Source organism: Achroia grisella, unplaced genomic scaffold (genome assembly GCF_030625045.1).
Source record: "Achroia grisella isolate CSIRO2021 unplaced genomic scaffold, CSIRO_AGI_Agris_v1 utg918, whole genome shotgun sequence".
NCBI classification, from domain to species: Eukaryota; Metazoa; Arthropoda; class Insecta; order Lepidoptera; family Pyralidae; genus Achroia; species Achroia grisella.
The window spans coordinates 3,391,258-3,463,346 of record NW_026713067.1 but is presented as its reverse complement, the minus strand read 5'-3'; the positions used below and the strand labels follow the sequence as shown (position 1 = coordinate 3,463,346).

The 72,089-nt window shown below is 32.9% G+C and overlaps 3 protein-coding genes across 3 annotated transcripts in view; 1 reads left to right on the top strand and 2 right to left on the bottom strand.

Moving 5' to 3' along the window:
- Nucleotides 1-2,292, bottom strand: part of LOC131854024 (prostatic acid phosphatase-like) — a 4,909-nt gene extending 2,617 nt beyond the window's left edge. Inside the window, exons 1-3 of the mRNA XM_059205152.1 lie at nucleotides 2,191-2,292; nucleotides 1,358-1,468; nucleotides 622-861 (exon numbers count right to left, since the gene is read on the bottom strand). Coding sequence (XP_059061135.1) covers nucleotides 622-861; nucleotides 1,358-1,468; nucleotides 2,191-2,292 — 453 coding nt within the window. The remainder of the gene's footprint in view (nucleotides 1-621; nucleotides 862-1,357; nucleotides 1,469-2,190) is intronic.
- A 14,876-nt stretch (nucleotides 2,293-17,168) lies between these two features.
- On the top strand, nucleotides 17,169-22,176 carry LOC131854017 (prostatic acid phosphatase-like). The gene is made up of 7 exons (XM_059205141.1): nucleotides 17,169-17,270; nucleotides 17,954-18,064; nucleotides 18,646-18,885; nucleotides 19,517-19,699; nucleotides 20,507-20,627; nucleotides 21,125-21,336; nucleotides 21,991-22,176. Exons 1-7 carry the CDS (start codon nucleotides 17,169-17,171, stop codon nucleotides 22,174-22,176), a joined length of 1,155 nt encoding a protein of 384 aa, XP_059061124.1.
- A 7,695-nt stretch (nucleotides 22,177-29,871) lies between these two features.
- On the bottom strand, nucleotides 29,872-71,432 carry LOC131854016 (uncharacterized). The gene is made up of 6 exons (XM_059205139.1): nucleotides 69,767-71,432; nucleotides 58,965-59,032; nucleotides 51,126-51,284; nucleotides 49,709-49,873; nucleotides 43,755-43,856; nucleotides 29,872-30,057 (listed from the first exon to the last, which is right to left on the bottom strand). Exons 1-6 carry the CDS (start codon nucleotides 71,430-71,432, stop codon nucleotides 29,872-29,874), a joined length of 2,346 nt encoding a protein of 781 aa, XP_059061122.1.
- Between the last annotated feature and the right edge of the window lie 657 nt (nucleotides 71,433-72,089).

Below are 72,089 nucleotides of genomic sequence, written 5' to 3'. Positions count from 1 at the left end.
ATAATAACCTGGATAATTCACACAGTGTCATCTAGTCCCAAGTTAAGCAGACCTTGTGGTATGGGTATTCGATAACAGATATAAATACTATTACTGGACCTCCGATTGATCCCCCGTCCAATTTAAACGGGGATTGAAATTACGACGACTTGAGCCGAGGTTCAAACTCCTAGCGGTGCCCTCAGACTAAAGTTGTATCCGTCATGCGGGAGTTGGCCTTCAGGCGCTCCATAAGTCCTTCCACGAATTTGGAGTGCCATCTGCACTCGCCCTCTATCGTCCGGTAAAGCTGTAAAGGCCAGCTGCGGCCAACAGTAGTAGAGTAGCCCGAAGCAAATCTGTACAGTTTTTTCTGTAAATACATACACAATATAGAAACGTCTAGACCGATACAAACAATCATGCTCATGAATATATATGATTGCATCGTGTGAGGAATTGAACCCATGACTATCAGAAGTAAAGCGATCATCAGAAAGAACCGCGTGGAAGTCAACCTGACATGGTACATTGTTAGCAATAGGTTTACTAATCAACATTACTAACAATCCTCTTTCCCCCCAAAAATGAAATTTAGCTTATGTTAAATACTCTAAGATAAATATACGATAGTTAACTTACAAAATCATATTTAGCAGGCACAGTAGTATAAGGGACAGGTTCCCAATTGATTTTGTCACTCCATCCAGTACCCTCAGCAGGCCAGTAGATAGAAGCTAGAGCTGTGAGGATGGTCATCTTGGTGCGAGTGGAATCAGTTGATCTGATGTACACTTCACTACGGTTGTATCTAGGAGCTAGTAGTTCACTGTATCTACGGCCTATATAATCTCCCAATGCGAATGCACGAGTTTTTCCAGCCTATTAATTAAAAAAATGTACATTGTTAAATAGAAGAATTCAGAAGGTTAATAAGGATGAAAAAAATGTTTTATTTGTATTTATTTAACTCAGGCTATGAATTGCCCATATTATAAAAACCTTATAGACTAACATACATATGAATGATATTGAAATTAATATAAGATTATGTATTAGTCATCATTTTTTAAACATAGGATTTTCTACACCCTAACGAAATCTTGAGCCACCTAAGCAGCAAGCTAAACAGAGCTTACTACTAGGGTACTAGTCAACTGATATAAATACTTATATATTTTTGTAATTACATACATAATATGGATAGAAAACACCCAGACCGATACAATACAAACAATCAAATCATTCATACACTCCTAAATACAAATATTTTTTTCCGTGCGAGGAATCGAACCTGCGACCATCGGAAGTAAAGTGGTGTGCAAAACCGCTAGACAATCTAGCTAGCTAATCTATTGTAAATAGTAATTAAACTTACATCAGTGAGCTGGCCATATCCGTACGGAGCCGACAGTGCTTCCAAAGTAATAGGGTCATTGCTTAAGAGCAAACTAGACTCAATGGGAGTTCTATCTCCATGACGATGAATCTGTAAATATAGATTTTAATTAAGAAATTATAATTATACTAAATTAAAAACACTATTAAACGATAGGGGTTGGTGATAGAAAGGTGAAAATTTAGGGTTGTATGTATTTTTAATGACACATTATAAAGAACAATAAAGATAATTTGTCCAAAACAAAAAAAAAATTAGGGGTGGACAACCCTTAGGGGTATGAAAAAAAAATAGATAGTACTCGATTCTCAGACCTACTGAATAGGCATATAAATTTTCATAAATATGGATCAAGTCGTTTGAGCAGTGTATGGTAACTAACATTGTGACACGAGACTTTTATATGTATGTATATAAGATTATGTGTGTGATGTTCTAAGTAAATACACATTAACAGGGATTAGACATGCGACAATTAACATAGAAACCTCTATGCACTCAATCTATGATTTTTTCAATGAATCACCATAGTTTAATCCTTTGCCATATTGGATTCAAATATTCTTATTAGTTATTATTTATAGCGAAATGTGGACATGTCAGGCGTTACGTTCTTCATAAAAATGTTGACAATTAACAATATCTCTGACTACCTTATATGGAATAACAGGTGTTAAGGTATTTATTTTTTTATTTCTAACACTAGAATTTTTAAAGATATCTTGAATTTATTAATATTTTATTTTTTTATTTTTGCCTAAGTTTAAAAAATAATATATCCTGGAAGATATTATTTAAAGAGTAATCCTTACCAGTAATGAAAAGAGCAGCTCTGTACCATCAGTAACATCATCAGCTATGATGACCCCACACGAGAACATCAACAGCAGTACACTGATACTGAACTTGGACATTTTGTACCGAGCGATTCTCTTACTGCCAATGATAATTCGGAAACACCTTTCGCAGCTTTTATACTGATTAAAAAATACGTTTTTTATTACTGTACTAAATGAATTGCAAATATTACTGTTTAGCAGATTTGGATTAAGTGGCAGATAAGATTGTCGATTAAATTTTTAGCTATAGTTATATGTAGTTAAAAATGATAGTGATACTAATTCAACTAATATATATATATATATATATTTTTAATTGAAACCAGTGAAGTTACAATATTATATGTGGCAATATTGTAACTTGTTAATTTTGTAGTAATATTTTATAACTATATACTGAAATGGAAAAAGGAATAGAAAAAATCTTTATTCAACGCTTTTTTGAATTCATTCATTGCTGCTCATTCATTGCATTCAACGCTCTTATCGGTGGAGCTCTTGCCACTTTTACGTACGATATTATGATCCATTACGATCGACGATGTTCCATTATACACTTTAAATCTTGATCGTCACGACTTCAATTCTGTCTTTAATTTGTTTGATGTAGTTGTGTCTTGGTGTTCCTCTCCCCCTCTTTCCTCCTATCTTTCCCTCAATAATAACTGTCATAAATTTATCGTTCCATATCAAGGGACCTAACATTTTTCCTCGTCTATTTTCTATAATTTTCTTTAATTTTATTACTCCTAGGACTATCAACAAGAAGATCTACATTGAAATCCCCACATACCAAAATAAATTTATTACTTTTGAATGCTAACTTCATTACATCTTCCAAGGCGGACTCAAATTTTTCATAGTCTGAGTTAGGAGGCCTATACACACATATTATTATGTGTTTCGCTCGTTGTTGAACTCGGTGGTGAACCTTGGTTCTGGCCATCTTAATTTCATCATTATTATGTTAACTTGACAGTTAGTCTAAATGAATTTAACTGAATGCGGCAAAATCGTGGCAAATTTTATCGCTTAAACTAGAACCGAAACGACGGCGAACGAATTTCGTTTCGGAGTTTCGACATAAATTTAATTATATCAAAAAAGTTATTAGTTCTGAAATACTGTTATCAAATGTCATAGAATTTCAGACAGTATTTCAGTTGTTAATAAGATTTAAATTTGGGCTATCAATAAATAGTATTAACCTGAGATAAATAGTTTTATATTTGATTTGGTTTTTGAACAATTTGATATTCTCTCTTCGTTTACCTGTCATAGTTAATATATACGTAACTTTATCAAAATAATAATAATAATGATCACAGGAAAATTCACACAGCGCCATCTAGACCCAAGTTAAGCTAGCTAAACCTTGTGTTATAAGTACTAGGTAACTGATATAAATATATATAGATATATTTGTTTTCGTAAATACATACATACATAGAAAACACCCAGACCGACACAAACGATCATACTCTTCATGTTTGTTTGTATCGTGTGAGGAATCGTACCCGCTACTATCGAAAGTAAGGCGGCGTGTTAAACCGCTAAATCACCTCGGCCTTCAAATTGTTAATAATATTAATTTATTATTTTTATTATATATGTATTTGTATATTTGTCAAAATTTTGTAAAATTTTTGAATAGATTATAATTGGGATTATATTAATTTTATGGGACGAGACTCCAATTCTATGGGAATTAGTGGGAGCAAATAATAGTCGTCTGTAATCATACATTTATTGTACTTAAACGTTTCATACAAACAATTGAATAGAGACGATCTCACTATTTATTTAAACATAAAACAAATGAATTGAGACAAAATAATAAATGTAAGATTGCCGACATATGTATGTTATATATACACCTATTATTTTCGATATACAGGTAGACCGATACAAACAATCATACACATGAATATAAATATTTGTACCGTGCGAGGAATCGAACCGCGATCATCGAAAGCAAAACGGAGTGCTAAACCGCTACCCCGACGCCGTATAAAGTATTAATTGAATAATTATAATTTTATGTTATTTCTTGTTAATAAATATCGTCATAGTTCAATAGACAATATGTTTATTTTTAGTACAATCGTGTAAAAATATAACACCATTTTATTAATATACCACTGAGTGATTCCCATTAAATACAACATATATAGATCATGATATATACGATAACGGATGTAATTCACCTTTGATATACGAGCTTTGCAATATTAGTTGGCGGCCTATCTGAAAGTTGACGATTTTTCTAATAAATACAATATCTAATATTACCGTTATAAAACGTACTGTAGCGAACTCCTTGATAGGTTTTTATACTATTTTTAAATTTTATAATAATATTCTTTGACATATTCTTTATTGTTCTCTTTCTACTATATATCGCTGTCATACTAGTCGCATTTTATTTAATCTCCGTATTTTCCTCATTAAAACCCTCAGCACCTCTCAGTCATCAGACACATTTGATACCTCCGCTTCGTTTTGGTCCTTCAAAATGAAGCATTTGTATGATTATGATTGTTTGTGTCGGTTTGGGAGTTTTCTCTGTATATTATGTATGTATTTAAAAAAAAAACAAAGTATTTATATCAGTTGTCGAGTACCTATAACACAAGGTCTGCGGGACTGGATGGCGCTGTATTAATTGCATGCAAATATCCATGAAAAATGCTTGAAATATCCACGGCAGAATATGCAAACTTAAATGATAAATTTTAGGAATCCCAAAAAAAAAAAATAGAAAAGTATTTTTTTTATTTCAAAATCAGCATAAAGATAGTAAATTATTTTTTGATAGGCGATAATAGGTGCAATAACATTATATGCAATAACATTAAAATTATTTAAAATTTGAACATGTAACAATTTATATGCGTAATAGGTGGAACGACTTTGTAGTAGGCGAGAACGTCGTACTGTCTCTTTCATTTTATTATCCTAACTGTCAAAACAAAAGACGCGCGCGGCTACTGACTGCGTTCCGAAATGTAGTCAAAAGTCACAATTATTACTCAATAGCGCCTTATATTTTGTGACTGTTATTATATTAAATTCGGTCGCATTTCGGAACGCAGGGTGAGTGAAAAATATTGTAAATGTACCGATAATATGCATCATAACTAGATCTTAGGTAAAATATGCTATTACCTCTGAGAATGGCTAAAATATGCAAATGCATATAATCCGGTCTCTAATGATAAGTATTTCTTGAAACAATCTACTACTCGTTAGTGGTGAATTTATATATTAAATATTTGTTATTTTCGTTTCGTTACTAATGACCCGCTCCGGGTACATATGTGTGTGCAATTATTGTATAGAGTTCAAATAATAAAAATAACAATAATCCTGGACAATTCACACAGCGCCATCTAGTCCCAAGCTAAGCAGATCTCGTGTTATGGATACTGGACGACTAATACTTTTATATATGTTTTTATCAATAAATATATAATATACATGGGATATATGTACTATATAAATTTTCACATACGATAGTTTTTACCTTTTTTATTTATTGAGCTTATTGTACTATAGTCAGTTTTTATTATTATTTTTGTTTTTTTTATTATTTTTTTATTTATTATACTACTGGTATACTGATTCGAGCAGATCTTATATAATTAGGGCTTTTAAATATACTAATCTGGGCATATTCTGCCCGTGATTAAGTGCTTCCTGTTTAGTTTGAGGTGTCTAAGTTTTAGGCAAAGAGGCAAGCCACAGAAGGGTTCAGGGGCCAGTTAGGCGGTTGTTATTTTGACGTAAATTCAGCCGGGGTACTACAGAATATTGTCAGTCTACACAAAGGAAAGATGTAATTGTTTGTTTATTTGCATTGCTATTCAATGCAATTACATCTCCGAAACTACTGGAAACTCTTTTTATGATTCGGCATTCAAAATTCAACACCTATTTTTTCATAGCAATATTAATTTATATGACCAAACATCATAAGGCGGATATTTAATGCAATAGTTCTATATATTCAATACATTTCAAGGCGTTTATGGCCCGGGTCCCCCAACCAACCAACATGCTGACCTCCTTCATGAAGGAGGACTACTGGCCGAAGGGTGTGGTGTATCAGCGCTACCTTGGCAGATTGCAACAGTGCCGTGACCACACAGACAATGTATATTATACAATATCATTCATATGTATGTTAGTCTGTCATATATTTATGTATCATTAGTGACGCTCTTGTCGGTGGAGCTCGTGCCACTTTCCGCGATCTTCCATCATACTCTTTAAACCTTGATACGACACGACTCAAATTCTGTCTTTCATTTGCTTGATGTAGCTGCCTTGGTCAAGTTGGCTATAAGTAGCTTGAACAAGGCACAGCTACATATACCATTAGTAGCCTGAATTAAATAAATAAATTAATTAAGTCACATTTCCAAAACTTTGTTCATTTATTTTAGAAGTTATTACGGGAAAGGCATTCTATGAATGCTAAGTCATGTTATGACATAAAACTCTACGTTTTATGACATTTACAACCGTGTGATAGTAAAATCATATTATGCTCAGAAATACAACGATCGCGTTGAGTAATCCTATTTAATATGCTATGATAATATTGGTATCAATATCATTAATGGTTTTTGTGATGACCACGTGCCCCGCCAGTGGATAGGGGTGTGTCACCTTATCATTACGTTTTATAAGGCTTGCCGCAATCGCTGCGGCCTATTTGTCAATTAATGGTGAATGGTGAACTGCGACTAATACTAGCTGTCCATTACTGTTTGCTGCTGCGCAACCAAATAGATAGGGGAACGGGATTGTTACTGCTGCTTAATGTGGACTGCTGACAGGCTTCAGGTTGACCTCCTCGCGGTTTCCCCTGGAAACCATCATGATAATTTTTTGGCGAATTTATCATGATGGGCTAGCTAACCTGACTTCATGCTCGTCCTACCATCCTCCACTGGGATTTATATCCAATAGGTTAGCGCAGGTGGGTGCGCCATTCCGTTATCATGAATAAAGAAAACAAATAGATAATCCCGCAGTTGTAGAACGTATAGAATTTAATATTCCACCGAATTACGTGAGAAGTGTCACTCGTCGTCGTGTCCGACTGTTTGCAACTGCGGCGGTATGCACAAGCCACGCTAATAATTGTCCCACTATGCGAGCATTGCAACTATTAAATGTACTTGTATTTTTGGGTAAGGTCCAAGATGCTGACTTATACCCAGAAACCTTGACTTCTATATAAATAAAATAAGAATGTTGTTGTACAGTTAAAATTTTTTTTTGACAAATCTTTTATTTTCAATGTGGCATTAAATAATACATACAGGGTGTATGTATTATTTAACATCTAGCATCTAATATCTACCATCAACCCCAGTTTTGAATAGCGATATTAGTACTTAAAAAGCAAAATAACGTTTGCAAGGACAGCTAGTAATCATATATATATCATACTAATATTATAAAGAGGAAAAGTTTGTTTGTTTGTTCGTATTGAATAGGCTCCGAAACTACTGGACCGATTTGAAAACTTCTTTCACCATTAGGAAGCTACACTATCCGTGAGTGTCATAGGCTATATTATATTTCCAAAAAAATTTGGGATCCTTACGAAATCTCCGATAATATAACCCAAGGTGTGAAAAAATTACACAAAAATACCTAACACGGCATGCGCTGCGAAAACTATTGATGATAGAACAAAATGATGTACTACAACTTTGCAGAGCATATCATTATCTATAAAAAGTGTCGCGACGGTATATGTCTATCTGTCACAGTTACGTCACAATAAGTGTTTTTTTTTGTTTATAGATTTAATTGAAGCGCCGCCGCTAGAAAAGTCTCTTTATTTTCTATCTTGGTATTAATCCTTATCAAAATAAATTACATCATATTAACGACTGCTTCAAAAAAATGCTCATTGATTATGTGGGATGAATGCACCATGAGCCATAGATGCTTTGGATAGAACATTAAAAGATCTTAGAAACACCTCTGCTCTCATGGGCGGGATTGCCTTTGTATTTGCTGGAGGTTTCTGACAGTCTCTTCCTTTTATTAACATCGTCTCTCTTATGAACTTTAATTGAAAGTTTAAAATCACGGACGAATATGAGAGCTCATCTTCATGGAATCACAGATAGTGATTTCCCACAACAACTGCTTAAACTTGGGGAAGGAATTTTTCCCACTCCAAATTTAAACAGAAATTGTGCTATCATTCTGGATGAGTTCTTAGGTGAAATCGTCCATAATTTAGACATTTTGAAAGATGCTGCATACCCTGACATCAAGAATTTACACGAAAAAGGCTTTCATTGGTTGTCATCTAGGGCAATAGTGTTACCTAACAATGATAATGTCAACGAAATAATCTGATTATTCAAAAAGTTCCCGGACAAATAAAAAATTACAAATCTATCGACAGCGTGACTAATATCGAAAACGCAGTTCATTATCGACAGGATTTTTTACTAAACCCTTCTGGGCTGCTACCATACGACTTGACGTTAAAATCGGAATTTCTCAAAAGCATGATCCAATCATGATTTTGAGAAATGTAAACCCATCAGAGGCTGCTTACTAAGGAATTGAAAGACAATTTAATTGTAGCGACCATTACCAGTGGCACGGGCCACGGTAGCCGGGCAACTAGCTCATATACCAAGAATACCATTGATCCCAACTGATCTGTCAATACCATTTAAACGGTTGCAATTTCCTGTTAAAATATCTTCTATGTAATACACCTATGTATGTTTTGATCTTAAGAAACTACGCTGATTTTGATGCGTTTTTTTTACTCAAGAGGAAGGTTTAGGATATATACTGTCCCACAACTGAACACGGATCTTTAAACGAGCAATAACCTTTATATTCTATGCCCACGCGGGCGAAGCCGCGGGTGGATAGCTAGTTAAGATATAAAAGAACCGACAGCACATGTGAATTCATTTTATGGTCGCTGGTTCTATTCTTTGCTTTGTCTGGGTGTATACGAAAAAAAATTAAAGAAAAATAATTTTTAATGAAAGAAAAAAAATCTTTTTAAATGCGGTAATAATAACATGGAAAACTTCTTTACGAATAGGCTCTTATACTCTAGAATAGAAAAGAGAATATTAAAGAAGCATACGGCCCATCTGATAGTAAATGGTTACCGTAGCGTATGGCCTGAAACACCAGAGGTGTCACGTGACATTTAGTCACGTGCCTATCCTTAAGAAACGTATTTATACTAGGATCATTATTTTATATTAGTGGTCGCTTAATGGTCGATTTCGACCATAATTAATTTAAATTATATGTTTGAACATTATTAAGGGACATTTGCCAAAGACTTACTACTTCTATAATCACAGGCACTGGCAGTCGCACAGACAATAAAAAATAAGAGTATATATGCGTGTGTGTTTCAAATACATGGCAGTGTGTATAATGTTTGTTTTATTGATTTAATGTATTTTATAATATTAAATAAAATATTTGTATTTTACGCTCCGTCTCTACATAAACTACGAGTATAAGTGTGAGAAACTTCATACTCCTCCGTTCGCCAATTTTCGTAAAAAGTGGTACAAAGTTTTGCTTCACGTTTTAATATAGAGAGATAAGGTTCTAATTACTTCCTATGAGGATAAATCCGCCATTCTTCTTCTCTTTCTATTCTTCCTTTATTTCCTTGTTCTAAAATAAAAAAATTTATTTCCAGGGCCAAACAACAAAGTAGCTGAAGGCCACGACAGCCACGGGAAACACGGTCATGCCAATTCCAAAAAGGTGGTAAGAACTCTGGCAAGAAATGGGTGTACCACCATAGTTACCCTGCAAGGAATGCCAACCTGGTGATGATCGACCCAAGAGGCGACCAATGTTACCACGGACTCCAATACTATGGATAAAACCGTTTATAACCGAATAACACCGGATGAAACCGTATAAAACCGATATATTACAATGTATTATCATTAAAAATTATTTTACCAATAAGAAGAAGAATTGTCTCAGAAATTCATGTATAAAACTTAGTATTACGAATGACCCAAGTTAACTTAGAAGATACCAAACATTATATGAATGACCATCTTATTATTGTTACCATCGGAAGTTGTTAACAATCCTTATTTTCTATGCAATATGAACTATAATGCGTATAAACAGAGTTTGTTAGTTGTTTAATAATTTCATAATTTGAAATTCGCCTCTACCATATAATATTACTCTTTCACTCTACTACTACTATTTTATAATTCATATTATGTTGACAACATCGTTTCAATTCGTCATCTAATCTTAGTAAGATAGAAACCATAAAACTGTTGTAATGTTTTTATACTTATTGGTAAAATATTTTTTAATGATAATTTTTTAAATTAATTAATTAAATTTAAAATTAAATTAAACCGATTAAATACATTGATTTTTTTTCTTCAAAAAAAAAATTAAGTAATACATCATTGTAATAATTACCTGGAGTATTTAAAGAAAAATATATTATTTAAAAAGTCCAATTTCAACTAAACTTTACTTTTATTTACTGTAATCTGACTGTTTGTTTTTGTAATTTAATATAAACTATATGAAATTTTAATTCCATTAATCCACAAATTAGTCGGTTTCTTTGAATAAAAGATAACCTATGTCAAATTATCGGTTATCATGACTAAACGACTGAATGATTGTCATTAAAATTAAAGATAACAAACCGACAAACAGAAACAGTTTCTTATTTACAATATTAGTATGAAGAAAATATAATACACTTATACTAGGTAAAATATTAAGTGTTTTGCTTCACGGGTTTGCATAAAAAATGTTTGTAAATAATCTCCTGGATAAATAAACGAGATCCAAAAAATCTAAGTGAGTGGTAACAGAAAAATAAGCTTTATATCTTAAATAATAAGAACCTAGATGGATGCATAACACAAGCTTCAGCTAGCTTAACTTGAGTCTAGATGGCGCCCGTGTGAATTGTCCTGAGATTATTATTATTATTATATTATTGGAAATAGACAATAATATATTCTTTCCAGAAAGATGTGAAATAATACAGAGTGTTAGATATTGTAAACCTATTTATAATTAACTAGCTATCCACCCGCGGCTTCGCCCGCGTGGGCATAGAATATAAAGGTTATTGCTCGTTTAAAGATCCGTGTTCAGTTGTGGGACAGTATATATCCTAAACCTTCCTCTTGAGTAAAAAAACGCATCAAAATCAGCGTAGTTTCTTAAGATCAAAACATACATAGGTGTATTACATAGAAGATATTTTAACAGGAAATTGCAGCCGTTTAAATGGTATTGGCAGATCAGTTGGGATCAATGGTATTCTTGGTATATGAGCTAGTTGCCCGGCTACCGTGGCCCGTGCCACTGCTAATGGTCGCTACAATTAAATTGTCTTTCAATTCCTTAGTAAGCAGCGTCTGATGGGTTTACATTTCTCAAAATCATGATTGGATCATGCTTTTGAGAAATTCCGATTTTTGACGTCAAGTCGTATGGTAGCAGCCCAGAAGGGTTTAGTAAAAAATCCTGTCGATAATGAACTGCGTTTTCGATATTAGTCACGCTGTCGACAGATTTGTAATTTTTTATTAGTTCGGGAACTTTTTGAATAATCAGATTATTTCGTTGACATTATCATTGTTAGGTAACACTATTGCCCTAGATGACAACCAATGAAAGCCTTTTTCGTGTAAATTCTTGATGTCAGGGTATGCAGCATCTTTCAAAATGTCTAAATTATGAACGATTTGACCTAGGAACTCATCCAGAATGATAGCACAATTTCTGTTTAAATTTGGAGTGGGAAAAATTCCTTCCCCAAGTTGAAGCAGTTGTTGTGGGAAATCACTATCTGTGATTCCATGAAGATGAGCTCTCATATTCGTCCGTGATTTTAAACTTTCAATTAAAGTTCATAAGAGAGACGATGTTAATAAAAGGAAGAGACTGTCAGAAACCTCCAGCAAATACAAAGGCAATCCCGCCCATGAGAGCAGAGGTGTTTCTAAGATCTTTTAATGTTCTATCCAAAGCATCTATGGCTCATGGTGCATTCATCCCACATAATCAATGAGCATTTTTTTGAAGCAGTCGTTAATGTGAGGTAATTTATTTTGATAAGGATTAATACCAAGATAGAAAATAAATTAAATAAAAATTGTGACATAACTGTGACAGATAGACATATACCGTCGCGACACTTTTTATAGATAATGATATACTCTGCAAAGTTGTAGTACATCATTTTGTTCTATCATCAATAGTTTTCGCAGCGCATGCCGTGTTAGGTATTTTTTGTGTAATTTTTTCACACCTTGGGATATATTATCGGAGATTTCGTAAGGATCCCAAATTTTTTTGGAAATATAATATAGCCTATGGCACTCACGGATAGTGTAGCTTCCTAATGGTGAAAGAAGTTTTCAAATCGGTCCAGTAGTTTCGGAGCCTATTCAATACAAACAAACAAACAAACTTTTCCTCTTTATAATATTAGTATGATAAAATTACGCAATAGATTTTAATGCAGTTTTTAACAATAGATAGAGTAATTCAAGTAAAGGTTTGAATGTATAATACACACTTATGGAAGGCCATGGCGAGTAGCTAGTGTTAAATAAAAATTAAAAGTAAATTGCTTAGTTTCTTTTATTGCAAAAAAGGTTTATATAAAATAACAATTCATAAAATATAACAATACTTCAGTATACCAATATAATTATATAACATTATTAATAGAGAGCTTTATTTAAAATGAATTGGCGTTATGTGACATTTGTGAAATGCAGTATATGATGGACCAGAGGAAGGAACATTCCAGACGTTCATATCATGTATAATATTATAAACGCGAAAGTTTGTGAATATAGTCGGATAGATGAATAGATGGATGTTTTTTACTCTTTCACGCAAAAACTACTGAACGGATTTTTATGAAACTTTACAGTAATATAGCTTATACATCAGAATAAAACATAGGCTGTAATTTAAAAAGATAAGTAAATTGGGCGAAATATAATGATACTCGTAAATGTTAAGTAAGTGTGATGCAGACGAAGTTATGCGGGGCAGCTAGTCATGTATAATAGCTAATAGAAGTAAACAAATTAATAACTATAATACTGCACTATAGTAGTGATTAAGTTATTAAAAATAAATTTTATATTAATTGCTGTTATGATTAAAATCGTTTAAATTCAGTACTCCAATAGACTATTGCTATTGAGTAAAAATATATGCATCATCACTGGACACTGCAAATTGAATAAACACATGACATACTTGGACCTGTGCTCAACAAAAATTTGGAGATTTTGCCAAGCTGAAGAGGAAACGCCAGTACACTTCCTGGTCCGGGTGTTTCCTATGTATAATATGTATGTACTTACGAAAAAAAATCTATATATTTGTATCAGTTGCCTAGTACTTATAACACTAGGTTTAGCTAGCTTAACTTGGGTCTAGATGGTACTCTGTGAATTGTCCTGTGATCATTATTATTATTATTTTGATAAAGTTACGTATATATTAACTATGACAGATAAACGAAGAAAGAATATCAAATTGTTCAAAAACCAAATCAAATATAAAACTATTTATATCGAGGTTAATACTATTTATTGATAGCTCAAATTTTAATCCCATCAAAAACTGAAATACTGTCTGAAATTCTATGACATTTGATAACTTTTTTGATATAATTAATTTTATGTCGAAACTCCGAAACCAAATTCGTTCGCAGTCGATTCGGTTCTAGTTTAAGCGATAAAATTTGCCACGATTTTGCCGCATTCAGTTGAATTAATTTAAACTAATTGTCAAGTTAACATGATGACGAAACTTGACCCTATTGATGGCAAGAACCAAGGTTCGAACCCCGAGAGGTGCCTTCAGACTAAAGTCGTATCCGTCAGGCAGGAGTTAGCCTTCAGTCGTTCCATAAGGCTTTTCGCGTGTATGGTGTGCCATCTGCACTCGCTCCCTATTGTTCGGTGAAGTTCTAAAGGCTAGCTGCGACGAATATCATTAGAATCGTTAAAAAAAGACCGTATTGAGTCCAGTTCAATTTTAGATATAGAATTTAAAATTGAAGGAAAAATCTTAAATTGTATTAGTATTAATCAATTTTCGATCTAATAATCAACCGGATGTCGATATTCAATTAAATTCGCGCTGGGTGCTGCTTGTAGGGTCTGTTCTCATGACTATTATTGATTTACTAACTGTGCTCATGGTTTCACCAGCGTGCATTTTATAGCCTATGTGTATTTCTGATATCAAAATCCGTTTAGAAGTTTTTGCAGTAAAGAGTAACAAACATCCATCTATACTCATAAACTATCGCGTTTATAATCTTAATAAGATTTTGTTAATTAATTAACTATTAAATTTATTTACTTTTATCGATCTTGCTATTTGACAGTTTGTATTCAAACAATATCCTAAATAGGTAATGCTGAACAACTTTTATTTAAAAAGGCAATTCGAAAGTGCTTTGAATATATGCTGATGATACAAGCTTATTATATTTTGGTCATTCAATAGGTGCTATAATTGTGGATGCACAAGACGATCTAAACTTGCTAAACAAATGGTTTCGATATAATCTTCTAACTATTAATATATCTAAAACAAACGATATCATATTCAAAGCAAAAAACAAGAAAATTGTAGATACTATAGACTTAAAGATAAATAATATAAAAATTAATAAAACTGAAATTGAAAAATATCTTGGCCTTCTTCTCGATAGTACTCTCACATGGAAACCACACATTCAAAAGGTTAAATCCAAATTAACTTCCCTTACTGGAGCATTACGAGGTATAACCCGATGTCTTCCTCATAAAGTGCGTTATTATGTTTACAATTCTCTTGTTAAGCCTCACATCGATTATTTAATAGAAATTTGGGGCACAGCTGCTAATACCAACTTAAACTTAATACAAAAATCACAAAATAGATTGTTAAAAGTACTATTTCATTCCAACTACCTTACATCTACCCAAAAAATATATAGAGAAACAAATTTATTAAATATTACACAAACATATAAATATTATACTAGTATATTAATACGAAAAATATGAACAAAAGACATACATAAGCAGCAAGTGCAAAAAATGCAACTGAGAAACGCAAATAATTTAATATTAAGGCCACCGAGAACTAACTATGGCAGAAAAACTATTGTATGTGAAAGCGCACAGATTTATAATAAACTCCTCAAAGATATTAAAGAATCGCGGTCAATAACTACATTTAAAAAACTATTGAAACACTATATAATAAACTACTATTAGTAATCACAAAAAATAATAGATATATAAATATATAATATAAGAATAGATATATATAGTGTTTTTTTTATAATTATTTTATTTTTATTTGTAAATATCATAAACAATTAATAAATAAATCTAGCATGGTACATCTATGTACATATGAACCCAGTACCGCTGAGGCCATCTATGCGCGGTAAGCCAACCAATAAATGTTATCATTTATGTGGGTAGTTGCTGCTTAGATTTTGTTACTACACCGTCTGCATTATATATACCTTCTTTTGTATTTCCACTAATATTTAATTTTGTACAAGTTTATGCTTTTAGTTCTCATGTTAAGTGAATTATTTGTAATTCTTAATGAGAATAAATATCTAAAACCTTAAAAAAAACCTATAAATATTTTGTCTATTCCATTTTCTATTTCAGTATATATAGTTATAAAATATTATTACAAAATTAACAAGTTTGTAGTTACAATATTGCCATAAGTATATAATATTGATACAATATATATATATAAATAACAAAATATAAATAGTATACCCCAATTCATAGAAGTATAATAGACCTTTTAACCATTTAATATATAAATTTATTTACTTTTGTCGATCTTGCTATTTGACAGTTTGTATTCAAACAATATCTTAAATATGTAATGCTGAAGAACATTTCTTTAAAAGAGCTACACGTAAGTTTCTTGCCCGTTCTTCTTGTAATGAATCTGCTTCCGTATGATTGGTAGAATAAATAACAATATTATATGACTATTCAAAACAAAGAGACAAATTTGGAGCTATTGAAATATGATGCTGGAGAATGATGGAGAAAATTAACTGGAAAGATAAAGTAAGAAATGAAGAAGTATTACACAGGCAAAAAGAAAAAAGGCAGATATAATACTATAGAAAATAGACGAGGAAAAATGTTAGGACACTTGATATGACAATTATAAATTTATGACAGTTATAATTGAGGGAAAGATAGAAGGAAAGAGAGGGAGAGGAACACCAAGACACAGCTACATCAAGCAAATTAAAGACAAAATTGGAGTCGTGACGATCAAGATTTAAAGTGTATGATGGAAGATCGTAAAAAGTGGCAAGAGCTCCACCGACAAGATCGTCGCTCTTAAATTATGAATGAATGAATTCAAAAGAGCTTTGAATAAAGATTTTTTTTATTCCTTTTTCTATTTCAGTTTATAGTTATAAAATATTACTACAAAATTAACAAGTTTGTAGTTACAATATTGCCACATATAATATTGTATCTTCGCTGCTTTCAAATAAAAATAACTATACATAATTAACAATTATACAAATCAATCAAATTTAAATAGTATACCCCATATTCATATAAGTATAATTTAACCATTTAATCTAGATTGAGGAACAAACATAATTACAAACTTTAACTTTTTCACTATTAGTTGAATTAATATCACTATCATTTTTAACTATAACGATTGCTAAAAATTAAATCGATAATCTTATCTGCCACTTAATCCAAATCTGGCTTAATACTGATATTTGCAATTCATTTAGTACAGTAATAAAAAACGTATTTTTTAATCAGTATAAAAGCTGCGAATGGTGTTTTTGAATCATCAGTGACAGTAAGAGAATCGCTCGGTACAAAATGTCCAAGTTCAGTATCAGTGTACTGCTGTTGATGTTCTCGTGTGGGGTCATCATAGCTGATGATGTTACTGATGGTACAGAGCTGCTCTTTTCATTACTGGTAAGGATTACTCTTTAAATAATATCTTCCAGGATATATTATTTTTTAAACTTAGGCAAAAATAAAAAAATAAAATTATTAATAAATTCAAGATATCTTTAAAAATTCTAGTGTTAGAAATAAAAAAATAAATACCTTAACACCTGTTATTCCATATAAGGTAGTCAGAGATATTGTTAATTGTCAACATTTTTATGAAGAACGTAACGCCGACATGTCCACATTTCGCTATAAATAATAACTAATAAGAATATTTGAATCCAATGTGGCAAAGTATTAAACTATGGTGATTCATTGAAAAAATCATAGATTGAGTGCATAATGGTTTCTATGTTAATTGTCGCATGTCTAATCCCTGTTAATGTGTATTTACTTAGAACATCACACACATAATCTTATATACATACATATAAAAGTCTTGATCCATGTTTATGAAAATTTATATGCCTATTCAGTAGGTCTGAGAATCGAGTACTATCTATTTTTTTTTCATACCCCTAAGGGTTGTCCACCCCTAATTTTTTTTTTGTTTTGGACAAATTATCTTTATTGTTCTTTATAATGTGTCATTAAAAATACATACAACCCTAAATTTTCACCCTTCTATCACCAACACTTATCGTTTAATAGTGATTTCAACTATAGGTTAATTACAATTTCTTAATTAAAATCTATATTTACAGATTCATCGTCATGGAGATAGGACTCCCATTGAGTTTAGTTTGCTCTTAAGCAATGACCCTATTACTTTGGTAGCACTGTCGGCTCCGTACGGATATGGCCAGCTCACTGATGTAAGTTTAATTACTATTTACAATAGAATAGAATAGAATTAATAGCGGTTTTGCACACCGCTTTACTGCCTAGGATCACTGGCTTGATTCCTCGCACGGTAAAAACATTTGTATTCATGAGTAATATTGTTAGTATCGGTCTGGGTGTTTTCTATTTATATTATGTATGTAATTACAAAAATATATAGATATTTATATCAATTGTCTAGTACCCACAAGTTTTAACTACCTTAACTTGGGTCTAGATGGCGCTGTGTGAATTGTTCTGAGATTATTCTATTATGTATTCATAAAAAAATATCTAAGTATTTATAACAGTTTTTTAGTACTCATTACACATGTGTAACTTGCTGCTTAGGTGGCTCAAGATTTCGTTAGGGTATAGAAAATCCTATGTTTAAAAAATGATGACTAATACATAATCTTACATTCATTTCAATATCATTCATATGTATGTTAGTCTATAAGGTTTTTATAATACGGATCATTAGTAGCTAGAATTTAATAAATAGATAATTTTTTTCATCCATATTGAGCTTCTGAATTCTTCTATTTAAAAAATTACTTTTTTCAATTAATAGGCTGGAAAAATTCGTGCGTTCGCATTGGGAGATTATATAGGCCGTAGATACAGTGAACTACTAGCTCCTAGATACAACCGTAGTGAAGTGTACATCAGATCAACTGATTCCACTCGCACCAAGATGACCATCCTCACAGCTCTAGCTTCTATCTACTGGCCTGCTGAGGGTACTGGATGGAGTGACAAAATCAATTGGGAACCTGTCCCTTATACTACTGTGCCTGCTAAATATGATTTTGTAAGTTAACTATCGTATATTTATCTTACAGTATTTAACATAAATTTCATTTTTGGGGGAAATGTCATTTTAGTAATGTTGATTAGTAAACCTATTGCTAACAATGTACCATGTCAGGTTGACTTACACGCGGTTCTTTCTGATGATCGCTTTACTTCTGATGGTCATGGGTTCGATTCCTCACACGATGCAAACATTGTATTCATGAGTATGATTCTTTGTATCGTTCTAGATGTTTTCTATGCATATTATGTATGTATTTATAGAAAAAAATGACTATATTTTTTTTATTATTTTGGCCGCATGGCCTTTACAGACAATAGGGGGCGAGTGCAGATGGCACTCTAAACCCGCGGAAGGACTTATGGAGCGGCTGAAGGCCAACTCCCGCCTGGAGGTTACGACTTTAGTCTGAGGGCACCACTAGGAGTTTGAACCTTGGTTCAGGATATCGTAATTTCGATCCTCGTTTGAATTGGACGGGGGATCGATTGAAAGATCAGTAATATTATTTATATCAGTTGTTGAGTACCCATATTACAAGCTCAGCTTAACTTGGGACTAAATGGCGCTGTGCGAATTATCCAAGGTTATTATTATTACTAATAATTTGTTTTTTATTATTTTTTAGAATCAAGGCACAGTGAATTGTCCAACATTCACTAATTACGTGACAGCAGCAATGTTCACTCCTTACCCTGAATTGTCAGAAAGATACAGTGAGATACTCGCTTTGTTGTCAAGCAAGCTTGGCTACAACATCTCAAATGTTCCTCTTATTGTATTCGCTATATATGACGTTTATGTTTCTCAGGTATACTATATTTTGATATATATATAAATTTAATTGCTAACATATATTTATATTTTTCCTGCCTTACGTTTTTGCTGTCTTTAATTATTATTTAGCGGTTGATGGAAAGTAATATTCTGTACTGTGGTCTTCTGTAAGTGCAGAAGCAATCGGGTGAAATGATGAGACAAGGTTTTCCACATCGCTTTATTTCCGATGGTTGCAGGTTCGATTCCTCGCACGGTGCAAACATTTGTAGTCACAACTAGGATTGTTCGTTTCAATCTGGGTGTTTTCTATGTAAATAATTTATGTATTTATAGAGAAAAAATATTTAAGTATTTAAATCGCTTGTCTAGTACCCAAAACACAAACCCTGCTTAGCTTGGGACTAGATTTCTTTTCTTTTTTATTTATTTTCTGAGCATTGTAATTAGACAACGGTATTACGCGCCATGTAACTAAATTAGCACTATTATTTGTTTTTTCTCTATTTGCGTGTTTAATAATTAAGTCTATTGGCACATCTTAGAATTAATCAAATTATTCTGAATATCCTAATTAATGTTAAGTCAAATCTCAGCATCAGTATGTATTTCTAATTAATTACGTTTATCAATAACAATGTCTACAATATTTATGTTTCTTAATATTATTATCATGATCTTCTACTATCTTTAGTAATATTGTAAATGTAAGAGAATTTGTTTGATTTTTATCACTTAGCAGATTAAGGGTACAATTTCTAAAAAGTACACAGTATTCGCAATTTTGATAAATCAAGATATTTTGTTAAGTGTACTAATTTACATTGCATTTAATTTCCAGCTAAGTTTAGGACTTGCCATTGACGACGATGTAGCAGCCGTCCTCGATCAGATTGAAGAACTTGCTGGCATCTCATTCGATTTATTGTATGGCAGTGACAACTATAAGAAATATCAGGCTGGTAAGAATTTATTCTACAAAATATATAATAATAAAAAGCGAAAACTTAACTTTACTGAAATTCTCAGTACTGAGTACTCTATTAAATAAATAAACTTCTTCAGTATTGGTTCTATAATGACTAAAATATACACATTTTATCGAATTAGGTATTACTTTACGGAAGTTAATTTCATTTCTTATTGGATTTGTATTATTTTGTTCAATTTCGCCTATATTAGCATGTGTGACACCACTAACAGTCATTGTGGAAACCTCACTACCGCTCCTAATGACCAACAAAGGAGACAAACTCAAACTTATAGGATTTACACTTGTTTCGCTTTAAAGCGAGGCATCACCAGGCAATGAATAGAGTTTTTATATAGTTTAGATATGTAGTGCTGATTGTTCGGCGACCAGACTAAATACTAAATTTATTGGTGATTATTACAGCAAAGGACCTTAAATAGTAAGAAGTTGACTAAGGTGACATAATAACATAAAATTTGCCCACAGGTGTCCTTCTCAACGAGTTCTACACTTACTCAGCTCAAGCTATTGCTGGAGTCGATACCCAAAGACTGAGGATTTATTCAGCTCATGACGTCAATGTATATGCCTTCGAAGCTGTTACAGAAATTGAGAACAGACAGGGCGCACCTAAATACGCATCGGCTTATAGTTTGGAAGTTAGAAGAGTTACAGAAACTGGTGAAATTGTTGTATTGGTAAGTAACACTTTTGATACTGTATTTATTTTAACCGATAGAGATAATACATGTGTCCGTGTCCGTGTGTGAAATAATAGTAGATTTAAAATAGATAAAAAACAAAAACACTGTTGAATAAGAGGTATAATTTCTGATAGTTGAGACGAAAGATGAAATAAGAATGTAACAAGAAGCAACAGTTCAAAGCAATGTTCAGGATATAAACAATAGTAAAATATAACTATATACGGAACAGCAATCAAATATATTCACAGATTCAATTGATCTAATGAATACTTTTTTTGATACAGAGTAAGCGATAGTTCACATTGTTAATGACAGTGTCGATGGCCAACCGATTTAGTTCCGATGTTCACAGGTTTATGAGTATGATTGTTTGTATCCCTCTGTGTGTTTTCTATGTATACTACGCATCTATGTACAATATAAATGTATTTATATATTTGTATCAGTTGTCTAGTATTATATATATGCCTATTCTAGTATTTGTAGTACCCACTCCAAAAGCTCTGCTTAGTATCGGACTACATAGCGCAATGTGAGTTGTCCTAGTTTATTATTATTATGTTCCAGTTTATTCGACATCAATTTACTGTTACGGGTGAAACTGATCAAGGAATTCTAATATCTTTATCGTTATTATATTTTCAGCCGGTATACCAACCAACTCCAGGTACACCAGAAATCTACTTGCAAGTCAAGGGATGTGGTGATGTACTCTGCAATTACGATCGTTTCGTTGAGATTACCAGCAGCAACGCTTTGGACGAAGACACCTGGAGGATCGAGTGTGGATTCACCGATGACCTCGTCATTGACGATTCATCTGTCGACTAAGAGAATTGGTGTTAAACGATTTTAAGTGCAGTGCAGTTAATATAAAGTTGATTTTTAATAATTCTACCACTACCATAGTCAAGGATTCATCTGTCGCCTAACATATTAAATGATTTTAATCATAACAGCAGTTAATATAAAGTTGATTTTTAATAATTGGACCACTACTATATTATAGTTATTAATTTGTTCATTTCTATTAGCCAGTATACATGACTAGCTGCCCCGCATAACTTCGTCTGCATCACACTTACTTGACATTTATCATTATATTTCGCTCAATTTACTAATCTTTTTAAATTATAGCCTGTTTTATTTTGATGTATAAGCTATATTTGTGTAAAGTTTTATAAAAATTCGTTCAGTAGTTTTTGCGTGAAAGAGTAAAAAACATCCAACCACTCATCTATCCGACCATATTTACAAACTTTTGCGTTTATAATATTATACATGATTAGCTTTTGCCCGCGGCTTGGCTCGCGTTAATTCATCCCCTTGGGGGTAGAATTAATCAAAATCCTTTCTTAGCAGATGCCTACGTCAAAACATCTACCTGCATGCCAAATTTTAGACCGATCCGTCCAGTCGTTTGGGCTGTGTGTTGATAGATCACTATGTCAGTCAGTCCCCTTTGAGTTGTATATATTTAGATGTGAACGTCTGGAATGTTCTTTCCTCTGGTCCATCATATACTGCATTTCAAAAATGTCATATAGCGCCAATTCATTTCAAATAAAGCTCTCTATTAATGTTATATAATTATATTGTTATACTGAAATATTGTTATATTTTATGAATTGTTATTTTATATAAACGTGTTATCTTTTTTACAATAAAAAAAACTAAGCAATTTACTCTTTATTTTTATTTAACACTACCTACTCGCCCTGGCTTTGCACAAGTGTGTATTATACATATAAACCTTTCTCTAGAATCACTCTATCTATTGGTAAAAACTGCATTAAAATCTATTGCGTAATTTAATTAAGATATAAAAGAACAGACAGCAGATGCAACTCCATTTTATGGTCATGGGTTCTATTCTTTGCAGTGCACAAACATTTGTATTCATGAGAATGATTGTAATTTTGGGGTATACAAAATAAATTTAAAGAAAAACATTCTAAACCACTCAAATGCTTTTATTTTATATTAACAAATAATCACATATACTCACGTAAAAAAAACAATCATTGTGATCAAACGCTGTACATCGAAGCAGCCTTCCCAAGATACTGACAGCGTTGCGTCTTTGAATGGCCATACATAACTTCTGGGCAAAGTAGCTACCAGCTCTCAGTTCACAAATAACCTCGATGAGCCGCGCTTACTATACTTGTGAAAAACTCAACTCAAATTGATTATATTATCACAATAAAGTAGGAATAAAGTGGAAGTAATTGAATTCCAATCCGTAGATTTTAAAGGGGATTTGTTTTGCGAAGTAAAATTGGAAGTTAACGGTTTTTAGGAATTATCAGCCCGTCATGTTCCAACAGGATTCCTCTTGAGTAAACATAATAAACTTTATAATCCCTACTAATGGTGTAAACAATAATGCGAGTTTATTTGTTAGTATTTTTGTTGTCAGGCACTTTTAAAACTTAGTAGGTATATACTAGCTGACCCGCGCAACTTCATCTGCATTACACTTACTTGACATGTATCATTATATGTCCAATTTACATAATATCTTTTAAAATTATAGCCTATATATTATTCTGATGTATAAGCTATATTACTGTAAAGTTTTGTCAAAATCCGTTCAGTAGTTGTTGCTTGAGAGAGTAACAAACATCCATCCATACTCCAAACTTCCGCGTTTATAATATTAGTAAGATATACTTAACTGGCTGTCCCAGCGAATGTTGTTTTGTCACATAAATTAATTAGGCTATTAAAAATAGGGGTTGATGATAAAAGGGTATATATCTAGACTTGTATGTATTTTAATGCCAAATCATATAGACATCATATAACATTAAATTATGTCAATAAATTATATCACTTACGGGAAATTTTTGTCATATTGTTTAAGCCTACATTTATAACCCAAAGAATAGATAACAACCACAAAAATAGATAACTTACCGTCGTACAGACGTAAACAGACGTACCGTCCGAGAATAGGTAATCTATTTTTTGGGTTATAAATGTAGGCTTAAAAATATTTCAAAAAAATAAAGAAATATATTTTTGGGTGGGCCACCCTTATTACTTTGGTTTTAAAAAATAGATAAAAACCTATTTTCATACGGTAGATCTGAGAATAGGTTATTATATATTTTTATTATTTATATTTTACATATAAAAATTCATACAAATCAGTTCAGTAGTTTAGAATTCCATCGTGGATAAAACTTGACTTGAAATTTTTATATATTACGAAGAAGAAGATATTAAGATAGAACTGTAAATGGTCACTGTCATTATTTGTATCTAAAAATATGTCAGAAAAAAACTAATAATGCAGAACTTTGATGTCCTCCGTGCTCTATAGGTTTAAATAAAATAATAATACCAAACAACATCCATAAAATAATAATTTTTATTAAAAAACTATTTACAAAACTTATTAAAAATGTATTTACAGACAATAATATTTACAAATAATAATACATTACAATAATTACCGATAAACAAGAATTGTAATAGATATGCGTGTTTATATAGACATAGATAACACGACAAAAACAAATATAGTATGAAGAAATATAAATAGTATTTCTTTACCAAATATTTTGTTGGTAAAGAAACTGCCTCAACAAGTACCATATTCTTTGAATGTTTCAGTTTTTGGTTTTTGGAGACCAAAAATGTCTCATATATTATATATTTATATCTATATTATATATTGTTGATATATTGGTATGTCTGTATATATGATGTACAGACCTCGTCGTCATACACGTAATTATAATAAGTCATATTTTAAATTTACAAAAAAGTATTAGAAATATTAAATAAGCAACATTTACGCAACATATTTATTGATGAAATAACAAATCAATAAGGCATTTTAAAACTATGAATTACTATAACAAAGTAGCAAAGTGTTCACATATCGATGTACATGACTCTTCTATAAAAGTTTTACGTAGAATTCTTTTGGATTTACATTTTCTAGAATTATCCATTTCGCTTTTCCTATTTTAATATAAATCACGACATGTGCCGCACAGATAATGTGAAGTGTGGTATCGCCACAGTTGATTACGATCGGTGGCAATTGCAATGTCATTGTATTCGATTAGTTATTATACCTCAATGGTTATATTCGCGTGCTGCTTGTAGAGACTGGTCTGCTCTAATGATTATTTATTTTGTTATTTAAGTATCTATTATATTTATTTACTTTCACTCATTTTTGCTATTTGATAGTTTGTATTCAAATAAAATCCTAGATATGATATACATATATATAATACTAACAATATTTATTTAAAAGAGTAACACGTACGTTTCTTTCCCGTTCTTCTTGTGATTAGTCTGCTTTCCGAATCAAACAAATATTACGACTATTCTTCTATTCTATTCTCTTATATTAGAAGTGTTTGTATTAAGTTAATTTCAATAGAGACTATTTCTATACACGGATTGTGTGCTCATTGTTTATAAATAAGACGGACTATACAGATAGAGAAAAAACAGAGTCTATAATTTTTTAATCCTTACTTCTTACTAATCATATAAATGCGAAAGTAACTCTGTCTGTCTGTCTGTCTCGCTGTCACGCCAAAACTACTGAAGCGATTTAAATGAAATTTGGTACACAGATAGTCTAGCACCTGAGAAAAGACATAGGCTACTTTTTAATCCGAAAAAGGGTTGAATGGGGAGATGAAAGGTTATATGGAAGTATCGATAATTTACGCGGCCAAAGTCGCGGGCACATCTAGTACAGTATAAATAACTTGAAAGCAATAGAAAATGTCAGTATTAAATTCAACATAAAGTTGTTTTGTTCGGACCAATTAGGCGAGCCACTGCACTCAGACCGCAGAAATTACATTAAAATGCAAAAACTAGTTCAAGCAAAGTAATGAATATAGTTTGTTCGTGATCGCAATACTGCGATGAGTAAAAATAAAAAAAAAAAACACATTGTCTGTGCTATATTCGAATAGTTGCTTTTTCATTTTAATTACAAAACTGATAGACCTCCAGATGGAAATTGGGGTCTAATTATATAACAATATTATTAACAATTCACAATTGTAACAGTTCAACACCTTAAAGACCGCATGCCCACCGGTGGGTCACTCCGCAACGAAAGTAAATTTATACGCTGGGAATTCAACCCTGGGAACTTTAATTGAAATAAATCTAGGGGTTCAATAATGTCTACCTCAAATTATTGTACAATAAAAACAATATTTTAAAATCTACGTAATTAACAATGAAAGAAATGCCGGTTAATATGTGAGAAATAAAATTTTTCAATGCTGTCTTTAACGTGCTGAAATTAGTCTTCTAGAGTTAATTTTGCCCGGCAAATAGGTGGAGCGACGATATGTAGTGTTGTGGGTAGTAACTAGACGAGAAGGGCTAAAGATCGTGCCCAGTGGCATACCTTGGGTAGAACTATGTCCAGCAGTGGACTGGACTGGGCTAAAGATGATGATGAAAACTCGTTGGGTTGAGATTTTCTATGACTCATTTGAGAGTTACTGAAGCGAGCACAGTTGCACGGTCCGCAATTGCAACTGTTAATGCAACCGTGCATTACTGCAATATTGGTCCCAGTTTCATATATAAATTGTTAATAACATAATTACATGATTAAAACCCCTATAACCATCGGTTCTACTTACATAAACTGCATCACAGATATCAAACCTTATAATATATAGATGTTAGTATATACCTAAGAAATAACAGAGTAATTCTTTTTATATAGATATTAAAAATAAAATTATAAAATAGCATGTATAGTGATCCTTTGCCGAGCTTAATTAGAAATTAAAAGTGAATTCAAACACACAGAGATAGAACTAACGACATACTACAAAGATAAATTTGACTAAAAATCATATTTTTCTACCATTTTAATTAGTTTTCATGCAAAAAAAAAAGCAGTAAATTAGTTCATCAGCGTACAATCCCACAGAAGTACTTCTATTTCCTTTCCTTTGCACTGGAGTTTAAAAAAAAAGTATTGAAATAACATTTGCAGTAGAATGTTATAATCAGACTTCTCATAGTACTAGTTGGGAACAAAATTTTTATATTTGTATATTATAGAATGTATGGTATTATTATAGTAAAAGTCCATTTCATTGCGTGATGGATTTATATATATTTTTTTATTTCTACTATTAGCATGTGTGAGGTCACAAATATTCAGTGGAAACCTGACCACCGCTACTGGAAGAGTTACGACCTTCATTACGATATTCCGACTGATTCCATTTTTTAATCTATCTACACCCATAATGCGAAACGCGTTTCGTATCTGAGCGAGGCATCATCAGACATAGAATGAAGTTCGGATAAAGCTTCAAGCCTATTGTTGACTATTCGAAGTTTTATCGTCGAAATTTAAATATTTCTTTTAATATAAAGCTGTACAAACTTTTTTTCAATGCAATTTTGGTTCAGTTCTCATAAGGGCCATGAAAATTCTATACAACGTGTGCTAATTGCTCTATCATTATAATTAGACATTTATAATCATCATGATTTCAGCCCGGAAGATGTCCACTGCTGGACAAAGGCCTCCACCAAAAAACTCCACGACGATCAGTCCTGCGCGGCGTTGGTTGCCAACGCTTTCTAGCGATCTTGATCAGATTATCGCTCCACCTTACTGGAGGCCTACCCACGCTGCGTCTTCCGGTAAACATTAAACCATTTTATTTCTTCTTAAATTTAATGTTAATATTAAATAAACCAATACTCTACAATATTAGAGCAACAAATTTTCTATTTTTATGAATACGAACATTATTAATTACTAAATTATAAATTAAATAACAAATCACAGTATTAGTATATCAACATAAACTAAATTATATATTAGAAAATCTTGTTTACAAATTGTAATTCTGATTATCTTGATTTATTTGTCAATGTAGTGATAAAAAAGATAATGAAATAGCCAAAAAATAAAAATACATTTCTAATTTATTAAAAAAACGTCATGTTGCGCGACGTAGTGTGTGCCATTTTCCCTAATTATGTAACAGTTTTTATTGCTATTCTACTCCTATTCGTCGTAGCGTGACGGTATACACCTTCCGCGATAAGTGAACTGCCCAACACTACAAGAATATTTAAAATTGGTTCAGTAAATCCAGAGATTACCTACAACCTCAGAGCTTCACAATTTTTTTTTATAATATTAGTATAGGTTTAAACAAACGATACATATGTATTGTGTAAAATGATAGAATGTGAATAAAACGGCCCCGGATCTAGGGGGAGCAACACGAGGTCCATGCCTCGGGCGGAAAAATCTGTGGCTGTCTCATCATTAACGCACCTTTGCCTTGACCACTGGCAGCCGGACGTCAAGTAAATTGGTTTTGTTCAACGTATTTGAAAATAAAGATATGACTATTAAAAAAACCACAATCATTAACAGCAATAGGAATTGGACAAATTGTATTTTAATATGTTCATTCATAATTAAAGAGCTGAGCTCTCATCAGTGGAGCTCCCGCCACCTTCCATGATCTTCTATCAATCTTTTTAGTTGTTGGTACACGACTCCAACTTTTTCCTTAACTTATTTGATATAACTGAGTCTTGGTCTTCCCCATCCTCTCTTTCCATCTATTTTTCCTTTGATAATATTATTAATGTATATTGTAAAAATGTTGGCCGGAGGGGGAGGGTGCACGGAGCCTTGGGGGGGGGGGGGCGGTATTTTTAAGTTTTTCCCCGCCTCGAAGAAAATGAAGATCCGGAAGTGAAAAGCTCTTTGAGATTTCTTTACCATAAAACCTACTTAGAGTCGATAGATATTTTTAAATTACTTTATATATCTAATATTACTATTAACTTATTACATTATCATATAAATACAGATTCTCAAGTAAGTCCGCTGTTACAAATGAAAAGCAAACTTAATAGATTGATATTAATACAGATTGATTGGCAATATTACGATACCCATTTTAGATTTGATAGTGTAATAAGGTCTTTATACTATTAGTATTTGCGTACATTATTAAATTATACGTTTTATAATACAATTTACGTTTTATATAGAATCTTATCTTTCTCTATTATTACTGATTTCATCGGAATCATAAATATATGTCAGTTGAGTGTAGTCGAGTGACTATTCTCGTGAGAATAGTAATATATAATATAATATTACTTATTCTCACGAGAATAGTAGTAGTAGAGTGAAAGAGTAATATTAAATGGTAGAGGCGAATTTCAAATTATGAAATTATTAATCAACTAACAAACTCTGTTTATGCGCGTTTTAGTTCATATTGCATAGAAAATAAGGATTATGAACAACTTCCAATAGTATCAATAATAAGATTTAATGTTTGTATCTATTTAAGTTATTAATATTGATGTAATGTTTTGTATCTTCTAAAATAACGTTGGTCATTCATAATACTAAGTTTTATGCATGAATTTCTGGGAAAATTATTTTTACTTAAGAAAATATAATATAATGTAATATACAGGTTTGATTCGGTTTTATCCGGTTTTATCCGGGTTTATCCGATTTTATCCATAGTATTGGGGTCCGTGGTAATATTGGTCGCCTCTTCGGTCGATCACCACCAGATTGGCATTCCTTGCAGGGTAACCGTGGTGGTACACCCATTTCTTGCCAGAGTTCTTACCACCTTTTTGGAATTGGGCATGACCGTGCTTTCCGTGGCTGTCATGACCTTCAGCTACTTTGTGACCCTGGAAATCAGTTTGTTAATTTTAGAACAAGAAAAAAAAGGAAGAATAGAAAGAGAAGAAGAATGGCGGATTTATCCTCATAGGATGTAACCAGAACCTTATCTATATATTAAGACGTTAAGTAAAACTTTGTATGAAATTTCGTACACATATATAGTTTATATAAAAAAAAGAGTAGAATGCCAATTTTTTTTTCAATTCTGCATAAAAATACAAAAATAATAATAAAAGAACATGATACACACTGCCATGTATTTCTCACACACTCATATATAACTTTTTTATTTATTGTCTATGTGACTGCCAGTGCATAGAATAGTGTGATTGTAGAAGTATGGTCTTTAACAATAGATCCTTAAAATGTTCAAACTTATAATTTAAATTAATTATGGTCGAATTTCGACCATAGGCGACACTAGTATAAAATAATGATCCTACTAAACCTATTTAGGTTTCTTAAGGATAGGCACATGACTAAAGCGCACGTGACACATCTGGTATTCCAGGCGTCGATATGCTACGGTAACCATTTACCATCGGATGGGCCGTATGCTTCTTTAATATTTTTTGTATTCTACAGTATTATAGCCTATTCGTAAAGAAGTTTTCCATGTTTGTTATTACCACATTTAAAAATAAATCTCGCTAAATAATCTCGATCCATTCGATCGAATCTTGATTCCATCAAAAGTTTGCAGTACAACGCTGAAGTTATTTGCTCAGTGGTTGGCGGTAATAAGTTCACAGGAAATGTGGCGGGAATAGAATTAGAAAGAAAGAAATTCGAATTCTCAATATGAATATTATTATATGTTTCTTTTATACATAACACAGATTCTCCATCTTATTCCGTTTGTCGCCTCCTTTTTTTTTTATAAATAAACTACAGTTTCAATTTTTTCCTTCTTTTTTAAATAACTACTATATAACAGACAATTTATTTTTATTTATATTTTATTATTAATTCATTTGTTATTTATACGTATGTTAGTCTAAAAGGTATTTATAAAATGGGCTACATGGAATTAAATAAATAAATAAAATAATTAAAAACAGCACATAATATACAAATTAAAAAAAATGAAATCTGACTCGATATTTAATTGCTAATAATATAATTCATATTATGTTGACAACATCGTTTCAATTCGTCACCTAATCTTTGTAAGATAGAAACCACAAAACTGTTATAATATTTTATACTTATTGGTAAAATATTCTTTTACGATATTTTCTTAAGGTACCATTCTTCTAGGCCGATTAAATTCTTTAAATTTCTTCTTCAGAAAAAAAATTAAGTAATACATCCTAATTTGAAATGTCCAATTTCAACTAAACTTTACTTTCCAATACAGTAATTTGTCTGTTTTTTTTTTGTAATTTAATATAATGTATCATCTTCAGCCCACTGCAGTCCACTGCTGGATATAGGCCTCTCCCAAAGCACGCCACTGGGCACGTTAAAAAGTTCAATTTCAAATAAACTTTACTTTCCAATACAGTAATTTGTCTGTTTTTTTTTTGTAATTTAATATAATGTATCATCTTCAGCCCACTGCAGTCCACTGCTGGATATAGGCCTCTCCCAAGGCACGCCACTGGGCACGATCTTCAGCCCTTCTCATAATATAATGTATGTGAAATTTTAATTACATTATTTATTTATTTTAGCTAACCAACAGCTTATTTACAATTTATAGTTTTACATAGTAAAGCCAATAATAGATACCTCCAGGATTTATCTTTAATAATAATAATAATAATATCTCAGGACAATTCACACAGCGCCATCTAGTCCCAAGCTAAGCAGAGCTTGTGTTATGGGTACTAGACAACTGATATAAATACATGGATACATTTTTTTTTTGTAAATAAATACATATTATACATAGAAAACACCCAGACCGATACAAACAGTCATACTGGTTGCGCCATATAACATTACATTTTTGTTTATCATTGTATAATTATTATTAGTAATAGTTTGTTCAAATAAATAATTTAGCGTGGTACGAAACGTTAATTTTCTAAGGATTGGCACTACACTAATTCCTTTATCCTCTCCTATTCCCGCACATACCTTTGTTTTAAGTGCGAGCGAGAAGATTCGCTTGTATCGAAAGTGACATATCGCGCTCGCGCGTCACTGTTAAATTGAACGCTGAAGTTGACATTGAATTCCCGCCTTGATCGCGCTTAAGATCAAGTTTTTTGTAATTCGTGATAATTACTAAACATTTTAATCCACCGCATCGCTCTAGTGTGTTTAAGACCATTGTGTTTGTGCCATTGTTGTGAAGCAAGTAGCTGGGACCTGGAGACACCGATAGCCGCCGCACTGCAACCTACAATTCAAAGGTACTGTGCCTCCTTCCTTACCAGAACTGTCTTTCTTTGTGTTCCATCCTCACAAGCAGTTCTCAATCACCAACCTAACAGTGTATCGTGTCAATCCACGTACCCGTCAGATTATTTAGATACAGTCCACTTAAATCAAAATCAAACAATATTTATTTCACCCGCGCCGCCATTATTTTAGTGGTCCTTCGAGCCGGATATTGTAATTATTTGGTTAAACCACACTAGATATTTTATTTCTAGGTATATTTCGTACAAACGCATACAATTAATTTGTATTTTACTACATCATTTTCTTTATTTCGTTATATCGATGTTTCTAGAATCTCGTAGGTACATGTAGGTACAACTACCTGATAGATTCATATCAAATTCCGTGTCAACTCAATTTCGCATCGTAAGTAATAGTAGGTATTTACGATTTGTTGTAATACTCCCGCATTGTTTTAACCTAACTATAGGTAAAACAACTTTATTTTTGTAGTCACCGCATTTATATTCGTAGTTATCAATTACTTTCGCGCCATTGTAGGTAGTCTATCTACCTACATATTGATATCCTCAGGCCCCCTTAGGGTAGGCTGAGACGCATACGATATTATAGCTTAATATTATCGCTTTCTACCGGTCTACTATTGAATAGGTTAGCGGCATAGACTTTGAATTTAGTTCGCTGTAATAAACAAGACATTGCTTACGCTGTAATAAACAGACATCGCTTTGTTTAATATAAATATTTGACAGATTCTTATCACGAGTACGTTGTGGTTTATTATTTCGTATTTTAATTGTAAGTACATTGTGTACTGCCGGCTCTCATTGCACCGCACCGCACCGCACCGCACCGCACCGTACCGTACCGCACCGCACGTAACTTGTGTAGGTATTTATCTGTTCTCCACCGCACCGCTTTCTTATATATTTATTAGTACAAACAAGTTTTTGTATTTATAGGTTGTTCATCATGTCGGATGTCAATCAGTTACCCCTGTTACTCGCTAAAAAGGATTTAATGTTTTCTCGCATACAAAGTATTACAGATAGGACTCATAATCTTTCTAGTGAATATGAAAGAGAAACATTCTTGTGTGAGATCGAAACAGTTGACAAATTACGCTCGGATTTCGAAACTATGTTAGATAAAATAAATACTTTAGAATCTAAATTGAATCCTAAATATGTTATTAATTATCAACCGCTCATGGCATTTGATGATTTGTATTGCCGTATAAAACGAGCCGCAAGATCGCTAGAGGTACCGCCTGATGTCAAACATCATCAGCATAATAGGGATGAGGACAGGCCTCGTCTGCCCCCTACCAATTCCGGAATACTCAGGAGATCTGAGATCCTGGTCTTTATTCTATACAGCTTACAAAAGCATAGTTCATGACAATCCTAGATTGTCAGATTCGGAAAAATTACATTATTTGATGGGTAAACTGACAGGTAAAGCTCGTTCTGTATTTGCCGGTATAAACCCTTGTTCTGAAAATTATAAGGTCATTTTAGATGCTTTAATTAGTAAGTATGAAGATAAGAGATTGCTCGCATCATCATACCTAGATCAAATATTAGAAATGAAGCCCTTTCATTCATCAAATATAAATAATTTAGAACAATTTCTCGATAAATTCGCAACTTCAGTATCCGCGTTAAATAACTTAAAAATTAATAATCTTTCGGATTTTATATTTTTGTATACAGCGTTAAAGAAATTAGATTCCGAAACCGCCCGCGCTTTCGAACTAGATAAACGGGGATCCGACATCCCATCTTTCGATACATTAGTGTCATTTGTGCGCGATCACATTAAAATATTGCAACGCACTTCTTCAAGCAACCAAGAAGTTACTAAGAAAGTTGTCGGTCGTCGTATGGATGCGGCATCGAAAGTTATGCAACATAAATCTACATACTCTTATACTACAACCGCTAATCCGCAGCCTAAGTGCTCATTGTGTAACATACAACATGAACATTTATATAAATGTCCAGGTTTTCGAAATTTAACGCCTAATGATCGTTTCCGATTTGTTAAATCTAATTCCTACTGTATTAATTGTCTAAGTAAAAATCACCGTGTATTTAATTGTAACTCAAATAGTCGATGTCACAAATGTGACTCAAAACATCATACTATGCTCCACTTTGAGCATAGTAATGCCACCTCCACCGCGAACATACTCAGTGGTAGTTTGGTCACAGCGACTACGTCACGCGTAGTGGATCTATCGTCGCACTCGTCGCACACGCAGCCCGCTGTTGGTGGCGGCGGCGGCGGCCGACCGGCTCCTTGCACGTACCGCGCCCCGCACTCACCCCCGCCGACACCCGTTGTTTGTACTATCCTTTTGTTCTTTTGTAAATAAAACAAATATTTTGTACTCATGTAAAGGATCTTGTATTTTCCCTCCAATGAATTAGCTCAGAATGACAATTTAGTTAGTGTTCTGTGTTCTTTTTTTAAAAGTTACATAATATAGCAAAATGAGGTTGCATACATTTATAAGTAACACCTAACGTCTTAGACATTTTCCCCCACCAAGAACATTTAGTGCCAAAATGTTCTTCAGAATTGTTTTCGCACTACAACCAACTAAGAAAGAATATCATTATATATATATATATAAGTGTACTAGATCAACGAACAAATTGGAAAATTCATGAAATAGTATACATAGGCACAAAAGAACTCTATAAACCTCTAACATATGATTAACATATTTAATTTCCCAGTTGTTCTAAAATATACACAACAAACTATAATCACAATAATAAAATGTTATCTTATTTCAATCAATAAAATTCTTGTAATACTCTAATAATCTCTATACTGATTGACAGTTTGACATAGGTAAATATAATATCAGGTACTGACAATAATCGTAAAATCAATTCATTTGCGTTAAATCTTAAAATCCTATAAATACATTCTAAAGTACAGTCTACAATAATTCATATGAATATTGAGTTAGGTTTTGATGTGTTGTTATAATTCATTATAGCACCATGCTAAGTATTCATATTTTTTTTTTTTTATTTGACCTTTGTTTTGTTGACCTTGCACTTTTCTAAGTTGTTCTTTCCCCTATCCCTTATCCTTTTTTACTATGATCTAATTAATATATATATTTTTTTTTTTTTATGTTGTTCTTTATTTGTTCTATTATTTAATATCTGTCATTATATGTTCTGTATATAGTTTATTTTTTGTACTAGAAACATTAACTTTCTTTTTAAATATACATCTCTTTTATTTTACCACGTAGTTTTCTAAATCTATAAATACTTTTTGTGTTGTCTTTGTTTAATCGTTCATGCATTCCTATAGCAATTTCTGTATTGTCATTATTTATATTCTTTGATTCAATTCTACCTGAGAGGACCCACCCTAGATGAGTACTTTGTGCTATCAAACTTCCAGCTGGGCTTCTTTTTACATCTGGCTTTAAAATATAACTAAAAACTTCTGCACCCAATAAAAGATCTATTTTATTAGGAGATTTGAATTGAGGGTCTGCTAAAGTTAAATCTTTCACTTCTATCCAATCTAACATGTCAACTTTTCTTTCAGGTAGATACGACGTAATATTATTCAAAACATAAGCACTTATTTCCATTTTAAAGTTATGGTCAACGCTTGACTGTATAGTAGTTTTCACCATATGAGTAGCCCTTAACGTATTACAGTTACCTACACCTGAAATCATTCCTGAAATAGGAATTTTATGTAGTTTCAATGAATGAACTGCTTCCTCTGTGATGAAGCAAGCTTGTGAGCCTTGATCTAGTAAAGCACGATATGGCATGAATTCACCTGAATTGGACTCTACATTTAGACGTGCTGTTGCTAATAAAACTTGACCGGTGTTAAATGTTTGTTTTGTAGAAATACAGGATACTATCGGAGTAGTATCAATAGAAGGATTGACATTTTCTGTATTTGACTTATGAGTATTTTGATCTCTATCTCTCTCTGTTTCTGTGGTTGGATGAAGTAGAGAATGATGTCTCTTCATACAAATTCGGCAATTGATAATCTTTTTGCAATCATAAACAGTATGATTACTACCTAAACAGTTAAAGCACATTTTGTTTTTGGCAACAAAATCTCGTCTAACATTTACATTTTGTTTTGCGAACATTTTACAAAAACAAAGTTTGTGATAATCAGAACAATATTCACAACGCATGGTTGAACTATTGGTGGCAACTAAAACCTTTGTACTTAAATGTGAATTTTGTAAATCATTGTTGTATTGTACTGATTCCCTTTTTGGTTCAATAAATTCAAGGGCACGAAAACGACTTTCTAAAAAATGTTTAAACTGTGCTAAAGTCGGTAACTCGTCACAATTGTTACCGGAACTAGAAATTGTTAACTCCCATTGCTTTCGTGTTTCGTTATCTAATTTAAATGTAATTATATGTATGATCATTATATCCCATGTACTCACATCAATATCTAAATTATTTAAAGCACTAAGACAGTCAGTGGTGGTATCCAGCAAATCCTTTATTGCTGAAGCAGATTCTATATTGACATGCCGTTGTGTAAATAAACGATTTAAAATACAGTTAGCTAAATATCTTTTATTGTTGTATCGTTTCTCTAGCTGAGACCAACACTGAATGTAATTAGAGTCAGTGATAGGTGTATGTCTAATCAACAACTCTGCTTCACCCATGAGATGACTTTTTAAATAGTGCAACTTCTGCACGTTGTCTAGTTGACTATTTTTGTGTATTAAGGATACAAATAAATCGCGAAATGTTGTCCATTCGGAATATTTACCTGTAAATAATGGAATCGAAATCTTAGGAAGTTTCACGGATGGAGCTGATTTGGCCTCATTATTATTTATATTTGACCCATAAAGAGATATATCTACATTTTTCAATACAATTTTCATATAAGTTTTTCCCGCAATATAACTTTCCTCTGTTTGATTATACATATCATTTTTTACATAACATGAATTCTCTAATTGTTCCGGTATAGAAATTTCATACAGTCTACTATTATTTTCTCTAAATAAAATCCAATTGCGTTCTAAATTTTCAATTCTGATCTCAACATATTCTACTGAAAGGCTGTCCTTTGGACATTTCTTAAAATTAATTAATGCTTTATCTATACATTTTTGAAGATCTTTTTGTACATTAATAAGAGATTCCATTTTCAAATTAAATAATAAATTAAAAATTAAAACAAGAAATCGAACGATTTCCTGGAATTCGAATTTGTAATTACAAATCGTAGGTATATACAGCGTTCTATTTTTGAAATTATGTGAACTATTTTATAAGTATCAAATTGATAAAATAATGAAATATTATATAACTAAATATATTTTTCTATTTATAAATAAAATGTATTTAATGTACTAATAGACAGTTCTGCAAAATTATGCCTTATTATATGAAAATAAAATTTAAGTCTCTGTTGCTCACTAATAGTCATTAAAGTCGAACTTCGCTTGAACTTCTTCAATGATTTGATAATTCTTCGTTTGAACGTTCCTACTAAATTAGAATTGAATGTACTCACAGCAATTTTTCACTCACACAACACTTAAGATATGTAGTCACGGCTATGATGTTTCTATCAACTTCCCATCAAATAGAATATTGTGCTCACCAGCACCAGCTCAGATTTGCAAAGGCGGCACCATCCGTTTCTTCTTATTAAAATATAAAATGGCTCCCACACTCAAGGCAACATAACTTTCCCGCTACAATTGACTTCTTTATACATGTGGAGGATTGTACTTTTTATCAACTACAGTGTTTATAAAGCTATCCGGCTCCGAAGACCAAAATGTTTGTACTATCCTTTTGTTCTTTTGTAAATAAAACAAATATTTTGTACTCATGTAAAGGATCTTGTATTTTCCCTCCAATGAATTAGCTCAGAATGACAATTTAGTTAGTGTTCTGTGTTCTTTTTTTAAAAGTTACATAATATAGCAAAATGAGGTTGCATACATTTATAAGTAACACCTAACGTCTTAGACACCCGTCGTATCCCGCGCATCGGAAGACGTAGCATTATGCACGTTATCAGACAATGTTAATAAAAATATGCCTCGCGTACCTACTACCGTATTGTTAGCCACCGCTCGTGTTTTAATGATCGATAGAGACGGTAACGAACATTATATTAGAGCATTATTGGACAGTGCTTCTCAAAGTAATTTTGTAACTAGGGATTGTTGTAATCGCTTGGGATTGCAATGTATACAGAATACAACCTTTTCGATTAAAGGTATAGGAGGGACAACAGGCCACACAGGGTTCTGTACATATAAAATTATTTTCACGGTTTAATCGTAATATTAAATTTGATATGGAATCCTTAGTTGTAGATAAAATAACCGAACGTTTACCGACTGTTAGTGTCGATATTTCATTATTTTCAAATTTTAAAAATTTGCCTTTAGCCGATGATAGTTACGCTACTCCTGGGAACATTGACATGTTAATCGGTGCCTCAATTTTCCCGCATTTAATATTGTCCCGTAAGGTTAAAGGTCAACCCGCATACGTCTCGCCGTATGCTATTGAGACCGTATTAGGCTTTGTTATTGTAGGTTCAGCTCCCGCTAGATCAAATACCGATACTTCCGTGTCTAATATGTTAGATAATTGTAATTACACTACCACCGCGCATTGTTGTGTTACCGAACCCACGATGGAATCCGTTCTATGTAGATTCTGGGAAATGGAAGAGGTGAATGTTACACCGATTCTCAGCCCGGACGACAAGGAGTGTGAAGCTATTTATGCTGGCACTACCACTCGCGAGGACGACGGTCGTTATACCGTCGCGCTTCCCTTCAAGGGTAATGCACATTCTCTTGGCGACTCGCGTCGATTAGCCGAGAAATGTTTCTTTTGTCTCGAACGCAAAATGCAGGCTTCGCCTAAACTCAAGCAAGCCTATGATGACGTCATTACGGAGTATTTAGATAAGAGTTATATTTCACCCGCACCCGTTAATGATGATAGTAATGCTCCTTCGTATATAATACCGCACCATGGAGTTATTCGAAAAGATAAACTCACGTCTAAATTGCGCGTCGTACTCAATGCTAGCGCTAAAACTAGCACGTCCGTATCTCTCAACGATCTTCTTTATAATGGACAGAATTTACAACGCAATTTATTTGATATTATAGTTAACTTCAGATTATTTTCAGTAGCTCTCTCTGCCGATATTAGGCAAATGTTTCTTTGCATTCGTATTAGAGAGAGTGACCGCAGATTTCAACGCATATTGTATAGATTTTCGCCTGACGAACCTCTCCAGGTTTATCAGTTTAATCGCGTTTGTTTTGGACTCAAATCGAGTCCGTTTCTTGCACTGCGTACTATTAAGCAGTTAGCCACCGACGAAGGCGAATCGTTCCCAAAAGCTAAGGAAGCGGTTCACACCGGTCTGTACATGGATGATTTAGTATATTGTCTAGATAGTGAAGATGAGGCTATCGTCACAGCTGCTGAGATCATCTCACTCATGAAGGTCGGACAATTTGATCTTGTCAAATGGACGAGCAACTCGCAAGTAGTTTTAAATTCCATTCCGTCAACACATCGACTTTCATCAGTCGTAGAATTCGATGTGTCTGATACGCATAAAATTCTGGGTCTGTGCTGGTCTCCCAGCTCTGATTTATTTAGTTTAAAAATTTGCACGCCCGCTGAAAAGTGTACAAAACGCACCATTTTATCTTGTGTCGCAAGATTGTGGGATGTAATGGGTTTCGTAGCACCCGTTATATTATTTGCCAAACTTCTTGTCAAAGAGTTATGGTTATGCAACTGCGATTGGGACGACGCCCCCCCTGAAGTTATCGTCAGACAATGGTCACGTTTCAGGGATGAGCTCCCCAGTCTAGATCAAATTAAATTACCGCGCCATGTTGACATCACAAAACGCAGTGTGGTGAACATCATTGGCTTCGCAGACGCTAGTGAAAAGGCTTATGGTGCTGTTGTGTACTTCCACGTCGAGAATGATGGTGTGAGTACTGTGCATCTTATAAGTGCAAAATCTAAGGTTGCACCCCGCAAGGTCGTGTCGTTGGCCCGACTCGAACTTTGCGCAGCGCTTTTGCTCGCTAATTTAATTAATAATATTGTTACCGCTGTTAATAACCGCTATCCAATTAATGCAATACACGCATTTTCTGATTCAACAGTGGCTTTATGTTGGATCCACGCATCTCCCCACAGGTTGGATACTTTTGTCGCAAATAGAGTTTCTAAAATTCAATCTCTGCTTTCACCGCATAATTTTTATCACGTGTCTGGTTCGGACAATCCAGCCGACTGTCTATCGCGAGGGCTTACTCCTGCCCAAATAATTCACCACCCCCTATGGTTCAGCGGCCCGCAGTGGGCTAAATCCACCTTTTCGGAATGGCCAGTTACCGCTTTCAATCCTTCTGCTGTTATGGACCCGCCTGAGGAGAAGAAACTCTCCTTTGTTACTCGTACACCGCCAGAAGAATCTGTTTTCATCGCTCTGGCAAATCGCTTTTCTTCTTGGTCCAAGCTTCTTCGCTGCGTAGTTTATGTCTGTCGTTTCGCAAAATTATTAACACTCGCACATATTTTAAATTTTACTCCGTTGAAATATTTGCCCGCCGCAGAAATAGCTGACAGTTCTTTGATTTCACGCCACGCATTATTAGACAGATTAGTGCAAACGTTCTGGAAGCGATGGAGAGCGGAGTACCTGCACACATTACAATCTCGCGAAAAATGGAATACGCCCATCAATCAGATTACTGTCGGAACTGTTGTGATTGTACGTACTGAAAACGCGCCACCACTTCATTGGCCTTTAGGGGTTATTGAAGAGGTCTTTCCGGCTTCTGACGGCGTAATTCGAGTTGTTCGTGTAAAAAACTGCAACCGGCTCTTATTTGCATCCGGTTGTACGTCTGTGCCCCTTACCTAGACATTAGTTTTAGTTAATACGAGTTCTAGGTTAAGGTTTAGTTTATTTTAAGTTTCTATTTTTACTTTGAAGGCGTCCCTTCAAGGCGGGGGGGAATGGTTGCGCCATATAACATTACATTTTTGTTTATCATTGTATAATTATTATTAGTAATAGTTTGTTCAAATAAATAATTTAGCGTGGTACGAAACGTTAATTTTCTAAGGATTGGCACTACACTAATTCCTTTATCCTCTCCTATTCCCGCACATACCTTTGTTTTAAGTGCGAGCGAGAAGATTCGCTTGTATCGAAAGTGACATATCGCGCTCGCGCGTCACTGTTAAATTGAACGCTGAAGTTGACATTGAATTCCCGCCTTGATCGCGCTTAAGATCAAGTTTTTTGTAATTCGTGATAATTACTAAACATTTTAATCCACCGCATCGCTCTAGTGTGTTTAAGACCATTGTGTTTGTGCCATTGTTGTGAAGCAAGTAGCTGGGACCTGGAGACACCGATAGCCGCCGCACTGCAACCTACAATTCAAAGGTACTGTGCCTCCTTCCTTACCAGAACTGTCTTTCTTTGTGTTCCATCCTCACAAGCAGTTCTCAATCACCAACCTAACAGTGTATCGTGTCAATCCACGTACCCGTCAGATTATTTAGATACAGTCCACTTAAATCAAAATCAAACAATATTTATTTCACCCGCGCCGCCACATACTCATGAATACAAATGTTTGTACCGTGCGAGGAATCGAACCCACGACCATCGGATAGTAAATCGGTGTGCTAAACCACTAGATCACCGAGGCTGTCAAATAATAATAATAAACATGTTATTAATTTAAATTAATAATAATAATAAACATCTTGTTTAGTTAAAAACTGTTAATATTAAACATATATTTAAGTTGGTTAAACGATACAGTTAAACAGGTCAGAGTCAAAGATAAAAAATAGGGTGAATATAATAAGTCCACAAATTAATCGGTTTCTTTGAATAAAAGATAAGCTATGTAAAATTGACAAAACGACTGAATCATAAAATTAAAGGTAACAAACCGACAAACAGAAACAGTTTCTTATTTACAATATTAGTATGACGAAAAATATAATACACTTATACTAGGTAAAATATTAAGTGTTTTGCTTCACGGGCTTGCATGAAAAATGTTTGCAAATAATCTCCTGGATAAATAAACGAGATCCAAAAAATCTAAGTGAGTGGTAACTGAAAAATAAGCTTTATTTCTTATGTAATAAGAACCTAGATGGATGTACGTGATTTGAACTTTAAATATTGCCACGAGAATGACGTGTGTAAATATAACGAATAAATACGTTACCTTGTTTGCAACTGTTTTTAAGTAAGAGGTTTCTGTACAGAATTTTCTTTTATATATGTAGAGTCAAAGTCAAAGCAAGTTATTTCTGTAAGATTAGCTGTGCCTGCGCTTTTACCCATGTGCAATTTGTAGCGTATGTATTAATTTGATGCATAAACTATATAATTGTGAATTTTCATTAAAATCCAGTGTGTGAAAGTTATAAGAGAAATAGGAATAATAAACATAATTATAAATTAATTATTTATTTAAATATATTATAAACTTCATATAAGCACTTTTGAATAGTCGCATTTTTTTTATTCTACCACTAATTTGGAACGCAGTATCATCATAAGAATGAGCATGAAACTTGCGTGTTGTTGCGTGTTTTAAATAAATGTTGTTCTAAGTAAATACACATTAACAAGGATTAGGCATGCGACAATTAATATAGAAATTATTTTTACTTATAATTAGTAATTGATAGTAAGTATAGCTATATTACAGTAACGACTAATAGTGTTGATATAGAACAGTTTTAGAAACTATGATGTTGTTATTATTGGAAATAGAAAATATTAAATACTTACGTTATTTGTAGAAAGATGGGAATTAATAAGAGATGTTAAATATAGTCCTATTTATAATTAATGTATATAATTTCTAGTCGTCCCCTACTCCGAGAGTTGTTTAAAAGTGAACTTTGTAAGAATTGGAATAAGCTTACCTTTTCCTTGTATCCGTGACCACCTTACTGATAGTGGCCGGTGTCACCTTTAGAGTGCTCCTGATGACCAGCGTTGAGTTTACCATGTTTATATGATTTCTAATCGTCCCCTACTCCGAGAGTTGTTTAAAAGTGAACTTTGTAAGAATTAGAATAAGCTTACCTTTTCCTTGTATCCGTGACCACCTTACTGATAGTGGCCGGTGTCACCTTTAGAGTGCTCCTGATGACCAGCGTTGAGTTTACCATGTTTATATGATTTCTAATCGTCCCCTACTCCGAGAGTTGTTTAAAAGTGAACTTTGTAAGAATTAGAATAAGCTTACCTTTTCCTTGTATCCGTGACCACCTTTCTGATAGTGGCCGGTGTCACCTTTAGAGTGCTCCTGATGACCAGCGTTGAGTTTACCATGTTTCATATGACCACCCTGTAAACATAAATTAATTTTAAATCCAGCACAACTTTACCCGAGGGTAAGGTTGTTCTGGATTGGTAAAAACATTTTTTTTTGTAAATACATACATAATATACATAGAAAATACAGGGGGAGTGTTAAGTTGACCTCAACTCGGTTGCCCCTGGAAACCATTATGACAAAATCCTGGCGAATTGGAACTGACCTGACTTCATATTTAACTTATCATTCTCCACTCATGCATGTTAAAATGTTAGCGCAGGCGTGTACTTAATTCTATTATAATTCATAAAAACCATCGAAAATATCGGTATCAAACCCACGACCATTCTAAAGTGGTGTGCTAAACCTAAACTAGCGAGGCCGTAAATCGTAGATTGTAACATATGAATATTTTAGACTATTTTAAGTGTAATTTTGGCTCGATATTTAAAAACATCCACGCTACCTCTCTATTTGGCGAGACGACCATTTTCCCGCCAAAAACGGCGTAGTGTGGGTGTTTTTTTTAATACTACATAATGCTAGTAAGATTTTAATTATTTAAGATTAATTTGAAAGTCATTAAGAAGAAATGTAATTTTGCATGCCTCCTATACACTTGTAGGATCTACACTGTACAAGCAAATAACGGAAGACGAATTTGATGGTCTCGACGGTCTAGCGGTTTAGCACACCGCCTTACTTCCAATGGTAGCAGGTTCGATCGACCTCGCATGGCACAAAGATTGTATTCATGAGTATGATTGTTTGTATCAGTTTGGGTGATTTCTATTTATACGTATGTATTTACAAAAAGGAAAATATCTATATTTGTATTAGATAACTAATACCCATAACACAAGCTTTAGCTAGCTTAACTTGGATCTGTGTGACGCTGGAGTGCGCTGTGTGAATTGTCCTCAGATTATTATTATTAAATAAATTATCTATCTTTAATCTCCAGCTTTCTTTCCAGTTACGTAAAAAACAAGGCCTATCGTAAAAAAAACTACGTAGATTAGTACAGTAACACGGGGCGTGCATGCGATATACATGAAGAGGCGTGTCTTTTTTTTTAAAGGTTAGAACATTACGATAACAATTTTGCAGATTACAAAATTGTTGATTAAATATTGTTAAGTCATCATTACTCATCATCTACCATCATTTTTATTATTTACTATATTATTTACGTAACAATAACAAACTGATTTTACCTAAATGTCGTTTGGCTAAAGTTAGTAATTCGTTTTATGGCAATTGCGTAAGGTTTTACAATAAAATATCAGAGTCTGTTATAAATCTGCCAGAAAAAAGATTTAAATGTCAAATAAAACACTTCCTTTGCAAAAAAGCTTACTATAAAATTGAAGAATTCGTTAACGATAATAATGTTTTTCTAGAAAAATTTTAAATACATAGCACTGACAATATTATCTGATTACACTAATAATGAGTGCGTAGCGATTTCTATGTTGATTGTCGCATGCCTCTTACTTGTTACACTGTAATTATTTATGTAAAAAAAAAACATCTATTAAAAAGAGCAACACACAAGTTTCTTGCTCATTCTTCTTGTGATGAATCTGCATTCCGAATGAGTGGTAGAATCAAAATATGACTATTCAAAAGTGCTTGTAATGAGTTTATTTGAATAAAGATTATTTCTATTTCTATTTCTATTTCTACTAGCTGTGCCCACTACTTCGTTCGCGCAGCTCATGCAACGGGCCGTGACTACTAAAGTCTTATGACTGTTTGTACTAACTCTACTGTCTCTTATTTGGGCCGTTGTACGCATAGAGCCGAGACTACTAAAGTCTTATAACTGTTTGTACGAACTCTATCAGTATCATTTTTAAAAATAATTGGTTAATTAATTAAAAAGGTAGTATATTAAAGGTAGGATCATCTAGTTATTTTGAAATCGGTACATAAAGTCATATAAAAAACCAGCAACTTAACTAGTTTTCTCTAACGCAATAGAACTTTATTCATTAGTGTAATCTGCTATAACTACGAGGTAAGTTAAGATTTTTAACTTTATTTTTTAATATAAACCACGATAAGCGCTCTTAGTTTGAATTTATGAGAAACAAAGATTACAAAACGGAAACTGTAGACTAACTTCAACTCCGTGGACTAGAGGTTTAGCACGCTGTTTCACTTCCGATGATCGGGGCTTTGATTCCTCACACGGTGCACACATTTATATTTATGAGTATGATTCTTTGTATTCTGGGTGTTTTCAATATATATTAAGTATATATTTACAGAAAAAATATATAAGTATTTATATCAGTTGTTTAGTAATCGTAACACAAGCTCTGCTTAGCTTGGGACTAGATGTCGCTGACTCTAAGAACTTTAAACTAAACGAAAACGACGTAAAATCACTTTTGTGGTACCTAGCTATCATATATTATTATTTCGAAGGACCTGCCTTCATCATAATATATCATCTACTTCTTCCATAGTCCATTCATTTCGAGTCGGCATGATATGTTCTTCTTTTCCATTCATCTCTGTTCGCAGTCATCTCGTTATTTACTCCCTTTCGGCCTTCCTCTGCCCTTTTAACCATCCACGTACATATATAACACATTCTTTCAAACATTCTCTTTATTCCTACGCATTACATGCCCTGCCATGAATAAATGATAATTTGCCAAACATATTTATTACTAGCTGTTCCCGCGAGTTCGTCCGCGTGGAATTTAACTTTATTTTTCTATAATAAAAGTTACTCCTTATTACATCAACTATCTGCCAAAAAAAGTCCCGTCAAAATCGGTCCAGCCATTTCAGAGATTAGCCGGAATAAACAGATACACAGACAGACAGACAAATATTTAAAAAAAAGTTATTTTGGTGTTATGTACCGTATTTATATTCATATGTATGTAGTAAAAAACGGTTATTTCAATATTACAAACAGACACTCCAATTTTATTTATATGTATAGATTTCAATATAAAACATTATGATTAAATTCCTTTGCCGTGTTTTATTTTTTGTAATTAAAATTGCGTGCACTCCAAATGTCACCAAATAAAAACACCCAAGCCTTGTAAAAAAATATAACCAACCAATGTCATTGACCTTCATCTTCACTATTGCAAAAATTGTACGAAAATGAGCGTCAATGGGTTACAACACTCAATAGATATCAGATAATGCGGTTTAATGTACAAAAAATAAGGCCAGACTATATTAAAAACAGAATTAATTTGTGACGGTCGGGGTTTTATGCAATACAAATTAGTAGAGAAGAATAATGGCGGGAAAACGTGTTTCGTTCCCGCCTTTTTTGAGTCGATGTTTTTTTTTTAATAACGAACGAGTCAATTCTTTTTGGCCAGCGATAAAAAAGGTTAGCATAGAATGTTATATTATGTTATCTGTGACATAGATAATACATGTTTGCGTTTATTGTTATATTGAGTTCTATATATATAAATAAAATTGGAGTGTCTGTTTGTAATATTGAAATAACCGTTTTTTACTACATGCATATGAATATAAATACCTTACATACACCAAAATAAGATTTTTTATAATTTTTTTCTATCTGTATGTTTGTTCCGGCTAATCTCTGAAATGGCTGGATCGATTTTGACGGGACTTTTTTTGGCAGGTACCTGATGTAATAAGGAGTACTTAGGCTACTTTTATTTTAGAAAAATAAAGTTAAATTCCACGCGGACGAAGTCGTGGGAACAGCTAGTTTTATATATATTAGACAACAATTGTATATCAAGATTATGGAATACGAAATCTAAGAACTTTGCAAATATATAAAATGTACATAAGATATATCTAAATAGTTTGATTTTTTAAAATGCACCAGTTGTGTTTCTTGCCAGTTCTTTTCAACTGAAGTATCGAACTGAAAACTGTTCAGTTCGCTACTTCAGTTGAAAAGAACTGTTCAGTTCAGTTCATACGCATAAAAAACGTGTATTGTAGTGAAAGAATATTAAATGATTTTGAATTTCTGAACCTATTGCGTTATGTCATACAGAATGAAATATATAATATTGCTTCGAAATTTTGAACTAGCATTTGTTTGTGCAATCTTTTTTAACGTAATTGGAATTTCTTAGCATAATATTACTTCATAATTTCGAATTGACATTTGTTCGTGCAATAATTTTTATCCTATTTAGAATTTCTTAAAAAGAACGGGAAAAATATATTTATAAAATATTATTACTATAAATTCACCTTCATGCAGTCCCTCAAGAAACTAACATATCATCACTATATCGAATTTAACTTTTTTTTAACGTACACCGTAATGTAGTATAAGAATATGTCAAAACAATTCATACAGCACCATGTAGTTCCAAGCTAATCAGAGCTTGTGTTATGGGTACTATACTAGGAAGGGAATTGTTGATGGTTGTGGTTGTGGTTCTAAGTCCACATTGGACTTAGAACCCCATTGCTAGCAATGTACCACATCAGGTGGACCTCCATGCTGTTCTCCTTGGAAAACATCGTGATAAATTCCTTGTGAATTTACCACGATGAGCTAACTGCCCTTACTTCACGATCATTTTCCTCCACTGGTGCCCTGCCAGCGTAAACCGATAGCGTAGGCGAGCGCACCATTCCATTATCATCCACAAGAAAAAAGACTATTAATATAAGTACATAAATACATTTTTTTAAATAAATACATACATGATATACATAAAAAACACCCAGACCGAGTATTATATACAAACGTACTCATAAATGCAAATGTTTGTCCGTACGTGGAATCAAACCTGCAACCATCGGATATACGGCGATGTGTAAAACCGCTAGAGCACTGAGGCCGTCGATATTGAAAGTCGTGCTGAACTAAGAAATTACTTTACTACTTCATTCGCTAGCATTTTTACTATTTAAAAATAGACTTGCATCCTTCAACGGTTGTTAATGTGTGAAATCAATTTCAATTTGATCATCAGATGTTTTCTCAACGATTGCGAGTGTTTTGGAGAGACGATTTGTAATCGATTCTGGATGCCGATGAATCGATTTCCCTCGATCCGATTTAGGGGTGAAGGACATTCGAGTATTCAGTTTTTTTAGTTGTACGGAGGTAGACAGAGCAAAGTCATCTTAGTTACTTTCTAAATTTTGGTCCAATTTGATAATAATAACCCTGGACAATTAACACATCGCCATCTAGTCCCATGGTAAGCAGAGCTTGTGTTATGAAAACTGATAGACTAGTATAGTAGACCATAAGGGTACTAGTCTATCAGTTAATTTAAATTCAAATTCAAAATCATTTATTCATGTAGGACATTTTAGCCGCTTATGAACGTCAAATTTTTACATTATAATTTTAATTTTTTCGCTACCGTCCGTTATATAGATCCAATTGAGAAGAACTGGCACGAATCTTTATTGAATTTCTTTTTTTAAAAGTCAGTTTATTTATAATTTAATATTTATATAGGTGTCTATGTCTAAAATTAAATGATGCATGAATGAAATCCAGTGCATGAACAACTATTGCCATGCACGCTCGTCTTTCAAGTAATCGTTTAGTGAGTAATAGGCTTTGCTCAGTAAATATGGTTTAACAACTATTTTGAATTTATTTAAGGGTAATTCCAATATATCATTTGGTATCTTATTGTAATATACTTAGATATATATATTTTTTGTAAATACATACATAACAATGGGTATATTTTCCTGTGAAGATTGGTATCTTCAGCTGTAGTGTTGATTGCTGTACGTGATATGTTATCATCTAAAAACTTAGTTTAAACTAAGTTTTATTTATTAAATGTGCTAAAAATAACTTTAGTTTTATAAGAAGCCTCGTACATTTAAGATTCAGAAGAGTTACAACTAATCAAAGGAGTTTGACTTACCGTTGCGTGTTCCTTCTCTTTAGCATAACCGCCATGTTTCTCTTCTTCTGCGGAATCCCCTTCCTCTTCGAAAAACTCCACTTTCTTCTCGTATTCTTCTTTCTTGTGGATGTCGTGGCTACCTTTTGTGCTGTGCCCCTTGGAATGTTTGCCCGACTCCTCATACTAGAGAATAGTGGTATTAAAATATTGAAGGTATGTACTTTAAGTTATATAACTTACCTGATTTCCGTCATCGAATTTATGGTTGAGATTTTTATATTCATTATTGTATACCATTCGGGACTTTACAGCTGAGAATTTTATTCTGGTTAAACAAGCTTCTTCAGATTTTTGCGACATTATTATAGTTAATCATATGCTATTCGGAAACGAAGTGCTAGCGGTAAGGTAAAGATTTTTATAGTAACAACTATTTATGGTAAACACGCAAGTTTACCATAAATTGTTGTTACCATAAAAATAAAGGAGATTCGTATTATGTAGCTCCGCCGAATTATAATCAAAGATGAGTTTGTTTATAATAATTTTGTCACCAGAAATATTAATTGTATCTATTGTATACGGATAGGGTTTATCAGTAAATAAATTAAATTAAAACTAAAATTAGAATAACATTACTTCCCAATAATTCATCTAAAAACATATTACCTGTAAATGATATAGAAGAGAGCATATTATTACCTCTAAATCATAGAGAATGAGTGTTATTTTATTGTAATATGTTCTTTTTAAATAAAAAATATGTCACGTATAGGTTATTATATGTATGGCATTGAAATTACTTAATTTATGTATGATTTTTTTTTCGGACTACTCTAATGTTGTTGGCCGCAGCTGGCCTTTACAGCTTCACCGGACGTTAGGAGGCGAGTGCAGATGGCACTCCAAACCCGCGGAAGGACTTATGGAGCGGCTGAAGGCCAACTCCTGCCTGACGGATACGACTTTAGTCTGAGGGCAAAGTTAGGTGTTCGAACCTCGGCTCAGGCCGTCGTAATTTCGATCCCCGTTTGAATTGGACGGGGGATCGATCGGAGGGGGGTATGAATTTATGTAAATAAGTGAGTATCAGGCAAAAGACAACCCTTTTTTTAGTGTTCTAAAGTCTGTACATAACTGATACACTTATGAAAAGCCTGTCAGTTATGTTCTATTTGTCAGATTCTTCTTGTTAAAATTTAAAAGAAAGTTACCTTAATCCCATTTTCAAAAAACATAAGACAAAGCACACATGTTTGCCTCGTATAAATAATTTAAAAATATTTACTTGACGAACTTGTTTTCCCGCCAAAATATTATTCAAAATAGATAATTCTAAATTCAAATAATAAGCATTATAACCAGCCAGCACATCTCATCTTTTCCGCATGATCATATAATACTTTTCAGCGGTCAAAAGGACAGAGAATCATACCTTAGCGTGTTTTTTTCCATGTTCTTCATGATGGTGGGCACCATAGTGATTCTTTTCGTCGAGGTGGTGCTTGTCGATGCCCGCGTGGTCGTCATATTTGCCAAGATGGTCTTCTGTGTCATGGTGACCTTTAGCGGTTTTTGTATCTTCATGGACCCCCTGCATTTAATAAAAAGTGTTATTAACACTGAACTATTAAAAATACACGATTTAAGTCTGTCAATCTACGCACCCAACTAATAAATAAATAAATTGAAAATAAAATTTTCATTACATTATTATTACATAGTATAAAACTATGTCGCTGTCGCCGTCTGTCCGTCCATATGTATGCTTAAATCTCTAAAACTAAGAAATGGATTTTGAAGCGCTTTTTTTTAAAAGATAGAGTGATTCAGGAAGAAGATTTATATGTATAATACATGCGTGTTACAATATAGAACAAGCCAAGAAATTCAAAGATTTGTATTGTATCCATGCGAAACCGAATAATTGTAAAGTAATAAAAGTGATTAAAAAATATCTCAAGATTTGTAAAATTTAATATTAACGCCTGGTTAATTCAATGATCATTTTAAATTACGTTGGAATCTCTAATTTCTTGTAAGACAGTTAATTGACTTGGCAAACTTTTATAAACATACCTATCGGTTCTCGTTTGAAAACTGTGACTAATGTTAATAGACAATTAATAGTATTCAGTTTTCAATCGACTTCCAAACTAAGATTGCAATGTGAGTTATTTAGATTTTCAAAGTATTTTAATTTACTAATAATAACGAGTTTACACCGAATATCGAAACTCACAAACTTTTTATCATTTGTGAGTTATGACGTTCGAAATAATGCGGTATTACTGACCCGATTTCAAAGATTCTTTTATTGTTGGATAGTGCATTTATCTAAAGGCTATCATACTAATATTATAAACGCGAAAGTTTGTGAGTATGGATGGATATTTGTTACTCTTTCACGCAAAAACTGATGTACATATTTTGATGAAACTTTACAGTGATATAGCTTATACATCAAAAATAACTTATACGCTATAATTTAAAAAGATATTATGTAAATTGCGTAAAATATAATGATAAATGTCAAGTAAGTGCGATGGAGACGAAGTTACGCGAGTCAGAACAACATCATAGAATTTCCAGTACAAGCGGAGTTGCAACGAAAAATGATGAAAAAAAGCGGGTAAATTACGCGGGTAAACTAGTCTATATTATAAAAATGAATTGCTGTTCATTAGTCTCGCTAAAACTCGAGAACGGCTGAACCAATTGGATAAATTTAGTCTTAAAATTTCCGTGGAAGTCCAGGGAAGGTTTAAAAGGTTATAAAATATGAAGAAATTGCATATAAAATAGTAAAAACAACTATTTTATTTTCTCATACAAACAGCTGATACCTGTTAAATAGGGTGCGCTCAGAAATTGCGTAACTAAACTTAAAAAAAACCTTTGATATGTTTAATTTTGAGGCGGAATGGAGTTTGCGGAGTCAGCTAGTCAATTTTAAATATTGTCTATGTATGGCGAAATCATCATCACCATAATTTAAAAATAAAATGTATAGTTTCTACGCTTTAATCGCTGAAACAATCACGAAATTTATATTTAAATATACATTGCATATGCCGAAAAAGATAACTATTAAGTACCTATATATACCTAATTTCACTAAAATTTATAGTATTGTATTATTAATTAATTAATGTAATATTTTTAATTATTAATTTAGTTATTAATTAATTAAATAAAAGTAATATTCTGTATGTAATTAATTTAAAAACTTACTAATATTACAAATGTTAAAGTTAATAGAGTATGGATGAATGGATGCATGTTTGTGTACTCTTCCGCGCAAAAACTACTGTACGGATTTTGATGAAACTTTACAGTCATATAGCTTATACATCAGAATAACATATAGGCCTTGATTTAAAAAGCTATTGTGTGAATTGGGCGAAATAGATTGATAAATGTCATGTATCATGTAAGTGTTGTGCAGACGAGGTTGCACGTTCAGCTAGCATGACATAAAATATCATGGTAGGGGTAACAATATATCAACTTAAGAGTTCACAAAATAATTTATACAAAATGATTAAAGTTTGAATTGATATTAAAATGTAGAATTTATAATTAAATTTATATACTTTTTAAGATTTTAACATACAGGCTGTTGTTTCCGTGAAATAATTTATTACAGATTCCATATATTTTAAAAACGTGTTCTAGCGAATATATAGCTGTGTTCTGAAGAATTGTTCGATATGATGTCCACGGCTACCTTTTACATTCTTGCCGCTCGCAATCGACAGGGAATTCATCCCCTCACGTTGGGACCTAAGTGGTCTCGGACAGTGTGGTTTTAGAAGAGCTTCCTCCCGCGTACACTTAAGATTGTGGAATGAACTCCCAGCCGATGACTATAACATGCGTATCATAGTCACGAATTAACTGTATGCTATTTACCACTACGGTTTTCTACGAGAAAACGATAGTGGTAGATAGTAAATAAATAAAAAAAACCTTCAAATTATTAGTGTTAATACCCGTTTAACTTTGACGACCACGGTAGTCTAGCGGTTTAACTTCCGCTTTACTTCCGATGGTCGCGGATTCGATTCCTGGCACAGCAAACATTTATATTCATGAGTATGATTATTTGTGTCGGTCTAGGTGATTTCTATGTATAATATGAATGTATTTACGAAAAAATAATTCTATGTATTTGTATCGGATATCTAGTACCCATAACACAGGCTTTAGTTAGCTTAACTTATATATAGATGGCGCTGTGCGAATTGTCTTGAAATTATAATTATTATTATATTAATAATTAAGAAAAGTCACAGTCATTGGATTCGGGATCATCACGTTTTAATTATTTTTAGTGAGTTCCCGATATTCGGTAGTGTTATAACCGCTATAATAACGGGTAAACTAAATAGCAGCGGGTAGACAGTAAATAACATTATGGGCTTATATTCATCCACATTCAAACGTCCTCGTTGCTACGACTGAAACAACTTACGAAATATCGGGAATAAAATGAATAAAAATGAATAAAACGTGGTAAGATTCCAATTATTATTAAATTTTCGTATAAATAATAACTGTGGTAAATAATGATTTCCCATTCCAGCTACATAAATGAAAAAATCGACCACTAGTTTAAATTATTAGTCTCTTTTGGCCTGCGAATATTAAACGACGATTGTCTCAACAATCCTCAGATTTCTATAATCAAAACATAGTAATGGAACAATAGCCTTTGACGATTTGAATACAATAATTTTGTTTAATAACAATAAAGATGTTAGCAACATTGGCTACAATATAATTCACTATGTAAACTAGCTGACCCACGTAACTTCGTCTGCATCACATTAACTTGATATTTAATTATATTTCGCCCTATTTACAAAATACCTTTTTAATTTATAGCCTATTTGTTATTCTACTGTATAAGGTATATTACTTTAAAGTTTCATTAAAATCTGTTCAGTAGTCTTTACATGAAAGAATCATTACCATACATTCACACATTTTTTTGCATTTATATTATTAGTGAGATGGATCCAACGCCATCTAATCCCAAGCTAAGCAGAGCTTGTGTTATGGGCACTAGACAACTGACGTGAATACTTTTTTTTATAAATACATATATAATATGCATAGGAAACACTCAGACCGATACAAACAATCTTACTCATGAACACAAATGTTTGTACCGTGCGAGGAATCAAATCTATGTGCTAAAACCGCTAGCCAACCGAGGCCATCGTAATATCCGTTAATAGCCTTCTTCTTCGTTACGTAGATTATATAAATCCGAGTTTATGTATTCGTGATATTGTTCTGAGAATATTTAAATAAATCTATTTACATCCGCCTCTATATAGAGCAGGTAACCTTTCTCGTTTCATATTAAAATTATGTTAACATTTGCTTGCAACAATTTATTTTGTAAAACTTCATAATAATAAACAAGCATGTAACTTTTAAGAAGTCTGTCATACACAGGTTTTGTTAAACTGAGCCAGAATTACATCTTACTAGCTGCACCCGCGACTTCGTCCGCGTGGAATTTAACTTCATTTTTCTATAATAAAAGTAGCCTAAGTTACTCCTTATTACATCAACTACCTGCCAAAAAAATTCCCGTCAAAATCGGTTCAGCCATTTCAGAGATTAGCCGTAACAAACAGATAGTCAGACAAAAATTGTAAAAAATGTTATTTTGGTGTATTTATATTCATATGCATGTAGTAAAAAACGTTATTTCAATATTACAAACAAACAATCCAATTTTATTTTATTTTATATATATGCCGCGACACGAGAATTTTGTATATCTATATACAAAATTCTCGTGTCGCGGCGTTTGTCGCCAAATTCCTCCGAAACGGCTTTACTGATTTTTATTAATTTTTTTGTGCATATCGGCTAGGTCTGAGAATCGATCTAAATCTACTTCATAATGATAAGGTTGACCCACCCCTAAATATTTTTATAATGATTTGCCATTAAAATACATACAACGCTTGTCCCGTATTCCGAACTTCCTTAATCTAAGCAGGTTGTATCACCGCCTTGCTTACTGGAGCAAAGGGTACTTGGTAATACTGGCCACATATAAAAACATGTGGCCACTTAAATTTCGAATATAGAATAAAAAAACAATTAAAAATAAGAACTGGAATAAAAAGGATGCTCCGTAATTTTAACTATTCATATAAAGCAAGAAAATTATTGATATAATTATTACAATATAATTGTTTTTATGAAAATATACACTCTAGAGTGCGTGGCCACTAAACATCGGGCCGTTCCTGAGCAAAGGTGAGTAAGTTTGGTGTTACATTGCTTATTTTAGGGTGTTCGGAGTGTGGAAGACGTTCTTCCTGGGTGAAATCGTATTTCTCCTTCCTTTTCCAATAATTATTTTCTTTTCAATAAATGCAGCCCACTCTCTATTTTATTTATTACTCTATAAGGATTCGTGATCTAACAACGCTAAATTTGCTTTCTTTTAATTCCCACATTATACATACATTATAGTAATCTGGATTGCACCATTAGACAAACTAATTTTATTTTTTAATAAATAATTATAAAGTAAGACTCTATACCACAAACGAGATTCTTATGAGTTTTTTCACTTACATTAACCATTCTGTACCACTCAGCGCAAGATAAAACTAAGTGTTTAAAAAGCATCTGTACAAATAAATAATATTGAAGTGTCTATTTGTAACTTAAAATTAACAGGGTTTTTTATTAAATGCATACGAAAGTAAATATGGTACTTACATTATTAAATTAATAAAAAATCTGTCTGTCAATTTGTACTTAGTAATCTCTGATATGGCTTGATCGATTTTAACGGGATTTTTATTTGCAGATAACTAATGTTATCAGAAGTAACTGAGACTACTTTTATTCTAGAAATGTTATTTATTTTAATGCCTTGCGGAAAAAATCGTGGGATTTAACTAGTCTGTTATATAATCTTTACATAATATAAAACAGAGTCACTCCCGTTGTATGTATGCTATCTTCTAAACTACGCAACGGATTTTATTGCAGTTATAATCAATAGAGTCATTTAAGGAAAGGTTTATATGTATAATCATGATACTCATGATAATCATAGTTTATAGCCATATGTATACATGAATAACAATATCGATATCACATTATCATGTGAAACTTGTGCTACCACTCTTGCTTTGATAGCTGTTTTAGAGGACTAAGATATGAGGCCTCTTAGCCTTTAGCCGCTCGAGAAGTCCTTCCGCAAGTTTGGAGTACCAACTGCACTCGCCCTCTATCGTTCTGTGAAGCTGTAAAGGCCAGCTGCGGCCAACAGCATTAGAGTAGTCCGAAGAGAAATGTTTATTTTTTTTATACAATACAATAGAAAACTTTCAAGAAAATATTGTATAAAAAATGTAATCATTCTCATTGATAGATTCCATACTTTGCAAGACGATTGGTAAACAAATATAATGTTGTAATTTTTATGATTGTGTAAGATCATATGAGTATTTACTTTAAGCTTATAATCCTTAATATATAGCTACAATTGATATTTTTATTATCTGTAGAATCACGTCTCTGCTATATGGTAGATATGTAAGAAAAAAATAATGTAGTGCAGATGGAAATAAATTATTTTATGTATGAAAATGTTAGAGTTCATATTTGTAACATTAGCTGTATGCGAGTAAATGTTCAGCTAAAAATCCCGTTTCAGAGATTAGCAAAAACAAACAAAATGACAGAAAAAAAATTCTATATGTTTCATATGCATTTAGTAAAAAGCTGTTACTTTGAAATTACAAATACATACATAAAGACTTCTATTTTATTTACCTAATATAGATTGTATTATAGCTATATATTGGTCTTCTCCTTCCATCCTTTCCTTCAATTATAATGTACGTAAGTTCATCCTACCATTAACTATTCTATCTTCTCTCTAAGTGGGCAATAGGTTTTAATCTATTGCCCACTTTTTTATGTTTAGTAACGTGGACTAATACCCCCTTTACTAGCAATGTTGACCCCCACTCGAACCTCCTAGAAAGCATCGTGGTAAATTCCATTTGCCAACATAGACTGACTTGACTTCATGCACATTTTATCATCTTCCACTGGTGCCCCGCCAGCGTAAACCGTTAGCGCAGGCGAGCGCCCCATTCCATTATCTTCCATTAAAAAAATATCTATCATTTTTGCACTTAAAATATATAAATAAAACCTTTGAACGTGTTTAAAATTATAAAATTTATATGACCTAACCTAATCCGTTGATTGATTAGATATTTACTGTGTATCCGTATACAAGAGTAGATATATATGTAAACAACATATAGCTAATATCATTCTAATAATACATTATAATAGTTGTTATGAGCACGTGTTCTGACAGTGAATCGGGTAGGGGTGTGTCGTGTAAACTATAAAGATATAAGTGTAATCATCTTTATATATAAAAATACTACTGACTCAGGCTTCGTACGGGTGTGCATGTATTATATATATATATATATATATATATATATATATATAAACCTTCCTCTTGAATTACTCTATCTATTAAAAAACACTACTACAAAATCCGTTGCGTAGTTTTAAAGATTTAAGCATATATATAGGGACAGACAGCGGTAGAGACTTTATTTTATACCATGTACTGATTACGTGTCACGTTTGTCCGCGATGAACTCCTAAACTACTGAACCGATTGTAAATTTGATTTGAACATTGTGTGCAATTGGATCCAACTTAAAAGATAGGATAGCTTATATTATAAGTCTTACATTGGAAACTGCTTGTAGGAAACAGAGGTACATGTTAGTAAAGTCTACACTTTGTACAGTTGTATTCACACGTTTTCACTTAAAAATGTAAAGTTACAATTATTTAAGAGAGCAACACGCAAGTTTCTTGCTCGTTCTTCTTGCGATTAGACAGCTTTTAGAATGAGCGCTAGATTAACTATGACTTTTCAAAAGTGCTTAAATGAAGTTTATTTGAGTAAATAATATTCTATTCTATTCTAGTCTGTTTAGGTTACGAACACTGATTAGACTTTTTGTTTTTGAATTGCAAAAGCAAAAAGTCAAATCAGTGTTCGTCGTCAGTCGAAATCATTTCGAGCTGACGGTAAATTTGACATATCATAAGAGTCTGCATTAGACCTACTTGAATAAAGATATTTTGAATTAATACAGATAATGTATTTACATAACTTAAATGTACAACTAAGAACCTAAAATTAAAAAACTTAAAACATATATGGAGGAAAACACAAACTCACCTCATATGCCTTCTTGCCATGTTCGGAATGTTCTTCAAAATGATTGGATTTGTATTCACGGCCACCCCCTGAAACATATAATTCAAAATAGAGAACGATGTAAATTTGTAAACATACAAAGGAAATTTGATGTGTAGCTGCCTACCTACCTACCACTATTGTTTTATCTACCTCCTAATAATGTTACCTTCAATTGGAATGTCTAAGACATCCACCGTACACCCCGGACCTTACTCCAACAGATTACCATTTTTTTCGAAATTTGGATAACTTATAGCAAGGGAAAAAATCAACTCCGATGGGGCAGTCCAAAGCGCCTTATTTGAATCTCGTCTGAATGGTTTTTTTTAGTGAAGGAATCAATGAACTACCTATGAGATGGCAAAAGTACATAAATAGCAATGATGTACCATTGGTATTTATATATTTTTTTATATTATACTTTGATTGAATAAATATATTATATTTTGAAAAAATCGACTTTAGGTTACTCCCTTACAAAACGCTAATTTCGTACGTTAGGACCTAATATAAGAGATCGTGTAACGCAATGACAGTTAGTAATTAACCACTTACTTGTGCATAACAGTCATTTCCGTATTACCTAGTACATATCAAAATTACTACCTAAATATAGACCGATTTTTAAAAGGAAATTATACCGAATATTACTGTACTTTTCCTGTAACTTACAGTTAAATTACTATCTAAATTTTAAGTAATCTTAAAAAGGAAATGATACTGAATTTAAGTGCACTTTTTTATATAGGTAACGAACAGGTTGTTCCCACCTCAACGGCTCTTCAAGAGATGAAGTTTGCTTAATTGATGAAGAGGGTTTTGTGGATCACGCCATATAGATATTTTACCAGATCTTGAAGAGGAGATTCATGCAATTAAATTACTATGTTACCTACATATTCTTCAATATTAGTTCTATTTATTTTCAGAGACCTTAGTCTCCCCTCACCCGTGCTTCGGTGTATGTATACAATAGTAATACTTTCAATCGTAATTTAACCGTAAATATTTCTGTTCCGCACTACTCTGCTTACTCTATTATTACGTTAAATAGAACGGTATTTTTAGTTATTTTGAAAATTCATTATAATTCCATTGACTTCCATAATCTTTCAATTTTTATACTTTCTTATGAATGTCCTTTTATTCGTTAAAATCGAGATTTTCAGGTACGTGTAATTCTAAAATGAACTTGTGTCATGAAAATCTGACTAGAGCAAACCTTTTTAGTTGCCTCAAAGTTGCGATGGAAATTTTTATTGTAACACGTTTTGTATAGAAAGGGATTTGTGTTACCCTGGAAACTATCCTTGTGATTTCCTGGTTTTGTCACGATACATTTACGCATCTGTCTTTATCCAATCATCTTGTAAGTACTGCAGCGTATGCCATTAGAAAAGGAATTTCATTATTAAAAATTGTGTAATTGAACCAACCTTTGTGGAATCTGTAACACAGCACAGATGTTACGGGCTATAAATTAATGATATTGTGTAAAAATGAATAAATGTATTATTATTCATACATACAAATTTACATTCATCAAAATATCGCATACAGCTATGACGCGCTCGTGATCCTACTGCGGCTGCGCGCCACATATTGTGCATCTGTGGCGCGTTACGTTTGCGCGAAAAAAATAAAAAGACTACAAAATGGCTTCTTCTGCAGATATACTGATTTAAGGTGGATTTATATAGGTTTGATGTGTCGTGATGTGATGACCAATTTTCATATATACATGTCATATTCTGAGGCGTTCGAACGATATTGATTCAAATCAATACAGTAGCTCTAGGAAAGTTGACATACCGACGCGTCACAACACAACACTGGGGCTTGTACATTTGTCTGACGTGTCATGACGCCCTGTTACCACACCCCACCGCTCTTAAACAGCCCGGATCGTTTCTGATGAGACACAACGCAGCCATCACAACACATTAAGCATTACTAGTACGAACGTTACCATACTAGGGGGAAAGGGGATTGTTAGTAATGTGGACTGTTGACCCCATCTCATCTTATCATCCTCCACTGGTGCCCCGCCAGCGTAAACCGTTAGCGCAGGCGGGTGCAACATTCCATTATCATCCAAAAAAAAAAAACGTTACCATACTAAATGTACTATACCGATACCGTACTGTCGCGTTGTGACACGACACATCAGACGGAATCCAACTTTACTGTTGTGCTCTTCATTATTAAATAATTTATACTATTTATGTCTGCAATTTACTGTTATTATAATAAAAATACCTATATACATAACAAATCTGAATATACAGCCCCTAGCAACATATCTAACAATTATCATTAATTAATAAAAATATGCTAATTTCACTAACACTTCAATCATAGGATAATACATAAACCATACAAAGTCATAAAACCTGACGCCAGTAAGACTGCACCTAATTATAATGAAAATGTATTAGTTGAATCTAATAAGTGTGAGAGACATCTCGTTCAGAAAATAGGTAGTTTCTCGTTTCATTTTATTTGACGCTACACGCGCGACCTATTTCATAGAATATCTTTATCGCTACTAACGTTGCACCTCGGTTTTGCTTGAAATTAAATTAAATTTGTTGTCCGAAAAAGGTGACTGTAGTTACAATACGATTGCCTCGGTTATGTATTGGTTAAGCACTGCTTTTCTTTCGATGGATGCGGGGTCGCTTCCTCGGACGGTACAAACATTTATATTCATGCGTATGATTGTTTAAATCGGTCAGGATCTTTTATATATATATATATACTAGCTGTCTGGGCACACGTTGTTTTGCCTTAAAATAAAAAAAAATTCAAGGGTGGACTACCCCTAACATTTAGGGGAATGAAAAATAGATGTTGGCCGATTCTCAGACCTACTCAATACGCTCACAAAATTTCATGAGAATCGGTCAAGCCGTTTAGGAGTATGGGAACGAAAACTGTGACACGAGAATTTTATATATAAGATATTATATAGTACATATAAAAAAAATCTAAGTATTTATATCAGTTGTTCAGTAACACTTAGCTTGGCACTTGATGGCGCTAGTGAATAGGCATGATGACTGATTTTTAAAAAACTCCCCTCGATGTTCTTGTATTTTATCTTTATACAAAATAAATCATATTTTAAAAAAAACTTAAGACTGATCAAAAATTCATTTTTAAAAAATACAATTTAAATTTCGCGCCAAAACGCTAGAATAGCAATGGCGTCGCATGTGACGTCAACCATTCGTAAACACTTGACAACTTATAGTACAGTTATACGTTTGTTTGTTGAAAGTTTTTGAAGATTTAAGCGCAATAATCATGAATCCCAATGTGTATCGATTGTGTGCAATCCCTCAATGTACTAATACAATAATAAAAACGCCGAAGAAGTCATTTAATTTACAAATAACGTGAAACAACTTTGTGAGAACTTCGTATAGTACTATGTACAGCGTTGCTATTACGACAATAAAAAATATTGCTAAACTGTTATTAAATTTTTCCCAAAATTATGCTAATTGTTTTAAAATAATGCTAACATATATATAAAACATCATTTGTACGTACACTTTTTTATTATATCTTTAGAATCACTAAAATCGATTTTATTTTATGTTTTATTCAATTATCGAACAAAATAGCAAAATAATAACATATACATATTTGTTATTATTTTGTTATTAATAAAGAATAATAAATAAATAAAAATAAAATAATTATAATATTAATACGTGACAAAAACTTTGTTGTATATATATATATACAAAAGAAAACAATATTTAGATTATGAGAAAAGGCGATCTTATCGCTTATGCGATCTCTTCCAGACAACGTTTGGGTAGAGGAGAAAAGACATGTGGTGGATGGCGCAAAATGGAGTAGTGATTAGTGATTGCCCACTCCGTATGGAAAATGCACTACCATTTTCCATACGTAGTGAGTTCCACAGTCGTACGGCGTGCACAGAGAATGAGTTAGCGTTGAAGGAGTTTTAAGGCATAGGTTTGTTGCACTGCGTAATTATGTAACACAATAAATGAATTCATAATTACATGGCCCTAAAGTTCAAATTTGTGACCTGTAAACGTAGAATATCTGATTCGATACATTTCAGGTGAATTTATCGTTACGCAAGAGATCATCCCTAACAAGTGTAAATAATCACTTCACTATGAAAGTGAGGAAAAAACGAAAGTCGAAAGTAGATGCTGGTGACCCTATTGTTTCCGTTTCATTTATATAACACTAGTGACACGCCCCGGTTTCATACAAGTATAATTCTAAAGATCTCTGATTTTTGACAGTTTAGATGTTTTTATTTAGAATATAATAGAAAATCATTTATTGAAATAAAGTTACATTGAAGCACTTTTGAATAAAATCACATTTTTTTAATCTACCGCTCATTCGGAAAGCTGTCTCATCACAAGAAGAACGAGTAAGAAACTTGTGTGTTGCTCTTATAAATAATTTTATTCTTACTTTACAATTTAAGTTTAAGTGTGTGTGTATTTACACACATTCAACTACCGATTAGCACTAATTCAATTAAATAATCAAATAAAAAAAATATTGAATACACAACAACAGGTTAAACAATTAATAAGAGGAAATCAGTCATAGTGATTAGAGCAGACCAGTCCCTACAAGCTCCACCCGTACACGAATATGACGGATGAGCCAGCCATCACCATCGACCATATTTTAGGGAGCCCAATGACCCGGCCCACCACGCCGCCACAAGTCTGGACATTTTAGTGAGTATGATTACTCAAAACATCAAACCACGTCATAACTACTCACAAATGCCATTTGATAGTTATAGTATTCACACATTTCATAAGAATGCATGCGGCAATAGACCAGAATATGCGTATAAAAAATCATAAAAATCGGATAAGCTGTTTCGGGAGATACCCTCCCGATTGTGTAATGTAACTAACATTATGACACGAGAATATAAAATGTACATAGACCCAGATCGATACAAATAATCATACTCAGAAAGACATATGTTTGACCCTGCCACAAATCGAACCCACAACTATAGAAAATAAAGCAGTATGCTAAATTGCTAGACCACCGGCGGTCTCAACAGATAATAAAATCCTATACTATTAAGATGAATAATAAATGCATATAATTACAAATACTCGTATAATAGAATACCTTCGCTTTCTTATCCGAAAATCAATTTAGATAATCATTTACGGTAACATGGTGATTTGTTACGTTGTACCTACGTCTCTAACATAGCAACAGAGAAAGTCGTGGTAGTGGGTTCGATTCTCGCATTTTAAGAATTTTTGTATTCATGAGTACGATTGTTTGTATAATGTGTGCATGTGCTTAAAAAAGGTGTATTTGTGTTAGCTACTTACCCGCTACTTCGTGAGATGAAAGATACTCCATTTCATAATAATATATATCTTGTTAAACTTTAATAATAATACATAGAAAGATAGATAGAATAACTTTTTTTATAGTACAGGGGACAATCGACGTTCCGGCTCACCTGATGTGAATCCCAACTGTGACATGTCTAATATTAAGTACAGTAAGTAGGTGTTTTTGTATGCTGAATTTTTATTAAAAATATATGTATTTTTCTATACTATACTAAAAATAATTATAACCCCCGCTAGCGGGAATCGAATTACGATAGTCTGAGTCGAAGTCCTAGCGGCGACTTTAGACTAAAGTCGTATCCATCAGGCAGGAGTTGGCCTTTTTTTTTATTGGGTTGTTTGGACTATTATCAGATGTTTATAGCACCTGTAGCACTGCGACCTACATAGATCTATTGTGCTCGCCTTTTTCAGAGTACGCTACCTAGACCCGTCAGGGACAAGAATTGAAGGATATTCTTAGGAGCGATGGTTTTTATCTCTTCGGTAAAGAATGTAAACTTTCCAAAAGAGATATTTCGTTCATACATGAGTGGGTTACAACCACATAGGATGTGGACTGGCGTTTCCTCTTAAGTTTGGAAGAATCTGCAGATTTTTGTCGTGCATAGGCCTAGTTTAGCCATAAGCTAGTTTAATTTGCAGTGTCGAGTTGGCCTTCAACAGATCTATAAGTCCTTCCGCAGGTTTGGAGTGCTATCTACACTCGCCCCCTATTGATCGGTGAAGCTGTAAAAGCCAGCTGCAGCCAACATCATTAGAATAGTTCAAAAAGAACTCACATTGGTTAACACTCGTAAATCTGCAGATTTTGCATTGTAAAGCTGAAGAGGAAACTACACATCCTACGTGGTTGTAGCCTACTCATACATAAAGAAAATATCTCCTTTAGAAAGTATACACTCCATCCTGAGGAGATAAAAATAATCGCACCAAGAATATCCTTCAAATCGTATCCCTGATGGGTCTAGGTAGCGAACTTTGAAAAAGGGCGAGCACAATACATATATGCAGGGCGCAGAGCTATAGGTATTAGCACCAGACAATATCCTGAAAACCCTTAATTAAAAATAAAACCGTGGTAAATATACATTATTGACTGTGAGTTCAAAAGAATATATGTTGAGTATTTTCTATTTTCTCATGATTGAAGGCAGCTTTCAGGACCTATTTAAATAAAATATAAGAGTGTAGAAAAAAGTTAGTGAAGATCTCACAGAGTCCTGTCTACATTACCGTACAAAGGTTGTGAATGGAATGTAACGAATCGAATGTAATTGACATATGTCTGATACAATGTTACGCTACGAAACAATTTCCCAGCGAGCTAACGTTTTGAAATAGAATAGAGAAATATTTCATTTGAAATTTCAGTTCAAACTTTGTTAGACCGATATTGAATTTTGGGTATTTTTGTAGTAAACTCAATAACCAAATCAGAAACCAAAAACTTTTTAACCGACTCCAAAAAGGGTAAGAAGTGAATTGTAAACCGATGAAAAAAATAATTTTATTTAAAAGAGTATATTATTCATGCATGATTTAAGCCATTACATACTTGTGTTTTTCTTTGTCCTATTCGTTGGTTCTTCATTCAAGTTCTCTACTGGTGTCATCCATAAAAATGTATAATCAACTTCCACATTAATCAAACCACGAAAGAAATTAAAAATATACCTACTAGAAATTACTAGTTACAAAATGTTACAATACTCTGCAATGGATAAATAAATTTTGCTTATCTATTTATATCAACTTTGTTATTTGGAAGTTTATATTCACACAAAAGGGGTATGAAAAATAGATAGTAGCCGATTCTCAGACCTACTGAATATGCATATAAAATTTCATAAAAATCGGTCAAGTTTCGGTGGAGTATAGTAACTAATATTGTGACACAATAATTTTATATATAAGTTATATAAATTAAAAGCAATTATTGCTACTTAGCATGGTGGTCATTAACTTATTTGCTAATCTAGTAACATAAAAAAGAGACAACTATGGAGAGGAGAATAAAGAAAGTAGACAGAAATAACATGCAAGTTTCTTGCTCGTTCTTCTTGTGATGAGAAACGGTAGATAAAAAAAAATGTGATGACTGTTCAAAAGTGCTTCAATGTAAGTTTATTTGAACAAATGATTTTCTATTCTATTCTTATTCTAAAGAGAGAAACGGGCGATTATAGAAATTCGTTTCGACACTTCGATACGGAGCCCTACTTGTAATATCAGAAGGGTATATACAAATCAGTTATTTCTTAAAATTAATTTAAATTACAAAAAGTGTCCGACGGACCGCAAGAGTTGCGAGACAATCCATTCGCCACGGATTCGATCGGGTTCAATTGGACATAAATATTTGTGTGTTTTACGAAAGCCCATAATAAATTTTAAAAGAAAACAACCGTTGGGTAACTTGTGGGTACATGTTAAATGTGAACTCGTCCAAATGTAACGAAATCCAATTATGAAAGATGTTCAAGTGTACGAAAATTAGGGATGTTAATTCAAGTGTCTGAAAATTGGGGATGTTCCGATTTATGTGTGTGTTTTTAATATTTTTTATTTTGTATACTAAAATATATATGTATGTTTCGCTAACGTATAATATTGTACAGATACATGTATCTGTGAATAAAGATTATTATATTATAAATTCTCTATTGCACATATAATATCATCTTTATATAAAAAAATTACGTGTCACGTTGTTTGTCCGCGATGGACTCCTAAACTACTGAACCGATAGCAAATTAGATTTGCACATTGTGTGTAATTTAAACACAAATTTTCAATTTCAATTCAATTCAAACACATCTCAATTTATAGTCGCAATATTATTTTATTCAAGAACCTTAGCCACAACAACGCGTGGCCGGGTCTGCTAGTTTAATATCAGTTTAGTATCTGATATTTAACTAGCAGACCACTTTATCAAACTACTTGGTAGTAGTTTTAGAACGTTGTGATTACTGTTCCAATTTACGTCGAAAGTTCGTAGTCATCATCATTACACGCAGTGTAAGATTTTTTGGGAAATCATGTATTTTTTATGCATAATTAAAAAAAAGTCTTTGCATTCTACACTCCTTCTCTACATAAACTGTGAGTGTGCGAAATTCTATACTCCCCCGTCCGCGCTTTTTCGTAAAAAGGGGTATAAAGTTTTTGCTTCACGTATATATATAATGGCATGCAGCGGCTGCATGGCTTTTGTAGCGGCTTCGCTCGCGTTAATTTATCCCCTTAAATGGAAGGGTAGAATTTATCAAAATCCTTTCTTAGGGAATGCCTACGTCATAGTAGCTTTATGCATGCAAATTCTCAGCCCGATCGGTTTAAAATTGACAAAGTTTCATATAACTTTCATCCGCTATTTTATCTCTTTGAGGGTAGAATTAATCAAAATCCTTTCTTAGCGGATGCCTCCGTCATAACTTCTACCTGCATGCCAAATTTCAGCCCGATCCGTCCACTGGTTTGGGCTGTGCGTTGATAGATCACTACGACAGTCACCTTTGAGTTATATATATTTATATTACGATGACATTAAATTCAGAGCCTACTTAATATACTATTTATCTCAAACGCCAAAATACCTGACACAAAGGTGTCCGATATTTTGGCTTTGACGTCAGTGTTATCCTATTCACTTTATCGTGACTCATCTCACCTCGTGATTCGAAAGAAATTGCATTCCTCGCCGATATCATGGTAATTTGACCATAATATAGTTTACAAATATGCTGTTAGACTATTTGGATATATTGCCTGATTCATGAAAGAAAGCATGGGACGAAGGAAAGACATCACTAAATTTAGGAGAGACTATTTCACTAACGTTTCTCAATACGATTATGACGACGCTTAGACTCGTACAATTTAATAAATTATTTAATAATTACATTAAAAATACGAAATAACAGATTTAGAAACTGTGTTGAATCATTATGACCCGAGAATTAGTTTCAAATTAGAGCAGTGCAGATTTCAGTTAAGAATTAATATTTGCAATTATTGTATATTCATATAATAATTTGAGATATAAAATATATACTTATATCTCATTTTATTATATAAAGGATATTGCGCAAAATCTGAATGAGTTAACAAAAGTTATATCTACTAATATCAAATTAAGTGAAATTGTTAAATATTAACTAACTATAAATTATAAGTAGATAGTTTTTTTTTTAATTAAAAGGTGAATAATAAATCGGTGTTCAGTGACTATTTTTATATATAAAGTGTTTAGATAAAACAATTCCAATGATGCGTTCTGTTAAATGACCATATTCATTCTTGTGCAAGGGGATTCTTAGGAATATGGATTAATAACCCCATTGCTAGCAATGTACTATGTCAGGTTGACTTCCACGAGGTTCCCTCTGGAAACAATCGTCTTAAATTCCTGCTGAATTTGCCACGATGGATGACCTGACCTCATGTTCATCCAATCATCCTCCACTGCCCCGCCAGCGTTTACCGTTAGCCCAGACAAGTGTATCATCCATTTGTGCCGTGACCGAAACCGTGCTAGGAATCGAATTCGCGACCAAGGGAAATAAGCAGTGTGCTAAACCGATAGACAACCGAGGCCGGATAATAAAATAAGTGGAATATTCTGGAAACAAATTGAACACAAAATTCACAGGCAACGTTAGTCGACATATCTTCAAAAAACTTTTTCAGTAAATGAAAATGAGAAACAACTTCCCGTAGTGCGTGATTTGTTTGAGAATTTTCTTGGTTTATTGACGATCATGCTTTCATGTAGGGAAAAAGGTCTCCATTTACCGGATACGAGATCCTAAATGCTAATATACAAAGAATGCTATTTAGGATTTCACGTTCTGTATTTATTAGTAAACTAACCAGTCCCGGTTTCACCTGAATGTTCTAATTTTATTTTTATTTATTTGTGCGACCAATATGCCTATGTTTTTTGACGGCTTTCTATCGGTTGTCTATCGGTTTGCATACCAACTTACTTCCGATACCATACAAACATCTGTATTGAAGAGTATGATTGTTTGAATCGACCTGGAGGTTTTCCAGGTATATTATGTAGTATTTAAAAAAAAATGTATCTATGAATTTGTATCAGTTGTCTAGCGTAAGTTGTCGGTACTAGATGACGTTGTCGAAATTGCCTGATATATTATTATTATAAAAGAACTATTTTTGCTTTAATTTAGGATAAAACATTTATTTATCCATTTTATAATATTATTAATGTTTCTGTACGTATTTAAATTGGAAAACAAGCTGCTGGCCTACTTCAAGAAATACAGATCTATTTTAGTGTTATATAAAATAAACGCTAGACTAGTGTCTACACTTTAATAGATATTATATTATTTATGATATTAAACTTACCTGATTCTCGTTCGTAATCTTCCGACTTGTGTTCTTCTTTCTTGTCAGTTGAAGCTGGAACTGCGTCCTTTACTGAATCTGACTTTACAGAGACTGTATCAATAGCCGATGGGGCAGATTCAATAGTCGATGGGGCTGAATCTACAGCTGATGGTGCAGATTCTATCGCTGATGGCGCAGATTCAACAGCAGAAGGAGCTGTATCTATAGATGAAGTAACGGTATCTGATGCTGCTGTATCGTCATATGTTGTTATTACATCCTTAGCAGTACTTCCTACCGTTTCTGCCACATAATTATCTGGACTGGGAGTGGTAGATGTTTTCTGTTTACGCCTACGCTTATTCTTCTTCTTTTGAGGGAAGAATAGCGTCGGTTCCTTTGAGTTGACTTCCTCGGGGACTAATGATATCCGAACACTTTCATCATTGTCTATTGGTGCTCTATATCGTGAAGAGAATCTGGGTCGGCTTCGTGTTGATAATTTGATTGTTGTTGTTTTCGGTTTTATTGTAGTTTTAACAAGTTCGTCAGAGTCGTCATATGACATATAAGCACGAGGATTTTTAAACACTGATAGTTTTCCATTATCTACATTTTTAGATTTTCGCCTATTAGTGGTTCGTCTTGGTCGTACTGTAGTAATTGTTGGTGTCGTATACTCTTCGCTTTCTGATGTTTCTTTCTCGTCATATTCATCGTAATCTGTTAACTTCGGTTTTCGATTACCATATTTATCTATTTCTTTTTTATTCTGTATTCGATTTCTTTCATGTTCTTCTATGTGTATTTCTTCTTCTTTTACTTTTTCAGATATCGCTCTCTGTTCTTTTTCGTGACGCGCTTTTAACTCGTCAACACTGTTAAGAATCATTGCTTTTCGAGCTTCATTCTCACTCTTTTCATCTTCCGATGCAGATTCTTTTTGAGACTTTTCGGAAACCCCATCTTCATACTCAACATCATCTTTATACTTATGTGATTCTTTATCTTCTTTTTTTAAGGTTTCTTTATTGTCCTCATTCTTGTTATTCATAGATGCTATTTTTATTTCATCTTTACTTACCTTTATAGGATTTTCTTTACTTCCTTCTGGCTCACTATCTTCCTCAGTGTTTAAATCTTCTGATGATTTTTCACTGTCATTTTCATTTTGTCCTTCATCAGGCATGTCTATGGTGAGAGATCCATCTTTTGATTTAATAAGGTTTTTAATAGTATCCACCAGAATATTAGGTTTTATTTTAGTTATTATTTTCACTACTCCATCTATATCGGAGATATCTGTATGATTTATAGATTTTGCTGGATTAATAGGATTTTCAGATCTGTTTAAATCCGACCACTCTTTCTTTTCAAATTCATCATCGCTATCCCCATCTCCTTGTCCCTTGTCATAATAATCATCTACTTCAGGCTCAGCTACAGCTTTCAGTTTAAAATTAACGGGTAACGCTAACCTTTTCTTAGGTTTTGCTTTGGTCTCCACTTGAACAAACTCTCCGAGTTCGTCACCATGTTTATTTTTGAAAGGCACCCAATCCGGATAAAAGTCACCATTGTTTACTGCACGTTTAGTCACATTTTGTTTACCACTCACTTTGTCTATACTCAAACCATCAACTTTAATTAGAAACCATAGCAGAAATGTAATTTTAAATAACATATTTAGTTTGTATATTATTTTTTTCATTTGTCATTCGTTGTTATGTATAAGCAAAGTAGTGAGTGAACACCACGGTAGCGGGTTACAAACTGTTTGAAATCGTATACCAACTATTATTTATATTGTTTACAAATCGATTATTCGTGGTATGGTCAACTGTCCCGACTAAAGAATTGGGTGGACATGGTTTACTTCTTTTTCTATCATTCTACAAGTTGTTTTTATTATATTTTTTTCATTAATGAAGAAGATTATAAACGGAGGTTTAAATCATTCATTTTATGTTGTTATGCATATTTTTTTTATACTAATGCATAAATAGCAGGTGCTATTTATATTACATTACATAGAAGTTTCCAGAATGAGTTTTCTGTTTAACAGACATATACAAAAATTGCCGTAAATAAGTCGCTTTTCTTCATAGAATTTCTAATATAAAATCATATGTGGGTAATATTGTTGAGGAAAATTATTACCACTTCTTTTGAAATCTTAATTCATAATTTATGGTAGTGTAGCGGTTTAGTGTACCGCGTTACTTCCGATGGGTGCGGGTTCCATTCCTAATACGGTATAAACGTTTGTATTCATGAGTATGGTTGTTTGTATCAGTCCGGTTGTTTTCTATGTATACCATGTATTTATATATTTAAGTTT

What these genes read in the sequence shown, in the direction of transcription:
- LOC131854016 (XM_059205139.1), bottom strand. Translation starts at nt 71,432, where the DNA reads ATGTTATTTAAAATTACATTTCTGCTATGGTTTCTAATTAAAGTTGAT. An exon ending in ATGGAAAAAAACACGCTAAG is followed by an intron (nt 49,874 to 51,125) that starts GTATGATTCTCT and finishes ACTATTCTCTAG; the next exon opens with TATGAGGAGTCGGGCAAACA. An exon ending in GTCACGGATACAAGGAAAAG is followed by an intron (nt 30,058 to 43,754) that starts GTAAGCTTATTC and finishes ACTGATTTCCAG; the next exon opens with GGTCACAAAGTAGCTGAAGG.
- LOC131854017 (XM_059205141.1), top strand. Translation starts at nt 17,169, where the DNA reads ATGTCCAAGTTCAGTATCAGTGTACTGCTGTTGATGTTCTCGTGTGGG. An exon ending in AGCTGCTCTTTTCATTACTG is followed by an intron (nt 17,271 to 17,953) that starts GTAAGGATTACT and finishes CTATATTTACAG; the next exon opens with ATTCATCGTCATGGAGATAG. An exon ending in CTGGTGAAATTGTTGTATTG is followed by an intron (nt 21,337 to 21,990) that starts GTAAGTAACACT and finishes TTATATTTTCAG; the next exon opens with CCGGTATACCAACCAACTCC.